At 44.5% G+C, this 71,829-nt stretch overlaps 2 protein-coding genes across 3 annotated transcripts; one reads left to right on the top strand and one right to left on the bottom strand.

Annotated features, from left to right (window-relative positions):
• Positions 1 to 21,379: 21,379 nt before the first annotated feature.
• On the bottom strand, positions 21,380 to 39,873 carry TMEM100 (transmembrane protein 100). Its single transcript, XM_035103834.2, has 4 exons — positions 39,742 to 39,873; positions 39,547 to 39,652; positions 34,001 to 34,185; positions 21,380 to 28,179 (listed from the first exon to the last, which is right to left on the bottom strand). Exon 4 carries the CDS (start codon positions 28,112 to 28,114, stop codon positions 27,710 to 27,712), a length of 405 nt encoding a protein of 134 aa, XP_034959725.1. The 5' UTR covers positions 28,115 to 28,179; positions 34,001 to 34,185; positions 39,547 to 39,652; positions 39,742 to 39,873; the 3' UTR covers positions 21,380 to 27,709.
• A 10,774-nt stretch (positions 39,874 to 50,647) lies between these two features.
• PCTP (phosphatidylcholine transfer protein) lies at positions 50,648 to 69,229 on the top strand. Of its 2 annotated transcripts, XM_035107942.2 has the most exons (6): positions 50,648 to 50,872; positions 57,349 to 57,466; positions 64,484 to 64,563; positions 64,874 to 65,045; positions 67,048 to 67,115; positions 68,209 to 69,229. In XM_035107942.2, exons 1-6 carry the CDS (start codon positions 50,648 to 50,650, stop codon positions 68,269 to 68,271), a joined length of 726 nt encoding a protein of 241 aa, XP_034963833.1. In that variant the 3' UTR covers positions 68,272 to 69,229. The 2 variants fall into 2 exon arrangements, with proteins under 2 accessions (XP_034963833.1, XP_060127987.1); XM_060272004.1 differs by lacking the exons at positions 64,484 to 64,563; positions 64,874 to 65,045.
• The last annotated feature ends 2,600 nt before the right edge of the window (positions 69,230 to 71,829 follow it).

Here is a 71,829-nt window from a genome sequence, read left to right as displayed (position 1 = left end):
CAGTCTCAACCTATCCACAATGTTTCTGCGTGGTATTTTTTCCATACAGACTGCAGTTATTGAACGAAGGCTGAACCTAAAAAGCTCCTTCACTTCAGCTGCAGTTGTCCTATGCTGAGCCTTTCGCTGAATTTTTCATTTCAGCTCCTTCTCTCCCAAACTGTCTTGTTTCCACCTTCTTGTCTCAGAGAATATTTAAGGCCAATTCAAGTGGACATGTTAAATTGCAATTTTAGTGATCTCCATGAAGTTTGACGCCTGGGGAGGAAGTAATGAAATTACTCCACCCTGTGCCTAGCTAGAAATTTATCCCTCTTTCGAATGCATCCCTGCTCTCTTGGTATATGAGTATACAGGCAGACTAAGGAGCCTGTTTCATATGCCAAACTCTGCTTAGATCCATTCAATTCCCATTATTATTATTGTTGTTAAGTGATATGTATTTACTTCTGTAATAAAATGTGTGTTCTCAATTAACTATATCCTAATTACTCAATCATGTATACAGATTGTAAGTCTTCTTCTGTTTCTGGTAGTTTCCAGCTGCTGTTCTGTTATAGAAAAACGAAGAAGAAGAAGAAGAAGAAGAAGAAGAAGAAGAAGAAGAAGAAGAAGAAGAAGAAGAAGAAGAAGAAGAAGAAGAATAGTAGTTTGGATTTGATATCCCGCTTTATCACTACCCGAAGGAGTCTCAAAGCGGCTAACATTCTCCTTTCCCTTCCTCCCCCACAACAAATATTTTGTGAGGTGAGTGGGGCAGAGAGACTTCAGAGAAGTGTGACTAGCCCATGGTCACCCAGCAGCTGCATGTGGAGGAGCGGAGATGCGAACCCGGTTTCCCAGATTGTTTTTTCTCCTTAATCTCTTGTAAGGAGGAAGGTAGGGACCAAACTAGGATAAGCCAGCTCTCCTAATCATTGGTTTTGGTTCCATCTACTGTAGATCTCTCTACCTTCTTCCCTACCAGTTCCATTGGTCCCAGCCACCACCCTCAGCCAGTGCTGGATTTACACATAAGCTAAACAAGCTATAGCTTAGGGCCCCACTCTCTTCGGGCCCCCCCAATAAATTAAAGGAAAAAACCCTGGATGTACATTTCCAAAATATAAGATAAAAAATAAATAAAACGAAACCTACATACAGCAACAGTGTTTTGTGTTGTGTAGGCTCCTATGATGCAAGTAATGGGCCCTGCCTGCTATATAAAGGGCCCCATTACCTTCAGTAGCTTAGGGCCTCATCAAACCTAAATCCGGCCCTGCCCTCAGCCCACATTTAGCTCACTGGTGCAAATTTTGGAATCAGCCTGAATGATGACATAGTAATCTATGAAGTAAAGCTGCAAATTGTGCTCCTGGGGAGGCATTCACACCACGAGTGGAACGCAGCAACCATCTGTCCCACCTGCATTCTTCTCGGCATGTTCCTCTGGTTTGTGTGAATTGGTCCTTGTTAGGTAAAGACAGTTGAAGGAAGCCCTTCTTGCTCTTCACTGATGTCTGCTATTAATTTTAGGAGAGAATGTTTTTGCTCATCCCCAGAAGTTCAAGACACTCTCCAGCAGCCATGCCTTCTTCTCCACTGAATGATAATAGGCACTCTTTTCAAGACAGGGTTGAGCCTGCAAGCTCTTTTTTCCTCATTCTCTCCCAATGCGTGCTTCTGAGATGTTGCTGTCAAGCTGTGGGTGTGAAAATCCTGCCTCCTGCATGCAAATGGCTAAACAGATGACTCTTTTCACCTTATCCAGTGAGAGATTGGACAGATACTCCAAAACAAACACTTCTCTCATCTAGATCATGTGTGTGTGTGACACAAAACTTCCCATTACATCATTGTTATCCACTTGTGTGACCCTTTGTTGCCAGATCTGGCAAAACCTTAACGTTTTCCATCAATCCAGTCTAAGGGCCTGATCCTGAAGCCCTCCTGCTTGAGGAAAAGATATAGAAGTGAGGCTTACCTTTGAAGCTAGTTTTGTAGGCAAGAGATCTCAATTTGTTGTGTTTTTGTTTCTTTCAAGGCTGCAGTCCTATATACATTTATCTGGAAGGAAACCCCATCGGACACACTGGCCTGGCTTGCATGTAACACTAAGGCAAACTATGGCTTTTTGAGAATAAGCAAGTGTGTGGGTACCCAGAGCAAAAATAATTTCTACTTCGTTTCTCCCTAGTTCCTGTCATGCTACCTGGGGCTAAGCCAACAAACCACAAGCTGAAACCAAGGGTTCTTCTTGATTTGCCACTCGTGGTTTGTTTGGTGGAGACAAACTGTGACGTTTTTACGCTGTTTGTTATAGCTTTATCAACCAGACCCATCAAGGGTTAACTCGGACTCCCTGCCGACTGACTGGACATTCCATGAGGGGAGGGGAATGGTTGAATGTTTAAAGAGAAGGGACAGTCGTTTGGTCAGTTGAGAGGGTGCTGGGGGAGCGGGAGTGTAAGGGTGGTTGTAAAGAAGATCTAGGAGAGTAGGTTTAGGTTAGGTAGTCATTAGGTTATCTAGTACATGAGTAACAAGGTTATTACCATTGAAACTAAGCTTGTACAACAGGAATACTTAAAGCAGGCATCCCCAAACTGTGGCCCTCCAGATGTTTTGGCCTACAACTCCCATGATCCCTAGCTAACAGGACCAGTGGTCAGGGAAGATGGGAATTGTAGTCCAAAACATCTGGAGGGCCGAAGTTTGGGGATGCCTGACTTAAAGCAACCATTACGTTCTTGAGAAATAAAAATTCCAGTGTTAAAGTGCCAATCAGAAAATCGCCTGTGTTATTTTCCAGCCAAGGTACATGAAACTCATTCATGAGGACACCCATTAAAAGGGCATTTCCTTCAAGAGTGGAACTGTTAGTTTGTATCTTTGGGGTGCACCAAGAGGGCGAATCAGGCAGACAGACCCAGGGTGTCATAAAGTTACCTCAGGGAAGGGGCAAGCTTTTACAGGAAGGGATTCTTAGAGGCAGAACTCCCTATACTGTGGACACAAGGGATAGTCTCAAATACAGCCCTGAACTTCAATAGGTACCTGGCCACGGTGGTGCTGGAAGAGGACTCTCTTTTGTATAAAAGAAGAGGAAATAGAATAAAACCCTTGAGTGCATGAGGGAATACAGAAAGGCTAAGGGGAGCAATAGGGGGGAGGCTCGGCTTACCCCAGACCATCCCTGTTAGTTCTTTTAATAAGTGAGAGGTAGAATGAATAGGACGGAAGCAAGGGTCTTTCATCGCACAAACCAAAAGACGAAACATCAGGAGGTCAGAAAACAGTCTATGGTGCCTGGTTTATACTTGCAGCAGAGCCAAGTGGTAGAATACTTAGGTTACAGAGTACGACTTTGGAGTACAAGGACATAGGAGATGCCATTTCTGAATGCTTCTTTGTTAAGACAGCAACTAACACACCAGGAGGTTTTAGCCGAGCCCACTCATAGGGCTGATAGTTTTCTACCTGCCAGGAGCTTGGAGCATTCCAAAACGGCATGCCCCTACCGGTACCTGCGTACTGAAGTGGTACAATCCATTTTTAGCCCAGCAGATCCACCAGCCTATTCTCAGGTGTAGCCCAGGCCTTTAAAGATGTCTTATGGGAAGAAGGTCACCCTGTTTTCAATTTGGCCTTTAGAGCTAAATCTAGAGGTGACTGGGCAGCCATGTGCATTTATGCACATACCTGCCCTATTTATGTATAAGACATGATATTGGGGGGTCTCTCTCTTTTTTACAAGAAAAATACTTTGTGAGAAGGGGAAACCAACCCTCTACCATGTTGTCGACCCCTGACCTAGAGGCAACAGGGCATCATTTATTTCCTTTGCTATGCCACCCATAAACCATCACTTGTCCACCCACAATATAAAAGTTCATCCACTGAAAGAGTTCTAGTGTTACCACAAATTGAAAGTTGGAATAGCCTCTCATTATTTTAGTTAATCACGGGTAGCTGGCATAGTGTCTCCCACCAGTTTTGACAATTTCAGGAGGGCGCCATGTTGACTACCAGAGAAGAGGAAATTCTGCTCTGAAGTGACCCAGTTTGGACACCTGGAGGTCATTATGTCCTCTGCATGAGAGGAGGCCGTCTTTCCCCCTTCTTCGTCTTTCTAGATAGCAGAATTAAAAACAAGAGCCAGCTGCTTTTGGTCTGAACGTGACTGCGGTTTCAATTTCTGCCTCTTGCTCAAACAAGCTTTTTTCATTCCGTGCCTCCTGCCGAGATCATCTTGAGCCAAGGGGTTCCTAATGAGCGCAGAGCGCGATTTAATCCCTCCACATCCCCACAGAGTAGATTTACGTAGATGGGACGGAGTTCACTTTCTTTGCTGCATCACACAAATGCACATCTCGCAGGCGACTGGGACCTCTTACAACAGCCCATGCAGTACAGCCAGCAGTTAGCTAACCGTGGGCTGGATTCTAGCCCAGTGCCTCCTGAAAGGGGGATTTCAGAGCGTGGCTTGGAATGAAGAGAAGCGGCTCAGGCTGCTGGCTGGGGTTTGTGTCAAAACCAGCTCCTGCCTAGTCTTGGGAGGGTGGAGGTTTTGAAAGTAAGTTGATGGGGGTAAGGGCAAAATAAGGCTATCTTTCAAAGATACAACACACAGGGTGGGATCCTTAGTGGTGCCCCTCTGGAGGCTTCACCTGGAACAAAAAAATTGACTAACCTCCCCCCCCCCCCAGCTACGGTTCTGGATGGGGATGAGATGAGGCAAGTTCAAGGCAAGGGCTGCAGCCAGGGAGAAGCAGGTATTCCTTAGGAATCCCCGTGACGGGGTGAGCCCCCGTTGCTCTGTCCCAGCTCCTGCCAACTTAGCGGTTCCAAAGCACACCAGTGCAAGTAGATAAATAGGGAGCGCTGTGGTGGGAAGGTAAACGGCATTTCCGTGCACTCTGGTTTCCGTCACGGTGTCCCATTGTGCCAGAAGCGGTTTAGTCATGGGGTTGCAGTGCTTATTTAGGAAGTCTGAATGGCAACCCTATAGAAAATTTTCATCCAGGTTTTAGCCATGGTACCATACCATCCATCATTTCTCTGATGAAAATAGGGACATCCCATTCCATACTGATAATTTTAGTATTTATACCCCCCCCCCCACACACACACATCTTACTGGGTTGCCCCAGCACTCTGGGCACCTTCCAACACATATAATAACAAGCTTCCAACACATATAATAACAATAAAAACAGGATTGCCTTCAGATACCCTCCAACATCACTCTAATGAAAATAGAGACATTCTAAGGAAAAGTGGGACATTCCAGAATCAAATCAGAAACCAGGATGGGTTCTGCAAATCAGGGACGTCCCTGGAAAATAAGGATACTTGGGGGATCTGCTTCTATGGTCTACTCTTCCCCCAGCCAGCCAGGAATTCCTCTGCAGCTTGCATTTCCCCTTCATACCTCAAATTACTTAATTTCTAGGTTTATCCTGTTTTTAACCATTTTTGCTCCCTGAAGGCCAGCAGCAGGGCAAGGGATCAAATCAGAAACTGGGGTGGCTTCTTTAAGTCAGGGTCATCCTTGGAAAATAGGGACACTTGGAAGGTACGTGGTACTCAGGTTGAAACCTGACATTCCCCACAGTAGGGAAGCAAAGGGTTAAATCCCCCTCCCTGTGCCCTGAGGTCCAGATAAAAATCAGCCCACGCCTACTATTAATTGTTTTTAAAAGGACACAGCAGCAAGTGGCATGTTTAGCCTCATGTCTGGATTCTTCTTCCTCTTCTTGATGCTGGTATTGGCAGCAACCATCTCGGCCTGTTGAGATAAACCTCGGTTCCTGACGTAGGCAGATGTATGTCTTCAAGCATATCAGCTAAGTACATGAGCGCTGCTAACCGCAACTCCCGTTTGTTCCATTCCATTATGTGAGCTCTGGTGTAGAAAGCCTTAGTTCACGACCCCCTTGCAAATCATTGTGTAGGCTGCCGCTGTTGGGAACAGCATGTCCACGGTTTTTGCCCTTGCCGATTAGTCACGCTAAGGGAGCAGCGATGCTCTGCTTTATGCTATGCTCGTGTAACCTGGTTGAATTTGCGGAATTGCTGCAGCCTTTCTGCTGTTTGTTTTTGTTTTAAATGCTTGGAAGCCCCCACCCCCACCCAAAGTCCTCATTAGTGACTTAAGGATGAAAGCAAGCCATAATTTGCTGTGACTGCAAACCAAACAATTTGCTGCGTTTTGAGGAGGCTCGGTTTGCAGACCAGCTTCGCTCATTTTCCCTTGCATTTTTGGCACACTTGCCATGATCCTTGACATATCCAGCGTCTTGTGGCCTCTCAAAGTAAAGAGGTTCCCCTACACACACACACACACACACACACACACACACACACACACACACAGAGAGAGAGAGAGAGAGAGAGAGAGAGAGAGCATAGCTGTCAACCCTCCCGTTTTGCATGGGAAACCCCCTTATTTCAATACGTTTCCCGCTGCTATCCTGGATTGTAGATGTCCCGTAAATTTCCCGGGTTTCAAAGCAGCTTCTCTCCCTCCCTGCTGGCCAGGGAGGCTCCACTCGGCGCCCCGCCCCCCCCGCGAGCGAGCAGCCAGCCACCGCCCCGTAAAATGCCTCGCTCGGCAGCTGGCTGCTCGCTCACTTGCCGAGTGCTGCCGGAAATCGCCTCTGCACATGCCTGGGCATGCGCAGAACCAATTTCTGGTGCCACTCTGCTCATGTCTGGGCACCGGAAATCGCTTCTGTGCATGTCCAGACATGCGCAGAACCGGTTTCCGGTGCTGCGCCACTGGGTGAGGCTGCTGATCCCTTCTTATTTTCCAATCCGTAAGTTGGTAACTATGACAGAGAGAGAGAGAGAGAGGGAGAGGGAGGGAGGGAGGGAGGGGGAGAGAGAGAGAGAGAGAGAGAGAGAGAGAGAGAGAGAGAGAGAGAGAGAGAGAGAGAGAGAGAGAGAGAGAGAGAGAGGAGGGTTTGTGTTTAGACTGCCTGGATGGTTTATGTACAGTGCAGGAGACCTCACAGGCAGATGAATGTGATTATACGCTTCACAAATCTTTCCCTGACAGCACTAACTGACAAAGACATTTTAACCCTGACTTCTCTACAAAGCACAGGTTTTTTCTAACATAAAATTTAAAGGGGCCTTAAAAGAAAAGCCAACATATTCTGAAGACATATAGAAGATGTGCATGAAAACAAGAAATATACTTCATTTTAGTGAGATGAACAAGATGGTTTATATTACAGGTAAAGGTAAAGGGATCCCTGACCATTAGGTCCAGTCGTGACTGACTCTGGGGTTGCGGCGCTCATCTCGCGTTATTGGCCGAGGGAGCCGGCATACAGCTTCCAGGTCATGTGGCCAGCATGACAAAGCCACTTCTGGTGAACCAGAACAGCACACAGAAACGCCATTTAACTTCCCGCCAGAGTGGTACCTATTTATCTACTTGCACTTTGACGTGCTTTCAAACTGCTAGGTTGGCAGGAGCGGGGACAGAGCAACGGGAGCTCACGCCGTCACGGGGATTCGAACCACCGATCTTCTGATCAGCAAACCCTAGGCTCTGTGGTTTAGACCACAACGCCACCGATATTACAGGTAGAGAAGAACATATATTATCCAGTTTCCCCTTGGGGGTAAAAAAACCCCCAAACAAACCTAGAATAATCCCCCCCCCTGAAAAAATAAGACCCCACCACCAACATTTTATTTGGCATCAGGGGCGTAGGGAGATGCCGCGGCACCCAGTGTGGCAAATTGCCATGTAACCGGGGACGCGGCGTCGCTACATAACAACACATGCATGTTACGTAGCGCCGGATCCAGCGCGTGCGCAGTCAGCACAGGTCGCTGTGCATGAGCGGCGCTCCGTGGAGTCGCCGTAGGCCAGTGGCACCCCGATCGGACTGCGCATAGGGTGCCGCTGGCCTACGGCAGCTCCACAGAGTGCCGCTCGCGCACGGCAACCCATTAAGGGCCGCCGAACGTGTGTGGAACACCATGGAGCCACCGCACACCAGTGGCACCCCAAACGTACTGTGCATTTGTGGGCGGAGGCGAGGGGTGGGCCAGGGAGGCTGAGTGTCTGTCACCTTCCCCCCGGGCATCGCTCGGGGTGGACTTGCTCCACCCCTGTTTGGCATCATACAGCCAGTGGTGTAGCATGCGATGGGGGGGCGGGTACAAGGGCAGCACAGAATTGTTAGGGGCACAAAATTTCAATACCCAGTGCTGCCTCAATAGAATTGTGCACTTCTGTCTCTGGGCTCCGTTGAAAACGGCTTCTCCATGGGAAACAGGAAGTGACCTCTCCAGACAACATAATGACTCTCATTTTCTTATCTCTGCAGCTCCTGGGTGATCTCCTGGGTGACATGGACGTCGTTAAGCAGTTGAATGTGCATGTGTACTCCGTCCATTTCCATTTCCCTCCCTCCCACCCACTCCCACTCTGTGTGGCCCCGGGCGCTGGCAACCCACGCTACAACACTCCCTACAGATGCTGTTTCTTCCTTCTTTCTGGACTAGGCACATGGACGGTCCTGCTCAGTCAGGAATCTCAACGCAAGTGGGGGCAAATGTTATCAACTGAGAGTAAGGGCAAGTGAGGGCAAGCCAAACGAAGAGGTGAAGATTTTCACAAGATGCGCTGGCGAAGCATCAAAAAGCGAGATGTGTTTTTCAGCACTGCCAAAGTGTTCCTGAAAAACTGTCAGGTTGCCATATTTCTAGAAGTTAAATTCTGGCCATGAAACTCATTTTTCCCCAAAATTCCCTCTGGACACTATTTTTGCAGGTTAAATCTCAGACATTACAGTCGTAGGGCAACCCTACCTAATAAATAGTTGAGTTACTTTCTCTTTTACGTCTAACTAATGAAGGCATTGGGAACGATGGTTGGTCACATTACCTGCAACATTTCCCTTGTCCATCACCATCCCACCAGATTTCGGAACAGTTGCAGTAATACTGAGATATTGCCACAATGAGTAAAACTTAATACTATCGAACCTCTACTTACCACCGCCTCTTCTTGCGATTGTTCCAAGTCGCGACCGTGGCAAACCCGGAAGTAACCGGCGGGTTTGCCGCCATTCGCACATGCGCAGTAGCGGCGATTGCTGTTTGCACATGCGCAGAAGCAGGCAATCACCGCCCACGCCTGTGTACAAGGATGCCTCTCCCAGCAACCTGTTTTCACCTCCGGACGGACCTCCGGACCGAATTACGGTCACAAATAGAGGTTCCACTGTAATATGTTTTTGCTCTGCTCAAACATGCACCTTCACCAGCGAACGACTGCAACATGTCTGAAAGCAGCCTTTACAGGACCACTGTTGTCACTTTCTTATCACTTGATATCACAAATGGTTGAGGCATCAAGAACATGTGACGAAACCTTTCATCTAGACACATAAAAAACAGTTTCAGGAAAACGCATTGGGAACCTCATAATGGGAAATCACATTGCCAAAAGACCGAACTCTACAGCGCCATCTGGTGTCACAGTGTTATAACACATTTAAAATGCTCCTCGCCCCCTTTCTTTTTTTTACTAATGTAGCTGAGTCCTGTGTGTGTGTTTGTGAAGCAGGTCTTAGAGGTTGGGTGGTTGGCTGCATGTTCTGACAGAGAAAATGTCTGTTGGAACAGGCATCCGTCTTGTAAGCACGTGATGGCTTGCAAGCACAATTTTTCAATTTTATGAGTAGCAATAAAAAAGCAAAAAACTGGCTCACTGGCCATTTACCCCCCTCTCAGCTGGTTATTAACCACTGGAAGGCAGCCTGCAATCCTAGTGGATTTGCACTGATATTCAGAAGTGTGCAAAGAATGTTGCACTAAGTACACATGATCTTTGTGATAGAATTAGTCTGGATTACGTCAGGCATCCTGACTACCTATTGAAACAATAAATTCTGATATGTACTTACTTACTATTATAGTTTGTGGTGAAATTGATGTGACAAGCTATGGTGGTTTTTGTTGCATGATTTCCTTTTCAGAAGGTTTCCCACACCATGGACTTTAAACTCCTCCACATTAAAAAAGAAAGAAAGAAATATATCTTTTGCAATGACATTGTATATCTATTGTTTCTTTGGTATTATTGTTCTGGGTGTTTATAATTATTCCATGCTTTTTATAATTGTTGGGAGTGACTGTTTAATCACAGTTTAATCATATTTAAAATATCATTTGCTGATATTTGGTTCAGTTCATAACTTGTAATCTATGAAATGGTCTTATGAGTTTCATGTTTATCCATTTTAAATTGGTTTTTTCCAGTTATACTGCTCATTATAACTTTTTAAAAAATCAAATTGCCTATAATATGTGGTTTTTGTTGCATATTTTGTTATTCCTGTTCATTTTAAACTGCCTTCAATTTTAAAATGAAATGAAAACAGCAGTAGGAAGGGATTGGATGCAAAAACAATTCATACTCCAGGTGAGGTCAGACCTCACCTGGAGTACTGTGTCCGGTTCTGGGCACCACAGTTCAAGAAGGATACTGCCAAGCTGGAACGTGTCCAGAAGAGGGCAACCAAAATGGTCAAAGGCCTGGAAACGATGCCTTATGAGGAACGGCTTAGGGAGCTGGGTATGTTTAGCCTGGAGAAGAGAAGGTTAAGGGGTGATATGATAGCCATGTTCAAATATATGAAAGGATTTCATATGGAGGAGGGGAAAAGATTGTTTTCTGCTGCTCCAGAGAAGCGGACACGGAGCAATGGATTCAAACTTCAAGAAAGAAGATTCCACCTAAACATTAGGAAGAACTTCCTGACAGTAAGAGCTGTTCGGCAGTGGAATTTGCTACCAAGGAGTGTGGTGGAGTCTCCTTCTTTGGAGGTCTTTAAGCAGAGGCTTGACAGGCATATGTCAAGAATGCTTTGATGGTGTTTCCTGCTTGGCAGGGGGTTGGACTGGATGGCCCTTGTGGTCTCTTCCAACTCTATGATTCTATAATTCTATGATATTGTTGATCAATGCAAGAAAACAACTAATGTGTTGGTCCCAGCAGTGCCCAAAAAATTAGAATTTGCATTGCCAAAAAAGAAGCTGAAAGAAGACACAAATCTGCATTTAGCAATGTATATGCAAATTTGGAAATAATGACTCGGGACCAGATTCAATTAACTAGTCCTGCCTGTGGAAGCCCATGCAAGGATGCTTGCTAGCACAACTGGGTTCCCCCTCCCCATCTCCACCCCAACTCTGTAGAGGGTTGGAAGAACCCTCAAATCAGAATGGGTGGGAAGAAAGGGTAGGTTGCCCCCCTTTTTTTGCTCGCTTGGAGGAACGATCTCCGGAGTCCTCCATCAAATTACAGCCAGCAGCACCTTCAGGTTATGTGGGTATCCCTTGCTGATTCCAGTATCCATCCGGTAAAGACCAGACCCGGAGGCAGGGATAGTCCTCAGACAACGACTAAACCTGCCTCCTCGGTAATGACATGGTCTGGTCTTAACATAACTCCTCCTCCTACCCATGACCACTGGCGATTCCCTCGCTGCGAGAAGCCAAGTTGCAGGGAACCAGGCAGAGGGCCTTCTCGGTAGTGGCACCCGCCCTGTAGAACGCCCTCCCACCAGATGTCGAAAAGAAAAATAACTACCAGACTTTTAGAGGACACCTGAAGGCAGCCCTGTTTAGGGAAGCTTTTAATCTTTAATAAATTAGTGTCTTTTAATATTTCTGTTGGAAGCCGCCCAGAGTGGCTGGGGAAACCCAGCCAGATGGGCGGGGTATAAATAATAAATTATTATTATTATTCCCAACCCTACCTGGAGACTTCAGGAAATGAACCAGGAACCTATTTTCATGAAAAGCATGTGCTCTATCACTGATCTATGGCCCATCCCAGTTTTCACTCTAGAACATGGGTAGGATCCAGCCCAATCGCCTTCTAAATCCACCCTGTGGACGGTCCAGGAATCAGCGTGTTTTTACACGAGTAGAATGTGTCCTTTTATTTAAAATGCATCTCTGGGTTATTTGTGGGGCATAGGAATTCGTTCATCCCCCCCCAAAAAATATAGTCTGGCCCCCAACAAAGCCTGAGGGACAGTGGACCAGCCCCTGCTGAAAAAGTTTGCTGACCCCTGCCCTAGAAGGTGCCAACTCCAGACAGTATCAGGCTTTGTTTCAGCTGGAACTCAGTTCCGGCACCTCTCAGGCAGATGCCATTGCTGTTCTAAGAGAATGAGGAAGGTGTTCGTGGTGAGTTCCAGCACCTCTTTTTCTAGAAAAATACCATGGGTCGAAGCCTAGAATCTCTTCACCCCTCATCACCTTGAAATGAACCATTGGTTTGAGAGACTACTTCATGGGGCCATTTATAATCTAACACAGGCACCCCCAAACTGCGGCCCTCCAGATGTTTTGGCCTACAACTCCCATGATGCCTAGCTAACAGGGCCAGTGGTCAGGAAAGATGGGAATTGTAGTCCAAAACATCTGGAGGGCCGAGGTTTGGGGATGCCTGATCTAACAAGTCAACTCTGTGTCAACTGACCTCAGTTGACAGGATCTCAATAGCCTGCTGTTACGTCAACATCTATCGCTGAGATGTTGGGGGTTGGGCTAAAGTATCCCAAAGCTGGGTCCATAAACACCATGGAATGTTGATTTTCCTGTTGGTGATAGACTGACATTTCACAGCCACCCCTTTGTGCAGCATTGACAGGCCTGGTTGTTTTCAACAGTGCAGTTGATTAGATTGTGGTTGAAATGACAAATGGGCGATGCCTTGGAGCCACTGTATGGCTGGAAGGATAGGTTTACTGTGTGAATATGGCATGCAGAAGTCCCCCCCCCCAAATTCCTCTCTGTTTTTAAGGGGTTCTGGAGCCAATTCAACTTCCTTTTCTTTTAAAGTGGGTAGAAACCCCCCGCATTGCTTCAGCTGGCGGGGCCATTGGTTGCTCTTTGCATAACCGTCAGTATCAAATTCCTGCAAAAAACAACAACAACAGCAACCCACAAACAAACGATAAGGAAGTTTGGAACTTTGTACGCATTCCATTCTTCAGAGACACAGCTTGAAATAAAAAAATTAATCTGTCCATAAATAAAATGTCCTCCAACCGCCGCCAAATACTCACACAGGACATTGACTGCCTTCACTGGCTCTGATTTATCCAAGAAAAAATGAAAGGAAAAACAAACTAAAACACACACATACTGGGGGAAAGTTGTGGTGTGGTCATTAGAATGGTTGTTGGACTAGGACCTGGGAGGTGGGTGTTCAAATCCACAGTGAGCCATGAACTTCATTGGGTGAGCTTGGGCCATTCAGGGTCTTTCAGCTTAACCAGGGTTGTGTGTGAGGCTAAAACTGAGAGTGGGAGAACCAAGGTTGCCATATTGTACACCAGGCACCCCCAAACTTCGGCCCTCCAGATGTTTTGGACTACAGTTCCCATCATCCCCGACCACTGGTCCTGTTAGCTAGGGATCATGGGAGTTGTAGGCCAAAACATCTGGAGGGCCGCAGTTTTGGGGTGCCTGTTGTACACCTTGGAAGGAAGGTTGTGTGGTGATGAGTTGGGGGGCAGGGATAGACCATTTTATCCATGCCCATTCTACATCTTTGTCACAAGTCACATTTGGCTTCTGTTCTATGGCTGGTCTCTGAGGTCTATGGCTGGTCTCTGATTGTTAACAGACAAGCAAGTAACATCACCTTGACATACATTCTGAAAAGCCATATTCTGTGGGAGCAATCAGGGCCAGAGACAAAAATGTGGGCATTGGGGAGGGAAAGGGATGTTGAATCCTTCTCCTGCCCACTATTTCCCCACAACAGATTGTCCCCCAAGTGGCTCCCCACCAAGTGCACCTTTGCCCAATAAAGAATATGTAAATCATTCAAACTCGCTGGCCAATCCTGCTTCTACCTTTTTCCTGGATTTACCTAGTGGAACATCTGCTCCACCTTTGCTGAGCTGTCAGGCGGTACTACCCCCCTCCTCCCCTTAAGGCCTGGAAGACACAGATGGTACAATGTGAACATCTATTTCTAGCCTAGGTTTTATTAACCCTTTGTCACACCAAGCTGTCACATCAATCAAGCGGCAACGATTTCGCGTCCAGATCAGGAAGCAATTGATCCAATTCTGGCGAAAAACGGTCTATTTTTAGTTTAAGTGGCTAGGACAGCAGGAAGTCTATTTGCAAACTTATTTCAAGAAGCCAACCGTGTGACCGTGGTCTCAAACAGTCTTTTCTTCTTGCACGGTAGAAAAAGATAGTGCTTACTCAAAAATGGTAATTTGCCAGCAGGACATTTGAAAAGAGATCTACGTTTTACTATTATGAAGGGGGCTGGTCCAGACTCGTTTAAAATGGTATGGTTACCAAGATGCAAAGGAATGCTATAGTGTTGGAAAGAATCCAGTGGGTTACTGTGTTCAATACCATGTCCCTGGGCAGGATATCCTAGACCTAAAACATCCCTAACAGGTGTCTGTCCAGCTTGCTTTTGAAAGCCCCCAGGCATAGAGATCCCACCCACAACCTTCCCAGTTAGCGAAGAGCCATTTTATGTATACAAAATCTATTAATAGAATGGGAACTAATAAAATCAATAGACACATAGTAGTCCAGATAGATAGATAGATAGATAGATAGATAGATAGATAGATAGATAGATAGAGGTAGATGATGATAGATAGTCCTCTGTTCCTGCACTCTTAACGAACGCTGAGTTCTGAGAGAAGGGGGGGGGGGTCAGAAATACTCTCCAGTGACAACGTGTCAGCTGGCTGCCCTGCCTCTGTCTCCTTCTTCTAACACTTCCCAACTCTTCTGTTCTTCTGTCTTTGAGCTGTGACCTTCTTCAAACCCCTGCTGTAAACCAATGCTGCGTTCCACTTCTCCTGCAGCATCAGGAGAACGCGGGGGGGGGGGGGGTTCCTCCACCTTTCCTCCTCCATCTCGTCCTCTTGAGTCCAATCCCTGACCATATCCTAGTGCAGCTGAATGGAACCATGTATCACCAGTCCTGAAAGTGTTGCAGTGGCCTATTCAAGGTGTAAGTTCTGGTGTAGAAAGCCCTCAAAATCCTGGGACCTAAGTACCTAAAAGAGAATCTCCCCTGACATCAATTTATTTGGACCGACCCTAAAATTGGCAGAGGAGGTGCTCTTGGGGGTGTTGTGCCATGACAGGTCCTTCTTGGTACCGGCTCCCTCCTTATGGAAGGTAGTCCCTGCTAAGGTGTGTCCCCCGTGTCTCATTGAGCCCATCTTTCTCAGTAAAACTGGTGGGTAGAGATGGGGGTGAAATTTGATTTTGTTTGCATTTTAACGAGAAACTACCTAACCACACTGTCCAAACCCCTATGTGAACCTAAGCACAGCTATCCTTTGAAATTCATACTTCTCCGAAGTTGCCGATGCAGTTCTCCAGCCTGCATATACAAAAATGTAGGCATTGGGAGAAATGTTATTAAGAAAGGCATGCAGTGAAATTAACTTACAAAAAAAAAGCATTATAGCAGGAGGAAATGCTTGCAGAAATGTGTATATTAGTCAAAACTGCATATTAAAATTTACATATTGGGAGAAAAATGCACTAAAATGATGATAAATTTTCCTGACTCTCCCCCCCCCCCCTTCAAATTGTAAATGACTGTGGAATGGAGAGAACTGAAATTAAGATTTGGAAAATGAGAAATGAGCAGAAACTAAAATTGACAGCTTCATTACCCACCAATTGGAGGGAGCAGGCAATAGTCCTTGGCTTTGGCTGGGTAATGCGTGTTGCGTTCCTGTTTTTTCATCACTTTTTAAAGTGGAGAACAAGATGTTCAAGACATTTCTAAAGGTTTGCCACTCTATCTTATGAGCCAAAAGGCAGGAGATAAAACAGACGAGCAAAGGGTGTCCCAAAATGTCCTTGTTCCTAGGAGAAATTGCTGCTTTGGAGTGTTTCAAACAATGGATACAATTGAACCAAAGTTAAGACACACTGATTGCAATGGGGAGATGTCCGGCACAGTTAGATGTCTACTTATTAGGATGTAGTGTAAGTCCTACTCTGTTCAAAAGGCCTTACCCCCTTGCATATTTACCCCCTTGCATATTTACTTCCTCATTAAAATCACTGGGTCTTGAAACTGCTTAAAGTTTTAAGCCAGGCTTCCTCAACCTCGGCCCTCCAGATGTTTTGAGACTACAGTTCCCATCATACCTGACCACTGGTCCTGCTAGCTAGGAATCATGGGAGTTGTAGGCAAAAAACATCTGGAGGGCCGAGGCTGAGGAAGCCTGTTTTAAGCCATAAACTAACACTGGCCAAATTGCATCTAAATATGTATCCCAACTCAGGGGTGTACCCAGGATCAAAACTAGGGGGGCAGGGGCAAGCCATGGTAAAGGCATCTGGAAGGGAGAAGGGGGACAGGAATGGGGATTAGCACTCCCGCCGCTGCCCAAAGTGCTCCACGATCCTTCAGGGGGGGGGCGCCTTAGGGGAGCCTCCGCCGCTGCCTTACTCATGGCTCCTGCTTGGATCTCTCTCGTCGGGGCGGGGCGGGCACGATGCGCGCAAAGACGGCGCTGGCTGGAGGGAGAGGGCTCTGGCTTGCCTTCCCTTTGTGCGCCGTTTCCTTCCCGGCCGTGGCCACGAGTGGCACTTGGCGAAGAAGGTGCGTCGTGGGAGTGGAGCGGGGTCCTCCTTTCTTCGCGCTTTGTGGAGCGGAGATGGAGGGCGGGTGGGGGTGGTTAGAGACCCTCTCCCTCCCTCCTTGCTGGCGTCTGTGAAGAGGCTTGGTGGGGAAAGTTGGAGCAAGGCGCAGCATTTTTTTTTGCTTCGGGGGGGCAGCTGCCCCCCTGCCCCTTCCTGGGTACGCCCATGTGTTTGGTGATGATTCTCAAAGGTTCGTTCAATGCAGGACAGCCAACATCTGATCAGGTGTCTTGTTTCATTATGAAAACATGAAACTTTATCTCAGAAGAGTCATGCTGGTCGGGAGACATCTTCTTCTTCTTCCAGGAATGTGGCTCAGCAGGCATGAGGAATTTAGGACAAAATTTCCCCGGGTTAATTTTGTGAATTCCATGTGTGGGTGTTTGAATGAGAAGGCTGCTTTGGCTACTGATGCAGTCTGAGAAGCCAAAGTATCTCAGGCAAAAAAAAACCCTTCCAGTGATCCCAGTTTGGCACGCATCTCTCCCTGGGACGTGATTTGCCAGAAGAAGGATTGCAGGATCATACCCTCCATAGTAGCAGCAGGACTAAATGCAGATGGATGATGGCTTGCTTACAAACAAACAGTTTCCTTTCAGCTGCAATCCCAGAATGCCATTCCGACATACCCTGGCTTCCTTCCACAAGCCCCGGAAATAAAGGTTCTTTTTTGGGTTGCATGCTTAGCATTGCCAAATGTTAGACAGACATCTCTGTATTTGCCTGGGGAGGCAGAGCTGCTTTCCTTTCTCCGACAGAATACAGAGCCAGGTTCATTGCGATTCCCGGTAGACTATATTTTCAGGCACTGCACGCCATTCAGAGCATTTATTTCAGTCTTCCATCCTGAAGTACCCTGCTGTGGGAGTAGTATCTCGCTTGGTTGTCCATAGGCTTATCTTTTCTTCTTATGACTTTATTACCATAAAGTCATAAGAAGAAAAGATAAGCCTATGGACACAACCAAGCGAGATACTACTCACACAGTCCCCAAAAGGTTAATCTCCATCACTAAAAAAATAACCCTTGACCCGTGCTCCTCCCGCCAATGGAGGGGACACAGGAACGGTGTGCGTGCATGCGTCATGACACATGCGCCCGGGGGGGGGGGCGCCAGGTGGTGTTTTTGTCTAGGGTGCAAAAAGCCCTAGCACCACTCCTGGATCCAATCATAAGCCAGGATGTCTTCTGGGATTCTGGGGTGTCCTGCTTAAAACGGGATGTGCCTTAGCTAAGAGGTGCATGGGTTAAACTTACCTGAAGTAAGCAACCGTGTTGACAGCGTTTAAAGCACACCCACCCACACCACAAAAGCTGTAAAATAACAATGCCATCATCATCTGGAAACCCGTTTCCACTGCTATATTTTTCAGCATTGCCGTTGACCACACTTCCTTCTAAAGAGGAGCTTTGAGACATGGAAACTGTGACCCTTTCGTTTTCATGTTTCCCTTGGGTGAACTTTTATTTCAGCTTGTGTCAAACAGTGACTGGTAGCGGGATTGTGTTTCGTTCTTCATTTAGAACCGGTCAGAACCTTACGCCTGCAGGGGAACAAAGAGATGCGTGGGGAGCCACCGGCCGGAGAGAATGTCACCGCCTTGTGCTTCCCATGCCGCAAAGGGTTTCTGCAGCAACCTGGCCAGCTGGATGTTATTTTAATAGCTGTGCATCCCACCCATATGCTTCTGTGGGTCCAGGAGCCGATGGGCTCTGACGCCTCGCAAGCTTCAAACTTATTCATGTTCAGGAATGGGAGGGTCAGGGGCACTGACACACACCAGTATCCTGCTGCCTATTATTTCCTGCCAGTTCTGGCAGCTTCCCAAACTTTAACATGACAGGTGGATGGAGTTCACAAGGAAATCATGTCATCATGGGCCAGTTTTCCAGGAAAGCTGTTAATTCAATTCACAAAGCGAGTGCTTGAGGCAGAAAGGGGAATATGGCTGAATTTGAATGGTTGTGGCTGGCTTGGAGTGTTTGCGCTGGGGGTGGGGAGGGAAAGAGGGACACACCTCTCCATTTTAGGGATGGACAAAACGGTCTCCCCCCCCCCCCCCGGTATTGAGTTCTGTTTGTCACATTTGCACTGCATTGTGGTTTAAAGATAAAGTTATCATGAAAACTCACCATTTCCACAGCATTGTGGTTTAAAGAGAAAGTTGTCATTGTCTCAAGGACAACCTCTCTCCATATGAGCCTACCTGGACCTGAAATCAACAAGGTGAGATGGCCTGCCTAAGATGACAGATTTGGGGGTATCATTATCAAACGGCAATTATTTTTGTGCTCATACTTTGTGAATCAGAAATAATGAGGTGAGTATGGTGACTTCTAGGGACCCAGGTGGCGCTGTGGGCTAAACCACTGAGCCTAGGGCTTGCTGATCAGAAGGTCGGCGGTTCGAATCCCTGTGACAGGGTGAGCTCCCGTTGCTTGGTCCCAGCTCCTGCCAACCTAGCAGTTCGAAAGCACATCAAAATGCAAGTAGATAAATAGGAACCGCTATAGCGGGAAGGTATATGGCGTTTCCATGTGCTGCTCTGGTTTGCCAGAAGCGGCTTTGTCATGCTGGCCACATGACCTGGAAGCTATACGCCGGCTCCCTCGGCCGATAATGCGAGATGAGCGCGCAACCCCAGAGTCAGTCATGACTGGACCTAATGGTCAGGGGTCCCTTTACCTTTACCTTTATGGTGACTTCTAAATTCTTCTCCAGCTGCCACTAGGCAGAAGAGGGAAGGTGAGACTCTAATCTTCTCTCTCTTCAGTTGCTACTGGAGTGCTCCTATCGCAGTCTGCTTCATAGCTGTGGTGTAAGGGAATTTGGGGAACCAGTGGTTGGGCTGAAGGGTCTGGAAGGGGTAAAACAGGCATAGGCAAACTCGGCCCTCCAGATGTTTTTGGAACTACAACTCCCATCATCCCTAGCTAACAGGACCAGTGGTCAGGGATGATGGGAGTTGTAGTCCAAAAACATCTGGAGGGCCTAGTTTGCCTATGCCTGGGGTAAATAGTTGGACAGTTGGGAGGGGTATTAGGTTCTGCTGATTCTAGTCATTTAAGCTCCATTCCTTATTTACATAGGAATAGTGGTGTTGTGGTAACTTTGTTAATTGCAGGAGCTTACAAGGGCAGTCTTCATAAGCCACACCTCCAAGAAGTCTCTAGAAATGCAGGCCGCTGTATTGAACCATATATGTACATATAGACCACCTGCCAAAAGCAGCACTATATAGCATAATACTCAGTTTACCAGGATCAGCTGACAGCCTTTGTACAAACGTTTATGGAATAAATTCCACTCGTAAAACCGATTGAACTTTCACCAGAGAGCTCCAGCCAGCTGAAATGAAACCTTTCGCTTTTCTTTAGAAATCCAAACAACCTGGCAAAGAAATGCTCTTGTATAAACTGCTTGTGTGCTGTCAGAAAGAAACCAAGTATCCGGCCTCTTCGTGATTATTTCCCTCCTCCTACTTCTTCTCCATTAATCTGGCATAGTTCGAAAAACCTCACTTTCACCTCATTCATTTCCCCGAGCAAGGAGCCTCCATCAGTCACATGGCAGATGACATCATCACTCGTGCACTTTAAAAAGTCTTGGAGCTGCAATCCCTCCCCAAGTTATCCTTCCAATGCATTGCATTCATTTAGACTTACTTTTGAACAAACAAATAACTTGGCACGATTAGCAATGTTGTACTTTTATCATATTTTTGTCCCAGGACATTCTATACAAGATCTCAAAGCAGCTGTTTTATTACAGAAAAATTTCAGAAACAGACTGGAAAGAGAAGTTGCAACTCATTAGCAAGCTTAAAACCATGGAGCCACCTGGAATGAACAAAGACATAGGATTCTTATCTCATTATACATGATCAAGCTTTCCTTAGCACCTCAGCCCTTGCTTCCCCCACCCCCACAAGACCAATTGCAGTCATTAACAGTCGTTAACAGTCATCAACAGGTTTACCACTCCTTTCAGCCCATCACCCATTACCATCACCCCCACCCTCTGAATATACATAAGGGTCTGGTGGGTTCTGTTTCAGTGTATCTGATGAAGTGTGCATGCACACGAAAGCTCATACCAAAATAAAAACTTAGTTGGTCTTTAAGGTGCTACTGAAGGAATTTTATTATTTTTTCATATTTTTGTTGTTAGCCACTGTGAATTCTTGATTTGTTTATTTTTAAGCAAAGCCAAAATATGTGTGCTTTAGATCAGGGTTTGGCAATCTCTCTCTCTCTCTCTCTCTCTCTCTCTCTCTCTCTCTCTCTCTCTCTCTCTCATCTCAAAGGCTTCATTTGAGTAGCTCAGCTGGTAGAGCACGAGAATCTTAATCTCAGGGTTGTGGGTTCGAGCCTCGTGTTGGGCAAAATATTCCTGCATTGCAGGCAGTTGGACTAGAGGACCCCTCATGGTCCCTTTCCAAGGCTGCAATTCTATGATTCTATGATTTACCCTTGGTCAGCTCTCCAGGGCCCACATTCCAGTGGTGAGTGTGTCTCCCCAAAAGCAGGGATGCAGGTGGTGCTGTGGTCTAAACCACTGAGCCTCTTGAGCTTGCCGATCAGAAGGTCGGCGGTTCAAATCCTTGCAACGGAGTGAGCTCCTGTTGCTCTGTCCCAGCTCCTGCCAACCTAGCAGTTTGAAGGCACACTAGTGCAAGTAGATAAATAGGCACTGCTGCAGCGGGAAGGTAAATGGCATTTCCGTGCGCTCTGGTTTTCATCACGGTGTTCTGTTGTGAAGTGTTTAGTCATGCTGGCCCCATGACCCGGAAAGCTGTCTGTGGACTAATGCTGGCTCCCTAGGCCTGAAAGTGAGATGAGCGCCGCAACCCGCAATAGAGGAGGGAGCTGCAATAGAGGAGGGAGAAAGGTTGTTTTCTGCTGCCCCAGAGAAGCGGACACGGAGCAATGGATTCAAACTACAAGAAAGAAGATATCACCTAAACATTAGGAAGAACTTCTTGACAGTAAGAGCTGTTCGGCAGTGGAATTTGCTGCCAAGGAGTGTGGTGGAGTCTCCTACTTTGGAGGTCTTTAAGCAGAGGCTTGACAGGCATATGTCAAGAATGCTTTGATGGTGTTTCCTGCTTGGCAGGGGGTTGGACTGGATGGCCCTTGTGGTCTCTTCCAACTCTATGATTCTATGAACCCCATAGTCTCCTTGACTGGACATAGCCGTCCAAGGGTCCTTTACCTTTTACCTTTACCTTATCCCATATACATGCACACACAGAGAGATAGAAGCAAAACTCTCCTCCTCTGATTAATTATCACCACCACCATAATCACCCTTGATTTATTAATAGCTAAACAACTGTCTCAAGGTGATTTGCACACGAGGTTATTAAATGCCAGTCAACTAAAGAGGACGGTTTCTCGCCACCTTGCCATGTGCAATCATGTCTCGTGAAACAGGTTTAGGAAATTTTTGGAGCCTCACAAAAACCACTGAAGAGAGGCAATCGTGGGATGAGGTCCACATCCTGGGCAAGCTTGGCTGTATCATATCAACATCAACACACACACACACCCCAAACATACACTAAGTAAAAGAAGGCAATTTTTAGCACCCCACCCTCTCTTCTCCCCCAAACCTATACTGTATATACACCCGTAATGTCTCACATTGAATGTAACTGATCTACAGAAAAGACTCTATAATCCGGGGGGGGGGGGGGTTGGGGGTAAGAGACAGCGCACATACTTTTGTAACCTAAAAAAACTGTAATAAAAATGAATTTTTTGCTTAAAAAAAAACCTGTGTCAGTTGGAGCGGGGGAGGAGCTAATGTCAGACTCCCAATTGAGTTTTCAGTGTGTCTAAACTCAAAATATGACTAAAGCAGGTTGCTGCACTAAGTAAATGACTTGGTGTTGGCAGAACGGAAAGGGACGGGGGGGGGGGGGGGACAGCGTCGGAAGGTATCATTTTTATTTCCCATACTGAAACCTGCTAAATGCTGTCCCTTCAGCAACAGATCGGTTTGCGGAGTCTTGCTGATGTTAAATCACTTTCCACGCTACGAACGGGAGAGACGTTTATTTTCAATCCACCTGTTCAATTATTTGTCATTGCTACGGGCCCCGTTAATTGTCGCTCCGTGCAAAGGCTTTATATTGTAAGAGGACACCCCCTAATATTTTTAATGACCTTAAGCAAAGTGATTGACACACGATACCCGCGTCAGATGTTCTGGTGACGCAATATGTTCCCCTAGTAGCAGGAAAGCTTCCTGCCGTGATTAAGTCCGAGCTATGAAAAGTGCTAAGATGTGTGGTCAGCTTTCCTCTGATGCAAGCGATTTTATTATAGCGTCTGGTAACAGCGGAGTGTAGCAACACAAATACTGACTCTAAACATCCCCTCCCATAGGTATCGCCTGCTCTATTTAAATCACAACTTCCACTTTACAAGGCCAGGGATCTCGGCTATGAGGGGTATATACGTGTGGGTATATGAATTTTTAAAATAAGCTTGAACAGTGCTGTGCAAGGGATAAGGGGATATTCTGCATTTCGTTATTATAGAATAGCTTCAGAACACCTCCATTTGTGGGAAGCTGGGTGTTTTTTCCCCCCCAGTAGGAACTCAGGGGAACTGAATCCCTTTACCTTTAAAAAAAATTAAATAATTGATTTTTTTTTTGTTTGTTTCGGGGGCTGGAACAGATATACACCCAATGCCTGAGCTGAAAATCTGCCTATACCTGTAAATGGTTTTTCAACATCAACTTCGTTGGACTGGTCATGTTGTGCGGATGCCTGAATATCGTCTTCCAAAGCAACTACTCTATTCCGAACTTAAAAATGGGAAGCGTAATGCTGGTGGTCAATAAAAGAGGTTTAAAAACTGTCTCAAGGCAAAAAAAAAATTAAAAATGTGGTATAAACACCAACAATTGGGAAACACTTGCCTGCGAGCGCTCCAGTTGGAAAACAGCCTTTACCAAAGGTGTCATGGGCTTTGAAGACACTCGAAGCCAGGATGAAAGGGAGAAACATGCCAAGAGGAAGGCACGCTTGGCAAACCCTCACCGTGATCAACTCCCACCTGGAAACATATGTACCCACTTTGTGGATCCAGAATTGGCCTCCACAGTCACTGTTAAAACCATGTTTATGGAAGACAATCTTACTCAGCTACGAGTAATCGCCAAAGAAGACCTGTAATAAATAAAGTTGTGGTCATTTCTAATCTAGATCATTGTCTGTTTGAGTTTATTAAACACACCTTACATTTAGCCGCTGCCTGGGGGGTGGGGTGGGGTGGGGGTGGCACTGTGATTGGGCCCGCAATAAATGAACAAATGAACTTGGTGGCGAGTTCCCACACTTTTTTCCTCAGAAGAAAGGCACTGGTGGGAAGCAATATACAGTATAAACATAAACTAGCCAACTGTGCAATGATAGGCTTCAGAGTTTCATTCATTTGGAAGAAGTGAGTAGCAATCAAGGGCATGTGCTTTGGTGCATGGTTTTGAAACTTGGTCAATGCAGAGCATCTTGTTTCTATCCAAGAGAGTGCTTTTAAATCATTAACAACATGGCAGCAAAACCTCCACGTCCGTACCCTATAAATGTAAGCACCCTACAGATGCCCAACATCCATTTCTACCTTGTTTTCTACCATGTAAGATGCCACAACACAAATCAAAGGCGCTTCCTTCAAATTTATAACATGTAATTTATAATATATAATCTACATATTAAATTGAGTTCCATCCTCAACCAATTCCCCATTTAAAACAGCATATTACCTACCAACCACGGTCACATCCTTTGCCAGTGAGTTCCATGAATGAGTTACAGAAGATAAGGTTCAGCGTTTAAAGGTGCAAAAAGAAAGTTATCCACAGCTTAAGAAGCACTCAGGCCTTCATAGCCTGTGAGCCTTCCACCCCATTGCAAATTGATAATAATGCAATCTCTGGACTTTCGGTCAGCTTTAACCCAGTGATTTCTGTTATCTTCTTAAACACCATTTCCCAGAAAAATTGTACATATTTACACCCCCACTACATGTGAACATAATTCCCGGCTATGAAGGACCTGCTCACAAATTTATTGACAGCTGCACGGATTATGATAGCTAGGAGGTGGAAGAGGCAAGCAGAATATAAAATGGAAGAATGGTATAAAGAGGTGTGGGATCTGGCTATTAAAGATAAATTAACACGTGCCATTAAGGTAAGATGGGGAATACGCAGGAGAAATGATTTCGAAGAGATACGGAAGATGTTTGTAGAATTTATACTGTTAAAACGGAAAGGGGTCAAACCATCGCGAGAGGTGTTGAAGTTTTGGGAGGTTGGATAGTTACAATGGAATGGTCTCGGTGGCGGGGTGTACATTTTTATTTTTATTTATTTGTGATTTATAAAAATAAATAATTATAAAAAGAAGCACTCAGGCCTGGCTAAAGGCCCTATCCTACCTTTGACGTGCTTTAACTATTGCCAACTAAATGTCCTGGATGGCACTGAGATTCCTCTCCTGTATGAGATGCAGCCATCCCGTTCAATGGAGCTGGGATGAGCATCACAAAGAGAATCCACCTATTTGCAGCGATTGTCTTTGATGGCAAAAAGCTCCAGAACAGGATGCAAATGACTAGGTTCTCTTATGCTTTAGCAGCAGAGATGGTTTATTATTTTAAAATAGAGGGTACAATTTTTAGAAACCATTTTTTTAAAATATCAAAACCACCCCAAAGTGCTAAGTATGACAGTGTTATAATAGTTAACTTACAAAAAAAGGTCACTTTTTTTAAAAAAAAGCTATAAACATACCTTTCTGTTTACTTTGGGCTAATAAGTACAGAGAGAGCACCCTGTGTCTAAACCAGTGTTTCCCAACCTTGTGCCTCCAGCTGTTTTCGGACTACAATTCCCATCATTCCTGACCACTGGTCTTGCTAGCTAGGGATGATGGGAGTTGTAGTCCAAATACAGCTGGAGGCACAAGGTTGGGAAACACTGGTCTAAACAATAGCAAACCCGCCCCTCCCCCACATAAAATAATCATTTAAAAAAAGAAAAGAAAATCAATATTACTCTTTACGAAGTACCACAGATAAACGTCATGGGAACAAAATGGAGAGCTGAGCTGATACCCAAGAACGGGGCTGATGCAGCTATCACAGTTCCTTGGAGAGGGGAGAGGAGCCCCAGCTCTACATATAGAAGTCAAAGCCATGTACTCATATGACAGTTTTCCCAAGCTGCTGCAATCCAGGTGTTGCTGGACTCCTAGTCCCATCATCCCTAGTGATGGCCATGCTGGCTGGAGCTGCAGGGAGTCCAACATCATCTAGAGGGCATCATGTCGGAGGGAGAAGCTGGTCCATGGGCTTGTCGCCTGTTGAAAAATAGTGCTAAGCGGCAGGTCCCTGGCACCACTGGGTCACGTCCTTGATTTTTCTTGATAATCTTCTCCAGTAGTGTCCAAATATTTGCTACATACCCTGCAACATTTCTCCAAAGGAAAATAGGGACACCCTATTCCGTACTGTCCAAAACATCTCCGATGAAAATGGGGACGGTCCAGTGCTATTTTTCTAGAAAAAGAGGTGCCAGAACTCACCATGGACACCTTCCTTGTTCTCTTATAATGGCAATGGCGCCCACCTGAGAGGGGCCGGAGCCGAGTTCCGGCTGGAAAAACAAACAAACCCTGGGGATGTCCTATTCCAAACCCTCCAACATTTATCTGATGAAAATAAGGATGTCTGCCCTAAGGAAAAGCGGATGTTCCAGGATCAAATAAAAAAAACAGGACGGCTTCTGTAGATCTGTGACTGTCCCTGGAAAATTAAGGACACTTGGTGGGTCTGTTGCTATTACCTTGGATGGCAGCTAGTGTCTTTTTGGAGTGGGCAAGAGTGGCAGGCAGGGGAGTTCTCGTTACCTTGGAAAGAGGAAAGTAGCATGTCAAGGCTGCTTTCCTGAGCGATGGCAAGGAGGACAGTTTTCAACAGTCAAAGCAAACAAACATGAATTTAACATGGCATGCTGTGCAACTTTTTTATTTAATTCGGAAGATGGGATTGAAACACCGGAGCTGGGGAACCTATCCCCCTCCAGCTGCTTTGGGGCTACAACTCCCATCATCCCTGAACATTGGTCACGCTGTCTGGGGCTGATGGGATTTGGAGTCTTATAACATCTGGAGGTCCCTGCAGGTTCCCTACCCCTGATTTGCACAGGAACGCCCGAAACAAAGGAGTGACGGCTACTTTTTCTAGAGGAATTTGAAGCACAGAGGCAGCTGTTGGGGGGGGCATTTGACCCTTTCCCTGCCAACCCCACATAAGATGCAGCCATGGTCCCTTCCAAATTTATGGCAAATCAACACTGACAGGTTACATAGCCTCTGGAGGAAGGGCAGGCTATAAATTTAATAATGAATAAATAAAACTGTCCGTACACCTTGCCCCACGTTTTTCAGACACTACTTCTCAGGAAAGGAAAAATCAAACCAGGCTTCTCTCACATGCAGGCATATGAAACATGTTAATTCTACCCCAAAATAGAGAACTGCCCATTGTGGGTTACCTGGCTCCTGTCAAGCGATCGAATTTTTCAGGTGTGCCTTATCAGCTTCCTGCCGCTAACTTTGACCAGGCTACATTTTTCCATCTGGGGCTCCTTACTTGGGTGCTTGGCCACAATGGCACTACAAAACTCCCTCCCACCCCTCAAAGAATGAAAACATTGACATTTGACCGTTGCAATGCAAGTCGGGTAACTGAAAGGCGGAAGTAAGCTGAAAGAGAAGAGGACGACGAAAACCCAACGCAAAACACCAACCCTAGTGCATCTTGAAGCAGGCTTGCGATTAAACAGATACCAAGGACTCCTGAACTGTTAAGTGCGTTTTAGCTCCTATTTTTTAATAAATCCGATCCAGCCATTAATAAAATCCTGCAGCCCAACTGCAAATAAATAGGCTCGTCCGTTCCGTGATCCACCTCTCCCCCCATCACTATTCGCTTGCAGTTCTGTTCCGTTCTAAGCAAACAGGCTCCTCTGATTTGCCACTAGAGTTGTCTGGCTTTCTCGCCTCTTTGTCTTCTTGCTCCTCTGTCGGATTTTCCAGCACAACGCGCTCGACACCAGCAAAAGGAGTCCGGAGGACAGTATGACCAGCCCAAGCACGGAGATGATGGATCCATGGGAGTTGAAGCTGTACGCCACAGCTGTGACCACCACCCCTGCGATGAGGATCACCACCCCAAACGGGATCGTGCAGCGGTAGCAGGAGAGTTCAGCTCCCCCCGTGGCGGCTGTCAGCCGGCACTCGCTCACCAGAGGCACAGCTGTCACCCTGCAGTCATTGTTGTTGCACTTTTCCAGCGTTGCACATTGAGGACATTTGGAACCTCCCAAGATCTCTTTGATGGGCTCATCGGTCATCTTGCAACTTCGGGTTGGATTTTGCACTGCTGGAGGTAGACCGGGTGCTGTTGAAAACCTTTCAGCTGTGGAAAGGGGGAGAAAGTATTGGAATGGGTGAGTGTTTGAGGGTGGATTTTAGAATGATTCACCCAGACAACGGGTTGAAACTTTGGAATTTCTTCTCTCCGTAGGCTCAACAGCCAACAACAAAGGCTATGCACACATTAGCAATTTGAAATGGTTAAGTACGGTCATTTAATTCACTGAAATTGTAAGTGCTTGCATGCATTATTATGTGCTTAAATTTGGTTGGCAACTGAATTCTAGAGTTCTCTAATAGTTCTCATGGGATTGGCTAATGTTGGTCACAAGGGACCGTCTAGTGAAAGAGAGACTCCATTTTATGTGAAGCAAGATGACTGTGTTTTAGACTCCACTGTGAACACTGCTAAGTTGCATAGAGTGTTGGAGTGCTTCTTCGCGGCTTGAAAGAAAGAGAGCGAAGCTGCAGGAGAAAGTATGAGGAAATCTCTCATAGGCGCTGCAAGGCATGGCCTAACTGAGATACAGAAGGCTGAGTGCTGAGCTCTGGAAAGGAAGGAAAATACGGTTGTTTGGAAGCTAGATGAAGAGACTGTAAGCCCATGTGACTGTAAATATTATGTTTTAATTCATCTAGAATAGGCATAGGCAAACTCGGCCCTCCAGATGTTTTGGGACTACAACTCCCATCATCCCTGACTACTGGTCCTGTTAGCTAGGGATGATGGGAGTTGTAGTCCCAAAACATCTGGAGGGCAGAGTTTGCCTATGCCTGATCTAGAACTATACGTTTCTGCACGTAAAGTTTTTAAATGTTAAAGTTTGGGCATTGGTTCAATTCATTTTTGCTACCCTTAATTCAACAGAAATGCAGAGAGGTTGTGTTTCAAGTTGCACTTTCATGTTGATGTACATACCAGTGTTTTGGATGTCTCCACCCAATTGCTATACACCTCAGCTTAACCGCAGCTTACTTATTTGAATCAAATGGAAGCTGGTTTGATTTGAGGGTTGGTTTGATCAAACAGCAATATTTTTCAAGAAACCACAGGATAAATATGGATTGTGGCTAACATTCTGTGTCCACAGCTTCAAACACTGTTGGTCTCTCACTGGAGCCAGAGAAAAATAAATACACAGCCCAAGTCTGGAAGTTCATAGTTCCTTGACAGTTATCCTGATTTTTTAATTCTTTCTCTCTCTTAACTTATCAACATATATATCTACATACCAAGGGAGACTCTCTCTCCACCTTGGATTTATAGAAACCAACACCTTATTTTTGCTTCAAAACTGATTAGCAAAAGTTACCTAAATTTGTTCTTAGAGGGAAAGATACATTCACATTTCATAGACACATATATCTCAGCCATAAACAGTTTTAACACTCAGAGGCAACTTTAAAATGCAGTCTACTTTATCGTGTAAATTAATGAAATTGAAACCCTTATGGCTTCTATATATGAAGAGCATTGCCCTAAGTGCTCACTGGGAGGACAGATCCTGAAGCTGAGGCTCCAATACTTTGGCCACCTCATGAGAAGAGAAGACTCCCTGGAAAAGACCCTGATGTTGGGAAATATGGAGGGCACAAGGAGAAGGGGACAACAGAGGAAGAGATGGTTGGACAGTGTTCTCAAAGCTACTAACATGAGTTTGACCAAACTGCGGGAGGCAGTGGAAGACAGGAGCGCCTGGCGTGCTCTGGTCCATGGGGTCACGAAGAGTCGGACACGACTAAACAACAACAACAACAAGCAAGCAAGCAAGCAAGCCCAAAGATTCATTTGCAGTTTCCTAGGGCCCAGCAGCGTTCAAGCTTGCTTAACTGCTTATCAAGCATTCCTTGCACACACACACACACACACACACACACACACACACACACACACACACAAGCTCGTTTTCTACAAGTATTAATTCTGATTTCAGATTCTTTGAGTGTATGTGGAGATTGTTGCAACTACTTCTCTGTGCACTTCCATTTTAAGTTGTTCTTAGAAAAAACCCTTTAAGGCCATTTTGTTTCCACTTAAGAGTGGAATGCATGGGGACAACGACGACACCATTCTTGATGACAAATCTTGCTTTTCTGTGTTGCTACATGGTGTTAGAGAGATGAGTGACGATCTGACCAGTATTAGTTTTTGAGAGAATTTTTTTTCTTTCTTCTTGTTAAAAATGTGGCACGTGGTGGACTTGTAAAATAGCAAAGGCCTTCTGGGAAATGATTTATAATGAACTGAAAAAAATGTTTAAAATAACTGTTGTTGAAAAACCAGAGACCTTCTCATTAGGTATAACAGGAGAAGAATTACCGAAGGATGAGAAAGTACTGTTTATGTATGCGGCGACAGTGGCAAGAATGCTATTTGTCCAGGGATGGAAAGAAGAACCCCATCGAAAGAAGAATGGATAATGAAGATGATGGACTAAGCGGAAATGGCAAGGCTGGCTGGGAAGATCAGGCACCAAGAGGATAATAAATTCAACAAAGAATGGCATAACTTTATAGAATATATTAAAGAACACTGTAAACATTTTTAAAAGTTAGCAGGATTAACATAGCACTTGTAATTTAAAACGACAACGGATAAAATGGAAGTGTAGCAATTTAGATAAATGTAATTAGATGCAGTTAAAAAAGAAAGATAATTTTTGGAAGCCAAGGGAGGGGTGGGGGGAGGTCTGGGGCTTCAGGGAACCCCATAAAGGTACTGATATGGACTATGGTTTAATGTAAACATGTGTATGTGTGCGCGCGCGTCAAAAATTGTGTTTTTGTTTTTGGAAACCTTTTTTAAAAATGGAAAAAATGTGGCATTGTTCTGGATATTCTTCCATGCTTCTTTCAAGAAAAACCCCAGCTAGTTTCGAGGTTCACCACAGATATCTAACCCTCTGAACCATTGCACAATCTCAACGAATTTTCAATTACTGTAGGTGAATTGAAGACGATTAAAGTCATAGTAAAACGGACCTTATCACGCCCTGACAAGTTTCTTCATCACAGTGAGTATGCTGTAAAGTGTATTGCTGCAGGTGATATCACCACAAGCTATGTGCCATGTAGATGTAGCAGCCAACCAGAGGGAATCTAACTAAGACCTTTGTTAGCACAGAAGGATGATCCAGTTCTATTTTGGACAATTTGGGTTCATATACCATGTAGTTCCTTTGCCCTTTTATGCCTAGTACACACACCTCTTTTCACCGAATGGATCGCTTCTCTTTAAGCAACACGACCACCAAGTCTGTTGTCTAGCTGCTAACTTTTGATGGGCAAATTCAAGAGCCCTGTCCTTCCCTTTTAAGGTCATTTGTCTTTAAAATGGACTTGAACTGGAAAGAGCAGCCCTTTAAATAGAGGATGCCTTCAAGCAGAGGACTGTGCTCTGTAAAGCAGAACAATGGGCAGGAACCCTCCATAGGGAAAGATGGTTTCCCCCCCCCCCAAAAAAAACCAACCCCAAAGGCTTTCTATCACTTATCAATCCACATAGCTGCCAAGTCTCCCGTATTCCCCGGGAAACCCCCGTTTTTCCAGCTATCCCCAGCCGAAAAAAACGGATTTTTTTGTTTCCCCCCCGGTTTATTCTGGCGCGATGGCCATTTTGGAACTGGGCGGGGCATGCTCAGAAACGACTTCTGATGCTGCTTTGCCCAGTTCCAAAATGGCTGCAGCGCGACTTCTGGTGTGGCGGCCATTTTGGAACAGGGCAGAGCAGCATCAAAAGTCGCTTCTGAGCATGCTCCGCCCAGTTCCAAAATGGCGGCAGCGCTACTTCCGGTTTGCTACTTCCGGTCCAGTCCCTTATTTCTCAGGCCGGAACTTGGCAGGTATGTCCATCCATGATGGAAAGGAATTGCCAAGAATGAGGGGCTATATGAGAGTCAGGCCTGCAGCCGCCTCATTATATCAACTAGCTCACACTTTATAGCAGTGCCATGAAAGCAGCATTCCCCATCATGCAGCTATAACATTACAGGTCTTGAACATGGGACGGTTCGGTCAGTAGAGCATAAGAATCTTAATTTCAGGGTTGTGGGTTTGAGTCCCATATTGAGGTCAATATTCCTGCATTGCAAGAGGGTTGGTCCCTTCCAGCTCTACAATTCTATGGTTCTACGACAGCAATGCTGAGGGATGCGAGACCATGCACACACAAAAAGGGGGCTTCCTTGGCATAGGAAAGAGTGTAGGAAATGCACTACAGCAATGTGCTCTACGTGAGGCTACCTTTGAAGGTGATCTGTAAACTACAACTAATCCAGATTGTGGCAGCTAGACCGGTGACTGGGAATGGCCCCAGAGACCATATAACATCGGTCTTGAAAGACCTATACTGGCTCCCAGTATGTTTCCAAGCACAATTCAAAGTGTTGGTGCTGACCTTTAAAGGCCGAAACGGCCTCGGCCCAGTAAACCTGAAGGAGCGTCTCCACCCCCATCGTTCAGCCCGGACACTGAGGTCCAGCACTGAGGGCCTTCTGGAGGTTCCCTCACTGGGAGAAGGGAGGTTGCAGGGAACCAGGCAGAGGGCCTTCTTGGTAGTGGCACCCACCCTGTGGAATGCCCTCCCATCAGATGTCAAGGAGATAAACAACCATCTGACTTTTAGAAGACATCTGAAGGCAGCCCTGTTTAGGGAAGTTTTATTCTGTTTTAGTGTTATGTTGGGAGCCACCCAGAGTGGCTGGGGAAACCCAGCCAGATGGATGGGGAATAAATAATATATTTATTATTATTATTATTATTATTATTATTATTATTATTATTATTACTAGTAGTAGTGGAGCTATCCAGGCATGCATGCAACATATAAAGGGCAGCTAGAAGTTGCCCATCTGATTCTTGAATACAGTGGTACCTCGGTTTATGAACACAATTGGTTCCGGAAGTCTGTTCATAAACTGAAGCGTTCATAAACTGAAGCGAACTTTCCCATTGAAAGTAATGGAAAGTGGATTAATCTGTTCCAGACGGGTCTGCGGAGTACTCAACCTGAAGTGTACTTAACCCGAAGCATGGGTGTAATTAGTTCCGGAAGTCTGTTCATAAACTGAAGCGTTCATAAACTGAAGCAAACTTTCCCATTGAAAGTAATGGAAAGTGAATTAATCCGTTCCAGACGGGTCCGCGGCGTTCGTAAACCGAAAATTCATAAACCGAGGTTCCACTATAGATGCATCTCTTGGAAATCACTTTATGGTAGGGATGCCCAAATTGTGGCATAGGTGCCACAAGTCTACCTAGCTTAAAAGGCTCTGTGGGTTTAGCTATGTCATAGAATGATATAGATTCCTGCATATCTTTCCAGAGTTACAGCTCAGGAGGCTAGAGGCATCTCAGAACAGAATTGCCTTGGGGGTTCCACATATAGCTCTGGTGGCAGTGACCCAGTAGTGCTTTATCATACCCTCCAACAAAAATAGTGACACCCTATTCCAATAATAATAATAATAATAATAATAATAATAATAATAATAATTAATACCCTGCACTTCTTGTACCCTGCACCTGTACATGAGTTTAGTGCACTTACTCCCAGTTAAGTAAGCTGCCCGAGCATCTTTGCAAATGAGAAGGGACAGGCAGATCTGTGTGCTTGTGTTTGGTAAAGCTCTGCCATTCAACTCTAAAGCACACACACCTGCTTTCCTGTCCCTTCTCCTGCTGTTTTGACAGCTTTTATTTCCACAAGTTGCCCAGGCAGAGGGAGAAAAGGGGGCACACAGCACCTATTTGGGATTGCATATTACTTTAGGTAGCTCCAGCTGTCAACAAGAGAGATCCTCCTGTTTGCTTCCAAAATTAAGAAACAGCAGGCAACCAACACACTGCCAACTGTATCCACCTACCTCATCCATAGGAAGTCCATGACGGCGTGGCTCGGTGAGCAAAGAGATAAACTCGAGGGTATGTTCTGGAAATCTTCGCTGGGTTTCCCGCCACCACCTCTTCTCCCAAACACCAGAAATAAATCGTTTTTATGCAGCTTCCTTTTCCTTTTAAAACCAGACAGAGGACCAGATAGAGAGGTGACCTAGGAAGGAAGAAGATGTGATGTTAGAACTATATAGTTATACGAAGGTACGTTTTATCATATGTTGTGGACGTGCAAAGTAATAAAAAAAATTCTAGGAGATGATATATAATGAAATGAAGAAAAAAATGTTTTAAATAACTTTTGTTTAAAAACCAGAAGCCTTCTTATAAGGAATTACAGGTACCAAGATGTCAAAGGATCAGAAAAGAGTGTTTATGTGTATGCGACAACAGCCACACGGGTGCTATTAGCCCAGAAAAGGAAGGAAGAAATAACCCCAACCAGAAAAGAATGGCAAACCAAGTTGATGGACTAGGCTGGAATGCCAAAATTTGGAAGGATAAAACTTGGATAGTATTGATATGCAGTTGTAAATATTACAATTAGGACCCATGGAAGGGATGGGGGGAAGTCAAGGGATTCAGAGCAATCTCGATATTTGGATATTGAATTGTTTCTTGTTGAATGTTTACATTTTCTAAAATCAAACAAAAAAATATTAAAAAAGAAATATATAGTTATATGAACCATTCAATAGCATTCCATGTAAGAAAGGTTCTGTTGCTTCACAGCGTTCAACCTGATCTGTTTTCAGGGCAATGAGGTCACGCTGCCTATTTAATAAGAATTCACTCTGATTTGTATGGTGACTGTGCGTGAAAGCGAGCACTAACTCACACTTCCCCGCCACTGTCCAAAAATCAGATCTTTTTTTTTTTGGGGGGGAGTAGCAACAGCTCAGAGGCAACCACCGGGAGAACAGGAAACACGAGTGATTCCAGCATTGCAGGGGGTTGGACTAGATGGCCGTTTGGGGCCCTTCCAACTCTACAATTCTATGATTGCCTTTTCCCTAACCACACGTCCCTGCAGTAGTTGTAATTAAAGGCTTGCATTGCCCTCTGTGCAGGAAGAAACCCAGCACTGGAGTAGGGCTGGGAGATACCTGGTTATCAACATCACAATGTATATCACCAGCTAAACATTGTGATATACGGATGTATCGCTTTGTCTGAAATAAGGAGGGAATTACCACATGTAGAGGTGAACACAAACCCGTTATGAATTTTTTCTTTCTTTCCCAAGCCATACCCCATTTAGCGGCAGCAGCAGCAGGAAGGTGGAGAAATAATGTTGGCAAGATTATTATTTTTAAAAGTTATTGAAAACAAATGTGGCAGTCTGTTGCTGCAGAAGACCCTCCAAGTGTCCCTATTTTCCAGGGAAAGTTCCAGATTTACAGAAGCTGTCCCAGTTTCTGATTTGATCCTAAAATGTTCCACTTTTCTTTAGGACATCCCCATTTTCAGCGGAGAAACATTGGAGGGTATATGCAATTATGCCACCCCCGAGCCAAGGAGTTAAGTAATTATACAACCTTTAGAAGACATCTGAAGGCAGCCCTTTCTAGGGAAGTTGTTTAATGTGTTATTATGTTTTTATACATCTTGGAAGCCGCCCAGTCAGATGGGTGGGGTATAAGCAATACAATTATTATTACTATTATTATTATTATGGAATAGGACATCGCTATTTTCATCGCAGAAATGTTGGAGGGTCTGCTGCAGCGGAAAAGAGCTTGTTTTAATACAGAAATGCAATTATCGTAGAATGGGATAAGCAACGCTTGAAAACATTGTTGCCCGTTGAAATAATTGTTTATAGTTTCAAGGATGCCTTGGCAACAGATATCCCCCATCCTTGGTCAGAAAAATCCCCGAGGTAGTGCAGGAAGAAGCACAACACTCAAGTTAGATTGCAGGATCCTCCACAGGTTGTGTCTAGAATACACACGGACACACACACACACACAATTATGAAAAAATTATTCCTTCCTAGCAAACACCCCAGCCCTAAGCCATGCCCCATTGGGTGGCAACAGCAGGAAGAGTGGGGATCTTTTTAGGAGAGGACCCTGTTTAAATGCAACATGTTTAAGAGATTTCTTCAGCCACCTGCACTTCGGCGAGCCAGACACTTTTCCGTGACACGTCTCAGCCAAGAGAGAGCCAAAGCGATTGTCAACAGGAGCAACAGCTGTGAAACCGCCAGGCAGCCGGGTTAACCTTCTGAACCAGCAAAAGATTTGTTACTAAGCTTACTCGACATTCCTTTGGTACGCATGTGTGGTTGCGAGGGATTGTTAGGGCCATTTCAACACGGCAGCCGGCGCAAGCTGGAAAGGTGTGGGATATTCAAGAGGAAGAGCAACATTCAGCACCCTGACCGTTAGTAGCTCAGTAGCAGAGCATCTGTTTGGCAGGCAGAAGGTCCCGATCCTTGGCAGTTCGAGGTAGGGTTGGGAGTGACTCCTGCCTGAAACCCCGGACAGCCACTCCCAGTCAGTCAGTGTACACAGGACTGATGAACTAGTGGTTCTGATATACAGTGGTACCTTGGTTCTCAAACGCTTTGGTACTCAAACAACTTGGAACCCAAACACTGCAAACCCAGAAGTAAGTGTTCCGGTTTGCGAACTTTTTTCGGAAGTTGAATGTGCTCCGTTTTGAGTGTTATGCTTCTGTTTTGAGTGCCACACTTCCATTTTGAGTGTTACGCTGAGGGCTGTCCATTTTTGCTATATATTTGGTGTTTTTGCAGCTCTTTTGTGTGTCTGTGTGGAACCCAGTTCAGCTACTGATTGATTGATTGATTGCGTGACTGCAGTACATTGTTTATTGCTTTCATTTTATGGATCAATAGTCTCGTTAGATAGTAAAATTAATGTTATATTGCTATTTTAGGGGTTGTTTTTAAAAGTCTGGAACGGATTAATCCATTTTGCATTACTTTCTATGGGAAAGTGTGCCTTGGTTTTGGAATGCTTTGGTTTTGGAACGGACCTCCGGAACGGATTAAGTTTGAGAACCAAGATACCATTGTAAAGCAAATCTCCATGTTCCTAACACACATGATACATCCCAAAGGAGCAGCCTTAACAGTGGTCACTGGAGGAAAACATTTATCTGTCCTTCCTTTCCCATTGCGGTTCTTGAAACTACACAGCTGAATTTCTACCAGAGCTTAAACAACTGAAATAGTAGTGCAAAACGGGCCTCCTTTATTTTGCTGGGTCGTGTTTCTTTTATTTTGCTGAGTCATGTTTCCTCGCTCTGCTCCAGCAATTTGTTGGGGCAGCCCCAATACACGCCTGCCTCTTCTGTACCCTCATGGCCTACCCTGTTCATTTCAATGGAAGAAGCAGCTTCACATGTACAGTTGCTCCACAGGCCCTGACTTCCTTTCCCAGACAAATCTATGAAGTTCAGGGAAAATAAATTACACCTTTAGATAATAGCTGGTTTTTCAGAATGCTGTGATGGTCCTTAAGGCATTCATCCTGTCCCATTGTCATCTCCCGTCAGGAAGGTTTTGCAAATATTTAAATCACTGCAGAATTTTACGGACAGAGCAGGATGATTGTGGCCACAAAAGTGGATCTACCTTATGATATTCTGTAGAGGGTGAGGAGTGGGTTCTATCTTCAGCCCCCTTCAGATTTGCCCTAGTACCATCACTCCATCACCTGAAAGATTCCCTCCAACCAACCTTCCTATACATTCTCAAATGTCTCCTTATACTCCACAAGAACTATATGAGCTAGATTGCAAGTCCTCCGGGCATTTATGTCTCCTATAGTGTGCCCTATACATTCCTGGGGCTACATAACATTAAATCATAGTAACAAAGATAATCAAGAAAATTCTGTGGTCACCCCCAGAACCTGTTTTCAGGCTAGGATGTAGCCCTGGGGGTATGTGAAGCACTGAGAAAGTCACTGAGCACACCCAGAGTAAATCTCTCTCCACGATTAACTAGTAACACTCCAAACATTTGAAAGAATGTGAATTGCCACTTGGGTCCTTGCTCCTCTTTAAAAATACAAAGATCCAGTAAACAATAAACAACAAGAAGAAGACCCTTGCTGGGTGTAAGAGTTGCCTGCAGTTTTAATGCAATCTCATGCAACTTACTCAGAAGTAAGCTCTACCCATGAAACTTACTCCTGACACAGACTGCATGGGCTTGCAGCACTTAATGCTATAATTAGAGCAGTAGTATTTGTATTGGGGAAGGGAGGAGGAGGTTAAATGGCTTTTCCAATTATCCACAGTCCCACTTTAAAACACACACCAATAAATAAAATAGATAACCTGTTGCTTTTTAAGAACATTGTAACGTACAAGAGAGTTTCTACGGCATCGCATCTCCCTTGCTCCTTCCTTGGCAACCACAATCCCCCCTCCCAAAACACACACACACACACACTTTTTGATCATTTGATGTCAGGTGATTTGAGCCACATGTCTACCGGATCAGATCCTTTTGTTGAGCAGCATAGCCCTGCATACTTGATGTGCTGGGAGGTGTCATTGTACACCACAATCCAAGCATTAAAAGTAAACAGGAGTTCATGCTCCCGCCCCCAACTTTTCCCCTAATCTTTTAAAAAAAATACACCACTCTGGTCCTGTGTGTGCTGCAGGATGAAAACTGCTAAAAAGAGAGAGAAAAGAAACAGCCTACCTTCCTCCCCTTTTAGGACAGTAACATAAGAGAAATGCAAAATATTTAATAATATTTCTCAAGGCGACAGAGACCTCGGCTCAGCAATAAGATTGTAATGGGAATGGGGTTTTTATATATATACATTTGGTCTGTCTCCCATGATTCTGGTAGAGAAGCCAGTTCTGAAAATACAGGCTTAGTTCTCCCAGGGTATTCACTTTTAGGAAATTCTCTTTCGAGGTTCAAAATCAGTTATTACAGCAGTAGCAACCATAAGTTGCAGTCCCATGTGTGTCTGCTCAGAAATAAGTGTTCGATGGGGGCTTACTCTCCAGTAAGTCACCCTACGTTTGCAATCCTATGCATACTTACCCGGGAGTAAGCCCCGCTGCACACAATGGGACTTACTTCTGAGGAGACTGGCAGGCGATTGCACTGTTGGAAGCCGAAAAGGGGGAGAATATAAGAAGACTAGGAAACCAAGAAATCTTGAAGGGATGGGTGGTCTCGTTCCCCCAAGCCATTAAGAAAAGTGCTGGCTGTCCGATTTATCTCTCATTTAAACACCACCACCACCATCGAAGTTTATCTCAATCACGTCGTTTCATAAGAAAGAAAGAACGTCGTTTTATCTTATACTATCATAGCATGGCATTTTGATATAAAGTCCAGGAAAAAATGAAATTTGGAGTTGGCGGGGGTACCTATAATAATAATAAAATTCATTCCCCGCCCATCCGGCTGGGTTTCCCCAGCCACTCTAATACTTCCCCCGCTTTTAAGAAGCAGAAAAGGCGAAATATAAAAGCAAACCAGGAGCGAGGAGAGAAGGAAAAGAAATAGACCCACTTTCAAAAGCTCCGATGCGATGAATATTCTCCCATTCAGCAAATGCTTGGGAGATCTCCGCCGACGCTTCTCGGGCTCCGCTCCCTCCCTCGAGCGCGACCAACAGCTGGAGGGGAAAAAAAATAAAAAATAAAAAAATGAACAAAAATAAGAATAAAAAGGGACAAAATCCAGCCAGCCGTGCGCGCAGCTTACCTTCGCTTGCTCGGAATGCCACTGGGCAGACACTTGTCCGGCAGCGCGAGAAGAAGGGGAAGCAAGGGACCGTAAACAAACTGTTGAGCCGGAGTTTAAAAAAAAAAAAGTGGGAGAGGAAAAGATCAAGGGACCGGAGACAATTTCACAGGATTAAAGGAAAGTTGTGTGGGAGGGAACAGACGCTCATCATGGGCAGCCGTGGCCTGATTGGGGGGCTGCGCAAAAGGGGGAGGCGCCGCAGAAGGACGTTTTGCAGGAGAAAAGGAAAATAGATCCTTTGTTTTGTTGCCTGACTCTGAGATAGGGAGGAGAGACAGAAAGTTCAGAATGGTTCATTTTAGGGGCCCTGCAGAAATGAAGGTGACTCCCCAGAGGAGGGTGTTTAACATTTAGTTCCGCTGCACATGTGTAACCCATACATTAGCATTCCCTCCAACATTTCTCTGATGGAAATTAGGGACAGCCTATATTATTATTATTATTCCCCGCCATCTGACTCGGTTGCTCCAACCACTCTGAGCAGCTTCCAACATATATAAATGCATAATAAAAATAATAATTATTTACACCCTGACCATCTGGCTGGGTTTCTTCGGCCACTCTGGGTGGCTCCCAACAGAATAATAAAAACACGATAAAATATCAAACATTAAAAACTCCCCTAAACAGGGCTGCCTTCAAATGTCTTCTAAAAGTCAGGTAGTTGTTTATTTCCTTGACATCTGATGGGAGAACGTTCCACAGGGCGGGCACCACTACCGAGAAGGCCCTCTGCCTGGTTCCCTGTAACCTCACTTCTTGCAGGAAGGGAACCACCAAAAGGCCCTCGGAGCTGGACCTCAGTGTGCGGGCTGAACAATGGGGGGGGGGAAAACACTCCTTCGGGTATACTGGGCAGAGGCCGTTTAGGGCTTTAAAGGTCAGCACCAGCCACCAACACTTTGAATTGTGCTCGGAAACATACCGGGAGCCAACATTAAACATTTTTTTTTTTAAAAAAAACTTCCATATACAGGGCTGCCTTCAGATGGCCGGGTCAGATAACTCCATATCCTCTGATGCTGGTCGCACAAGCTAACCTTGCACACTGTCAGGTTCCCCACAACATTTACATGCCCAGCGGCTATCAGGGCAGTTTTACTCAGGTACCAATGTTTGCAGGTCAACCTCTGCCAAGTCTTCTTTCTTTGGTGATAACTCGTAGCCGAGTCAGATTGTCTTCCATGAACACAGCCTTTAACAGTGAGTCCGTGACTGTGGAGGCCAATTTTGGATCCACACATCCTTCCAGAGCGGGAACGTAGGTTTCTGGATAGGAGTTGATCATGGTGAGGGTTTGCCAAACATGCCTTCCTCTTAGTGCTTCCTCTTTCTCCCTTTTGGCCTGAGTGGGGCTATTCTTCCTAATGATCAGTAAGAATCCCATTTATTGTCATTTGAACCCATGGAGCTGGACCCTACCCTCTGAATCAACAGCAAACAACAGCAAAAACCTCCAAATTTGCTGCAAATCTGTGTGACAGGGTTTCAAATACTTGATGGTTGCTATCATATCTCAGCGGCCTCTTCTCTAGGCTCAACATTCTCTGCTTTTCGGGCTTTTCTCAAAGGGCTTACAACTGTTGTCACCAGTGCTCCCCCCCCCTTAAAAATGTTTAGGGGTGCTCTCACTTTCCTACTCATATTGAAATACTGCCCCTCAATGAGGCCAAACTTAAAGAGTCACAAAACGTTTAGGGGTATGTGTACCCCTGCGTCCCCTCCAGAAAAAAAAAGGTTGTCGCCTTGCTCTGATCACTTTCCGTTCCATCCATAAGATGCTTAAACTGCAATATGTTGGTTCAACATATGCATATTGAATGTATATATGTCATTCTGCTATGTTTATAGCAGCCTCTGCTCCCCCAAGATGAGGACAATACCTGCTTGCCTTACAGAAACAGGTAAAAATTCTCACTCAGCCATGAAGTGAGCATGAAGTGAGCCTACTTTTCATATAATGGTGAGTCTTTTAAAAGATATTTCATTTATTTTCCATTTATTGTTATACATTCACATCATCATTATCCATTATACTGCCCTGGCTCTTTAGAGCAGGCATCCCCAAACTTTGGCCCTCCAGATGTTTTGGACTACAATTCCCATCTTCCCCGACCACTGGTCCTGCTAGCTAGGGATCATGGGAGTTGTAGGCCAAAACATCTGGAGGGCCACAGTTTGGGGATGCCTGCTTTAGAGCCTATCGACTTTCTTCCCTCCCGCCTCGAGGCTTTCAAAATTAACCTTTATATCATTGCAATTTATATGTTTTCCAATTCTGATTAGACTGATTACAGAATGTCTCAAAATTTAAATATAGATAGAAAACTTCTCACTACAATTCATCGGACAACCCTGCTAGTGATGTTAATAGCTTACAATAATCTTTCAAATATCATATAAATTACTCCAATCCTTTTGGAATGCTTGATTGTGCTGTGAGTGTGATACATTTGGGGTAACAAACATTTGGCCACATGCCAATGAAAATGAGAACAGAAATTAACAATGTTTAGATTATTTGTCCCATGTCCAGAGCAGAAATCAGTCCAGCGAATATGATCGGTATACAGTGTTATTTATTTCCAGTCTGCAAATGATACGTAATTGATGGTACAGTGGCATCACCAATGAGAGTAGTTCCTTTGGGGGTGGAATAAGGGCGTGGTCCAACCCCCTTGCGCTAAAATTGTTTTAACAGGTGGGTGTTGTTTTATTTGGGGTGGGGTTGTTTTGTTTTTAAATGCTATGTGTTAATTTGGGGTTTTTGTATTTGTGGGCTGGGGAATTGTTTAGGGGCGTTTGTTGGGGAGTGTATTTTTTTACTAGTTTGTATGCCTGTGTATTGTTGATTGTTTTTATTCTGCATTTTTGTGCTTTTATATTGTAACTTTGTGTTGTGAAACGCCCTGAGACCTATGGATATAGGGCGGTGTGCAAAACAAACAAACAAACAAACGTGTGTGATTGTGAAGCACTATGTAAAATGTTAGGTCAGGCAGGAAGGAGGGAACGAGTTTTATTTCCGACTGAGCAGATGGGTAGAAGCCTGTTTGCATGTTTTCCCTTTTGATGCAACTTCTTCTAATAGCAAACTCCGGTGCTGAGTGGTGATGGAAATGAAGTGAAAACAGGGCTGCTTAGAATCCAGAGCGAGCAAATATATATATCCCTAAGGGGGCACTCCCCTCCCCCCTCACTCTGGTTCTGGTAATGGATCAGCAAAGTGGTTTAGGCTCGATCATGCTCAGTAGCCATGGAGTGTTGACTGTCAGCTGGAAAATAAAAATGGAAACTGGCAGAGATAGCCTTTTGGAGGAAAGCTTGACTCCATTACTGGCTGAACCAGTCTTTTGAGAGGTGAAAACACTACAAGTTTATTGCAAGCTCCACATTGTAAGTAAAAGGGTTAGGAACTTAGCTGAAAATGGAAGCTGCAAATTCAGAGGAGTCCTCTGTCTGTGTGTGTGAGAGAGAGAGTGAAAGAGAGATTAAAAGGACTAGACTCCCCCCTCCCACCCTGCTATGACCGCAGCTTTCTCCTCTTTGATTGACGCTATGTTACAGGCAAGAGGAGGCTAACATCAGTTTTATGTATATGACACGAACAATTTCCTCAGTACAGGGAGTGTGTGCCCAATCGCCTTCTAAATCCGGCCCGCGGATGGTCTGGGAATCAGCGTGTTTTTACATGTGTAGAATGCGTCCTTTTATTTAAAATGCATCTCTGGTTTATTTGTGGGGCATAAGAATTCATTCATTCCCCCACCCCCACTATAGTCCAGCCCACCACATGGTCTGAGGCAGTGTTTTTCAACCTTTTTTGGGCAAAGGCACACTTGTTTCATGAAAAAAATCACGAGGCACACCACCATTAGAAAATGTTAAAAAATTTAACTCTGTGCCTATATTGACTATATATAAAGTAATTCTCCCACGGCACACCAGGAACAGTGGTTGAAAAACACTGGTCTGAGGGATGGTGGACCAGCCCACGGCTGAAAAAGGTTGCTGACCCCCAATATAGCGCATCTGCATGGAGGTTTAAGGGAATCAGTCACATACCGGGACTAGCTGGCATATAATTTAGGGAAAGATGCCTTGTTCTTTGATGGAATCATTTGTGCAATCACTCTGGTTCTGGTAATGGACCACAAAGCTATCCTGTGAATAAGTTCAGTACTTTTCTTTTCATAGGTCAAAACTAATGTAGACTCATGTGTAGTGAAAGATTGCCAGCCCCCTAACTTTGCTGATAGATCTTAACTTTTTGGCAACTTCTTGGATTCGGCACATTTTATTTTAATAAAATAAAACAAAACTCACCCTGAATTCTAGTGACACATTGCTAGTTCTTGAAATAAATGAATTAAGATTATTATTTTTACTGCTGACCAGGAATACTCTCTGCTCTCCGACATTTCACTGCTCCATTTGCAGCTGGCAAAATAAAAATAGGGGAGGAACGTTTTGGTGAATTGGAGATTTAGGGGAAAATGTGGGCTTTGATAGCAATGGTGCTTCTCTGTGTGACTTGTGGTCACTATTTTTTATTTCCCACAAATCCTACAGGAATACTAGACCACCACCAACTGCACAGAGGAGCATGGTGCTCAATGAGGAGGGGTTGGGGAACTCTTCCTCTCTAAATTCTGAGCCACAGATTTATTTTTGGACTCAGCAACAATGTGTTCAGGGCCCAGGTCCAGTATTTTGGGGGCTCTTGGGCCCCATTAATCTGGAAGACATGGAGCTTGTATCCTCTCACATTACCTCTGGCTTCCTAAGCTGCTCTGAGAAAGATCAGAACAGTGGTGCTCTTACAGCAATATATTCTTCAGGACAGAACCTGTCCTACTATTAGGCAGAGTGAGGAGGCAGGGGATACTGGCAGGCTGATGAGCAACAAAGTTCTGGAGGGAAGCTAGTTAGTTTTCTCTTGGATGCAGTGGAAGATGCTGTCCTGTTACCTCCAGAGAAATGAGATTCAACAACCCATCTGGTCAGCTTCTGTATGTGCAATAAGAGGAGTGGGATGCCATTTTGTCCTTTACTTCAGGTGGCAAAATGTCTTGAGCCAACTCTGAGCTCTTCGCCAGGATTGAAGCCCTGGTCAGTTTTTTTTAGCCTTTATACTTTCTGGAGCTGGTCTCATATGCCATGCGGTTTCTAGTGCAAGGGCTTCAAATCGTATCTGCATTTTTGTCGGGGCTGGCCTCAACGAGGAGAAAGAGGGAACGTGACTTGTTTGCCAAAATGGTTGCACAAATCCTCATGGCAACATGGAAAGGGGAGGTGTTCATTCTTCCACAAGTAGCATAGGAAGTTCGGAGTGGGAAACTCCCAGCAGGGACAGGAGGCAGAATTTTAAAAGGTCTGTGTGAAAGCAAGGAGCAAGTCTTTTATTTCTCACTACGCTGTCTGCCAGATGCAATAAAGTCAGTGCCTGGATTTAATAAACTCCCCCTTGTTATTAAGAAAACAAGGTCTCTTTTCCTGGAAAACTAACAAATCCAAGGATAGGGTGTAACTTTTCATAATCATGATTTGTTTCGAGTGCTTTGTGAGAATGCCAAAAGACCCTCTGAAATACCAAATGTTTTCTAATTAGGCAGACATAAGGAGACTGGAACCAATGCAGCTGACACCGGATTTGGGTGGCTTCAATTCTTTTTAAAAGAACAATGTTGGGTTGTTGTTTTCTTTTAATGTAATAAAACACCAGCTTTGCAAACTGCTACACAAAATAAGCCCCAGAGTAGGACCGAATCAAAATGAGGCCCCTGCTGTGGTGCAATTATGTGGGAATTAAGAGACCTGCAGATATGGCTAGTTAGTTCAAGGCAGCTTTCAAACTTTAACCTCTTTGACTTCCCCTGCTTCATTGACTCTGTATTGTTTATGGCAGGGATGGAAAACTTCCTTATGCAACAGCTGTAGTTCATAGATCAGGGATGAAGTTCTCATCCCTGATCTACTGTATAAACTACAAAGCTTCTGGGTCAACTTTTCTTCTTCTGAAACTCAAACCTATCCCAAGGCTATGTATACACACTTTAATAAAGCAAGCAAAAAACCTTAGTCTTCCTATCTCATTAACAGGTTTATACTGTATCTCCATTTTTTTACCAAGTGGCCCCTTGCCCCCGTTTTCCTCCCCCCCCCATGTCTTCTTCACCCCATTCTTTTGGACTTGACCACCTATTCTTCCTCCTGGGCTCCTCTGCCAGAATCCAACTCTATTCTTTTGCCCTTTGGCAGCACTTAAAGAAGCCATTACTAGACTCCTAAAAAACCAGAAGACTACATGAGCCAAGAGGTCTCAGCAATGATCACCTTGTGCCAGATTAATTTACCATTGATAGGTAAGGTGTCTGAGCACACTGTGGCATCCCGACGATGGGTTAGCCAGGTGTTCTTGAATGAAACCTATTATTCAGATCTCTTCCAATCTGGCTTCTGGCCTGGTTTTTTTTTGGGGGGGGGCGGGCAAAACCAGGGTACCCTATGCTGAGAGATGACTAGCGGGAATGTGACCCGAATGATTCTTCTGCACTTCTCAGATGTGACTCATCTTTCTGAATAGAATTATTTACTATTGTTACAATTATTTATTGTAAACCTTCCAAGGTAGCTGTCAAATAACAACAATGCACATTTGAATACACAGCAATATCAACATATAAGGACACGGTTGGCCAGAGGGAGAAAGAGAAGGGAGCCCAGTTGAGCAGCCCATGGCAATTTCTGTGCCAGCCCTTCCTTATTTCCTTCCCTTCCCACTGGGAGTGGGAGGTCCTGTACTGCAGTGGCCTGAATTTTTCCTGTTGGATCTACTTCCCAGAGGTAGTGCTAGGGAACTGCTGTTCCACCTCATGACCTTTGAAGTATAGGCTGTCACAAGTTTGCCTTTTTCAACATCTGCATCAGGGATGGGGAGCCTGTGGCCTCCAAAACGCTGCTGCACTCCAGCTCCCCTCATCCTTGACCACAGGCCACGCAGGCTGGGGGTGACAGGAATTGGGAGCCCCTTTGAAGGGCTACAGTTTTCCCCTCTCCAATCTTAATGAAAACTGCTGTGTGAGGTTATCTGGAGGCTGCAAATGGTCAAACAAAGGCAGTTATGCACAGGACCAACTGGGCAGCATGTGTGTTGTCATGAACCCATACCCCTCCTTCCCATAACATTTTAAAATGAGTTTTTCTTTTTAAGGTGAGACATAGTTAAATCAAGAACACAGAATTAAAAGTGCGAACAACCTTCCCCTAAAGGTGGGGAGCAAGACTAATTGGTGTTCAAATCACCAATACATACCGGTATGTCAAGTACATGGCAAAAGGAGAAAAAATCCACTACAACTCCTGCTGTAATATTTTGCCTGCATGCAGTTGAGCTCTCTCTGTGCATGTAACAACTCGCCAGAGAGTTAAGACGGTGGGATCTAAAGGCTCATGGATGGCATTACTGTGGCTTCCACTTCCCACCAACGCCTCTTTCATCCTTTGAAAAGTCATTCTGGGAATTTGAAAGATGCTCAGTAATAATCTGAGCAGCAGTCGGGAGAAAAAATCTGGAAGGGACTAATATGCTTACAGAAGCAGTGAGCACTTGGAATCTTTGGATCCTGGCCAGGAAGACCTGTGGCACACATTAAAGAGAAAAATATATGTGGCATTTCATGTAGCCATAAAATATATAACCCATTAAAACCCAATCATTCACCCAAGGAGTACAATGCCATACGGAAACATGCTAATACTATTCTAATATGGATAGCTTTGAGAGATGCTCTGCTCTCTCACTCTCTTTACATGTGGGTTGCTGTTGAATTGCCAAGCAACAGCTACTTCCACACTACATTGGCAACATACCCGGTAATCTTGCAGAGCATTCCCTGTAAAACCACAGATAAAACTAAACAGTCGCAATCACAGCCTTTGTAGAACTTTTCAAAAAGGCAAGATAAGCAACCATGAAGTTCCCATCCAACACCATTAAAAAGCAACTGTTTGGTCTGACTGTTCAGCATGACTCAGAAGCCCTAGAGCAGGGGTGTCAAACACAAGGCCCGGGGGCCAAATCCGGCCCGCCAGACCTCGTAATGTGGCCCGCCAAGCGCCCCAGCCAGCGGGACCCAGCAGCAGGACCTTGCTGCTGAAGCGCGGCGCCGACAAAGCGCCGACAAACAGCTGCGGTCCAGGGGGGGTCCCTTCGCGCTCTTTTTTGGCGCTGAATCAAGGCGGAGACCCCCCTTCCCTTTCTTTCTTCCTCTCTCTCGTTCTTATTCTTTCTTTCCCTCTCCTTCCTTCCTTCTTTATCTCTGTCTTCTCTCCCTCTTTCTTTTTCTTTCCTTCTTTATTCCTTCTTTCCTACTCTTTTCTCTCACCTCTTTCCTTCCTCTCTCCCTCCTGCTCCCTCCCTCCTTCCTTCCTTCCGTCCTTCCCATCTTTCTTCCTCTCCCTCATTCTTATTCTTTCTTTCCCTCTACTTCCTTCCTTCTTTCTCCCTTTCCCTCTTCTCTCCCTCTTTCTTTTTCTTTCCTTCTTTATTCCCTTCCTTATTTCCTACTCTTCTTTCTCTCCCCTCTTTCTTTCCTTCCTTCCTCCCTCCCTCCCACTCCCTCTTTTCTTCCTTCCTTCCTTCCTTCCTCCCTCCCTCCCCTCCCTCTCTTCAGAAACATAGGATGCTGTTTTATACTTCTGGCCCTTAAACCCTGGAACCAGGAGAGCAGCTCCAGTGAGTCAACCTCAGCCAGTCCCTTTGGTGAAGGGTGGTGGCTCACTGGCAGAACATCTGTCCTGCATGCAGAAGGACCCCAGCATCTCCAGGTACTAGTAGCTCTGCAAAGGTCCTGCATGAAACCCTAGCGAGCCTCCACCACCCAGCGCAGTTACCAAAAATCATTTTTCAATAAATTGTACAATAATTGTACATTTGAATATCTACTTGCCATTATTCTGACTATTTTTCTGCTTTGAGAGCTAGTTATTACTTACATTATTACAAAAAACAGTAATAATTGATTGCAGTGACAATAATTTATGATAATAAAGAGTGGACACATAGTCCTACAGATACAACCGGCCCTTTGAGGGTGACCAAACGGCTGATGCGGCCCCCGATGAATTTGAGTTTGACACCCCTGCCCTAGAGTATCTCCCTCTATTCATTTACTTATTCAATTTTGCTGAGACACATTCAAGTACACACGGGCCCAAGGCTTATTATGCTGATGGATTTACAAGTAGAAGACTGTCATTTTCCCCACAAAGGGGTGAAAAATCATACTCATTTAGTTTTAGTTCTTTTCACTTATTTGTATTGACAACACATTAAAGCAACTGAGGATCCTTACTGGCAGATAAACGGGCAGAGTGCAAGACGAAAGCATAGAAAAGGCAATGAACTAGGCATAATCTGGAAACATTTCAAGTACTGTACTTTATTCAAAACCTCCGTTTCTCTAGTGCAAGCCCTAGTCAGATTGAAGGCACAGACTGGGAGTAATCACCACCCTTCAAACTGATGTCAGGGGAAGGAAAACTCTTGACTTTAACATCCAGAGAACCCTGGCAGAACTTAATACTATTTCAGCTGCAGGTGGTGAATCTTTGGAAAACGCTGAGCTCTGGCTGGCTTTCCTCTTAAACCAGGGGGCTGTAAATAATTGTTTCGCCTACAGCGAAAAGCGGGGTTATTTACCGGTGAAATGGGGGTTCTAATCCATCCAAATTATGTTGAGTACAGAAAGAGGTGGTAGCAGCTACTGCAATGTAATCACTAAGTGTTTCACAGGTGTATTATCTCATGTATGAAGTGTCAGTAGGGATGAGGCTAAGTCATAGTGAAAAGGAGTGAGTGGGAAGGCACTCTTCAAACCCCAGAGAAATCCCTCTCCCGCCCCCCATATAGTTACTTCCTATGTTCAGGCTGGTCCTCGTGGCTCAAATGAAGGCCATGGGACCCACACTCCAAGACAGGGAAGGAGAACCTGAGTGCACTCTGCACAGACTCAGAGGCACAATCTATATTGCAGGGTAGATCCATGGCTTTCAGAAAGAGGGTGGTGGGGCTTGAACTCAAGAGATGCGTTAACCTCTAACAACAACAACAACAACAACAACAACAACAACAACAACAACAACAACAACAACAAGACAAACAGCAGAGGGCGACAACAACAACAACAACAACAACAAGACAAACAGCAGAGGGCGTGCCCTATGCAGCAGCACTCCAACTTTTCGACCAAAGGGGAGGGCAGCATGGTTGTAGCCGGGGTGGTGGTGGGTACAGCTGCTCCTCTAAAATAAGTCAATAAATAAAAAAAATGCTTAACTAAGTAACATAAAATAAGTAAATAAATAAAAATACTTAACTAACTAAAATAGGTAAATATATAGAAACCGACCAATTGCGTAGCAGATAAGTCGGTTATGCCTCCCCTCCAACATAACGCCTGCACCCCCCCCAAAAAAATTAAATCCTACAAAAAGCCCCTCCCCAACAACGACCCCGCTTGGGAGGCACGAGAAGCGGGCTTTAGAGACCCCCGACGGGGTGAGGGGGTGGGGTGGGGAGCGATCTGAACCCAGGCCTTCCTCGGCGTCCCTATCCCGGCACTCTCACCGCGGCACCGCCCCCGCCCCGTTCGACGGCAGAAAGAGGTTCGGGGGGCGTCGCGAGCAGCTCGGCCTCCAGCGCCGTCGAGGCCACCCGCCGCCGCCGCGGGCCATGTGCCTCCCGGAGGCCTTCCGCGCCCTGGTGCAGAGGCGCCCGAAGGTTCTGCCGCCGGCGAAGGCGAAGGGCGGGCATCGGAGGTGGTGGTGGTGGCCGGCCCGCTGCTTGCCCGTGTCGTCGGGGATGTCCCGCGGCGCCAGCGCCGGCCCCTCCTCGTCGTCGTCGTCGTCGTCCTCGTCCTCCACGTGCTGCTCTTCGCGCAAGGCGGAGCAAGCCCGGGGCCACTTCGGCGAAGAGCAGTTCCTGGCCGTTTGCCGGGAGTCGGCCAAGCCCCGGGAAGCGGCCAGGGCCGCCTGGGAGCTCATGGCCGAGACCGCCAGCTTCTGCATCTTCCGGCTCTTCGACGAGGTGCGAGGGCGGCCAGGGGCGCCGGCGCTGCGGCCGGACGAGAAGGGAAGGGGGAAAAGGGCCGCCGAGGCCTAGGCGGGGCAAAGGAGCCTGAGGGACGGGCGCCGCGTTGCCGTGGAAACGCGAGGGAAAGAGGAGGCCTCCAAGCTGTTTGGGGACTACAATTCCCGCCACCCCCGGCCACTGGTCCTGCTAGCTAGGGATGATGGGAGTTGTAGTCCAACAACAGCTGGGGCCCCAAGGTTGAGAAACACTAGGCCCGGGTTGCCCATACTGTACTTGGGTTTCCAGCTGTTTTTGCGGCAGTTCCCGCTATCCCCAGCCACTGGTCCTGCTAGCTAGGGATGATGGGAGTTGTAGTCTAACAAAAGTTAGGCCAGGCCAGGGGTGACCATATAGTCATACCTCGGTTTAAGTACGCCTCTGTTTGAGTATTTTCAGTTTAAGTACTCTGCGGACCCGTCTGGAACGGATTGATCCACTTTCTATTACTTTCAATGGGAAAGTTCACTTCAGGTTAAGTAAGCTTCAGGTTAAGTACAGACTTCCGGAACCAATTATGTTTGTAAACCCAGGTACATTGGTTTTCCAGCTGTTTTTGTGACAATTCCCGTCATTCCTGACCACTGGTCCTGTTAGCTAGGGATGATGGGAGTTGTAGTCCAACAACAGTTGGGGGCCCAAGGTTGAGAAACACTAGGCTGGGGTTGACCATACTTGGGTCTCCAGCTGTTTTCACAGCAATTCCCATCATTCCCAACCACTGCTCCTGCTAGCTAGGGATGATGGGAATTGTAGTCCAAAAACAGCTGGGGACCAAAGGTTGAGAAACACTCTGTGGGGCAGCAGCTCTTTTTGTTAGTCAGACCCCCCTGGCCAAACTTCAACCCGGCCTTTCCTCCACAGTGGCCTGTGGGGCTCCCTCCCTCTCATGCCCCATGAACCTCACAACAAGCCTGCAAGGTAGGTCAGGCAGAGAGAAAGATGGCTGGCCCCAAGCTATCCTGCTGAGAGCTTTGTTCCTGAGGGGGTTTTGAACCTGAGGCCTCCGTTGCACTTCAAAAACCACTTCCAGCCTTTGGAGGCGTGGGGAATGCACCATGTTTTCCAACTCCTATTCTCTACTACAGCATGCTCTCGTTTGTTGGACATGTCTCTTCTTCAAAGAAATAGATTACAAAGTTCCTGAACATGTACAAAATGCCTTGCCTTTCCGCTGAGCAACAGCAGCCTCTCAGTATTTAAGGAGAAGCACCGCTATATCAAACAAAACAGGGCTGGCAAGGTAAGATGATTGCCTCTTGGAGCAGGATCCACAGGGGCAGCAGATCCCAATGTAGATCTTTATTGTTCCTAGGGTTGCCATAAAAAAATCCTGCTCTCCATTATGGTCCTCCTTTGTTTATCCACACCCATGTAGGAGCAGGGCTTCTTCCTTCCAGGACAGATTACAAGACTTGCTCAGAGGCCTGAACCTCATTTGAAAAATTAAGATTTACTTCTACCTCTCTTTTCAGTATTAGATTTTTTGTGAGTGAACTTTAAAGGATACACGTGTAGTATTGCAAAACATATGCCAGAAGGCAGCCCCTGGCCATTGCATTGTTCCTACCGGTATGTACAGTACAGGAAAAGCAGAAATCAAAGATGCAGTAATCGTGAACAGCTTACCTGTTGCGCTTCTACCTATCATGCAGGTGTTAGAGACATAATAGCACTGCCAGGAAGGAAAACAACAACTAGTTAATGCCCTGGTGTGGGAGATAACAAATGGACAGAATCAACCAGGGGAGCAGAGGGGCAGGGAAGTGTGCATTATGTGACCATGAAATAGACAGGGTCCTCCCTTGAGATGTAGTAGCAGAATTTGGGTATTCCAGATAGGAAGCTTTCTGTAGAGTACTGATCAGCAACTGACAGCCTATGGGTCAAACCTGGCTGGGTGTGGAGTGTGCTTCTGGATTTAGATCGACAAGCATTTTGCCGTAACTATAGTGGGGTTAGCCCCAATTTTCATGGGTGTTTTGCTTCTGTGTCATCCCGTCCTTCATGACCTTTCATGATCCTGAGGCTTCTATTTTCTTTTAGTCTTCTGCTTCCCAGACCTGAGAGGAGATGAGACTTGAGTACTAACAGCTGGACTTTGTCTTGTTTAACCATGGGGGTGCACCACAGTTGTCTGTTTTTCTTTTCCCTTGCTCCCTTTCACAGGAAGTTTTGTAGGACAATCTTTGAGAACCTGTGCTGATCTAATCCTTGGTTCAAGGATTAGCTTTTTCTTTTTCTTTTTACAGCATCCTTGAATGGGTCAGGGAGGTGGGCAGGATGCCAGGAGTACAGACACAGGCAGATTTTATTCTTTCTTTCCCTTCCAAAGCAGTTTGTGTCCTTGGAAAAACTGCATTTTTTTTAAAAAAACCTACAAACTCTTCTCCTTTTTTGTCCCTTACTGAAAGGGTATGGGAAGCTGGAGTGGGCTTGAGAGTTAGAAGACGAACAATATTTTCTAAACGCTGCACCTACACTTTCAAGTAGCTTGTTTTCTTGAAGAGTTCTGCTTGCTGCACTTGTGTGTTCAAATTTACTCCATTTAATTTCTTGTCATGAGCTTATTTACTCAGGTAGAACAGTACTATGCTCTTATCTTGGCCGTGGGCTAGTGTGGGCCTCTACATAGCTCCATCCTTATTTCAGACATAATGATATATCATTACAGTAATGTTGAAAACCAGGTATCACCCAGCCCTAGATGGCAGCAACCTCGCCACTCTTAATTCATTGCTGAAGCCAGTATGACAGCCCTTGCCATCATATTCCTAGATCTGTCTGGCCCAGATCTGTCTGTTTTAAATTGATTTCACTCTTGTATACGTTTGAGGACAAATCCCAGCCACCTCAGCACAGATTTCAGACTGCTTCCGCTTCAGGATAAATAGCTGGCCAACTCAGCAGGGCATTCTACCTTGAAATACTGAAGCCCTGCTGGTTTATTGGCCAAGAGGAAAACTTTGTGGGCTGCCTGTGGTCAGAGACAGCGTGATTCAAGCAGCTGGCAGAGATGCTTGGAAGTGGAGTCTAGCGCAGGCAGGAAGCCCAATTCTCTACCAGCCGAAGTGCTATCAAAATTGGGACGTGCGTTGGTGGAATGCTTGAAGCCTCAGCTATTTTGGTGTGTGTTGCATGGCCCTGCTGTATTAGATACAACAGGAATTTGGATAATTGGGGGCTGGGAAGTAATGTATTTTAAATGCTAGGTTGTTTTGTTGGTGTGATATTTCTATCCAGTCAGCAAATGCTGACATGGATCAAAAACAATTTCACACGTGGCTTGTATGTTTAATTTTGTTTTTTTTTTAATGGGAATACAAGATCTGCATTGGTCAGACTGATTATTGAAATAAGAAATGCCTCTCTTCTGATTTCTCTTCTACTATAGGAACAATCACACTGTCATCCCAGTGAGGCTCAAAGGCCATTTAAGCCCTGCCTGGGAGGTCATTCTAAGTTTACATGGTGATTGTTTGGAGACTGGAATACAGTATCATCCCTCAAGAAGAAAGTATGCTTGGCTCGGTTTTAAAGCAAGCAATTTGTTATATTTGTTTTATCAAAACAAACGCTGCAGTTTGTAGACATATGCCAGCAGCGCAAGTTAAAACAGGTTGGCAGGTAGCATAAGTGATGGAATCCATCTGCTACAGTGGTGCCTTGCTTTACGAACTTGATCCGTTCCGGAAATCCATTCTGAAACCAAAGCATTCTTAAACCAAGGCGTGCTTCCCCATAGCTGCAGGGGACTCTATTTTCAAATGGAACACACTCAACAGGAAGCGAAACATGTTCTCCTTCCAAGGCAAAGTTCACAAACCAAAACACCTACTTCCGGGTTTGCAGTGTTCTTAATCCAAGTTGTTCATAAACTAAGCTGTTCTTAAACCAAGGTACCACTGTAATTAGAGGCATGCAAAATAAGTAGGTGTATGGATGTTGGGATTACATAGCTTTTCTTCACATATTTGCACTTCTTTTTAATTAGGGTTGCCTTGTTAATTCTCTGATGGACAGCTTTTTTAACTATTGTAGTACAGTAGTATCATACTGTGGTAACCCATGATAGCATGCTTTGCTCTGGCCTTTGACCCCTGAGGTGTACAATTTTAGGACCCACCCTATTTTTGTGGGGGGGGGGGTTGGGGGTGCGTGATTGTAAGTTTTAAAAGTATTTAATGTTGTATTTTAAATTATTGTAACCTGCCCTGGGACCATGGGGTGAAGGTTGGGCAATAAAATTATAGTAATAATAATTTACAGTTTGCAAACATGCCTGAGGAACAGAGGATTGGAAACGAAACCTGGAACTTTAAGGGTTCTAGCAAGTGTCCCAGAGTTGCTTTAAAAAAGAAAAAAAGAGAGGCTTTGCTTGCTGACTAAAGCCAGCTTTATCACATACTATGAATAAACAAATATATAAAATAAACCAGAAAGAAAAAGCTCTCAAAGTGCCCAAAATATTTTATAACCCACACCTTTCTTTTTTGCTTTTAAAGATATCTGTGTCACTATAGCAACTTTGGTAGAAATCTCTACAGTAAATACAGGAAAGTCTCTTCGTGGTGGAAAGCTACTAACACTGCCAGAGCGGTGGGATCATACTAAAATCTAGACTAGCTATAGGCGGTGGTTTGTCTTTTGAATTTATTGTTTTCATAATGCAGACTAATGTTTAACAATTTTGTTTTGTTTTGTTACTGCGATGGTCCAGTCTGAGAACACTATGGTATACTGTATGTTTTCCAGCCTTCTAAACAAACATCTCCTGTAATCTAGAGGCACGTCATAATCTCACTTTCAGTTGATACTCACATTCTTTTCGTACAGGAAAATAGGTTTGCTAACCTTTGAAAGCTCAGATTATCTGAGATATTGCAAGCCTTGTGAACTAAAACCACAACTAAAATCATCTGTTGTGGTAGATGATGGTCTAGACTCCAGACTCTTCTTGTGATGTTCTGCAGTAAAGGGTAGTCCTTTAAATGGAGGTAGAGCGATTTTACAGAGTATAAAATTTCAGGAATCACTTTTAAATAATTGCAGGCTTGATGTATCTTTGGAAAATAGAACTCAGGAGGGCGTAGGCTTGGGTGGAGGTCTACTTCACGTTGCCAGAATTTGTTTGTGAAGCAGTGTTGTAATGCCTTATTACAAAATGCTGTGTGAGTCATGCCGTATCTTTATTTCAAATATTTCCTTTCTTTAAATGATGGGTTCATAAAGGGTCTAGCTGACCGTGCTGAAGGATGAAGTGATGTTTATTGAATGAGAAAGTTCATGATAATAGAGCTCTGTTAAAAATTAATTTTACAGAATACAAGACTGAAAAGGGTAAAAGGTAGTTTAAATTCCATTCACGTGTACTGTGCTTTGACATTTTTGCATCTCCTCGATGAATTAGACCCGAAAACCTTCTGTTTCTACAATTGGTATTGCTAGCAAATAATTTCAACTCTCTGAACAAAGGGTTATCCAACTCTTAGTGTAAGGGTTGTTTGATTTGTGCAGAGAGCACCACTCAGACAAAACAAAATAAATAACATGAATTTTTCTGGACTGGTGAAGATGGGGGTGGTGGTTTGCTGGAGTCTAACAAAAGTAGAATACAGTCAGAGTGCTGAAATATAGCTATCATAACAGAAGTATGACTCCCGCTGCAGTTTATGTTTCAAAGGATAAAGGGGGATTAGATGCTGATAAGACTTTCATTTAACTATACTGTACAGTAGTCTCTGATATTTAAAATAAACAACTGAGTTATATTTATAACACCCCCTTATATATAGGATGACTTCTATGTCACCTAGTGTGTAAATATGAGAAAGCATTATTGCTTTTGAGTAATATGTTTAAGGTTCAAAATAAAAATTAAAAATCCTTCCAGTAGCACCTTAGAGACCAACTAAGTTTGTCATAGGTATGAGCTTTCGTGTGCATGCACACTTCTTCAGATGCACACGAAAGCTCATACCTATGACAAACTTAGTTGGTCTCTAAGGTGCTACTGGAAGGATTTTTTATTTCATACCTATGACAAACTTAGTTGGTCTCTAAGGTGCTACTGGAAGGATTTTTTATTTTTATTTTGACTGCGTCAGACCAACACGGCTACCTACGGTACCTGTAACTATGTTTAAGGTTATATAGAAAAAAAGATATATCCAGCCTAGCAGAGAGATTGGAATATATTTTAAGATAAGTCTGTCATCGAGCAGTCCAGTTCTTTAGGCAAATGGACCAACTCGCCTCTATTTTGACGCAAACATCACAGAGTATATTTATATGTTGTAAATGTATTCATTGTGCAAGCACAGTGGTATAAAAGAGTATTTGGGGACATTGCTAGTGCAACCAAGCAAAGGCCTGAAATACAGGATTCTTGATTCTCCCCCAACTGCTCCCTCCTATTTCTCTTGCTTTTTCAGAAATCTGGACTGTACGAATATAAAGTCTATGCCACTCTTGGAGATTGTTCCCCAGATGTATGTGCAGAAGTGTACATGGATTTAACCTACAGAACAAAATGGGACCGGTATCTTAGAGGTCAGTAAATTATTCAAGACCAAAATGTCATTTTCTTTGGTCACTGTGATTGGTTCCTTCCCTCCGCTCCTTGACCACCATCGTTTCTAAGATTCTTTTACTTCGCTCTTTCAAGTGCTCTGTACAGTTTTTCAGTATGAAAAATGCATGAATTCAATTTCCATTTCCAAAGCATAAATGCTGTTTGAAAATATATTGCATTGTTTATTGAGTTCTCTTGAAAATATAGTCACCCACTTGTGATGCCCTGAAAAACAAATGTGAGGTAATGTGTTTCTTGCTAGCCACTTTTTGTGTTAAAATCAACATTCTTAGATCCATCAACACTGTTCTTGTGTTGGTTTATGGGTAAACGGATTTGTCTCTTGATCATTATGTGACATCTGGGGAATCTGAGGCCTGGTGTTTGATACCCCCTTAATCACCAGTTTTTTATTAGATTGTTAGACAGAGTGGTCAGATGCAAAAGCAGAAACTAATAGTTATGGAGGCAAAGGGAATCACATGTGTTATGCAAGCCACATCTGCTGAAATTCCCTCTCCTGAACATCTGTGAAAAGATGAAGAAGCCTATCCTCTTTTGCAATTGGCTACTAAGACCTTCTTTAGCTTTGACCTCTTTGATTCTACAGAGAATTTCCCCTTATTTTTGTCCAGTTGGTTGCTTAAAACAATTATAATAATTTTCAATACATGGGTTTCCGTTCCTCCAAATCAGGGATGCCCCTATGAAATTTAACTTGTATTCTTAAAATTCTTCTGATTTCCCTCAGAATTCCTCATATGTTTTGCATGGGCAGGAGCCTCCAGATTTGCCTCTTAGCATCACTAAGGTGAACTTGGTGGCAACTTAAGGGTGTGTGAAATTGAGAAATATCATGAGTCCTCTTGGAAGTTCTTGTTTTACCTCAACATTAATTCCGATGCAGTTTTGCGTGAAGCAAGAACTTCCACTTTTGCCACCAAAATTTGCTTTAGGTGAAATTTGTCAGAGATGGTGTCATGTCATACTGTTGTGTACATCTTTATTTAACAGAATGACATTTGTGCATTTCCATCCCTATCCTAAACTTCAAAGATCCGGTTCTGTTCTCCATGTTTAGTTTAAACAGGTGACTATTTCCATATAAACTATACATGACATCCTTATCTAGTTGTGCAACGTATCATATGGTGATCCAGCTGTAGCAGTACCTAAGATTAGGTAAAGGTAAAGGGACCCCTGACCATTAGGTCCAGTCGTGACTGACTCTGGGGTTGCGGCGCTTGTCTCATGTTATTGGCCGAGGGAGCCGGCGTACAGCTTCCAGGTCATGTGGCCTGCATGACAAAGCTGCTTCTGGCGAACCAGAGCAGCGCACGGAAATGCCGTTTACCTTCCCGCTGTAGTGTTACCTATTTATCTACTTGAACTTTGACGTGCTTTTGAACTGCTAGGTTGGCAGGAGCTGGGACCGAGCAATGAAGGGTTTAAATTAAAGCGCCTCCTTATGAGGAAAGGCTATGAACTTATCAACAATGTGGAAAGAGGGAGGAAGGGGACCCCCTCTTCATTCCCCTTCCTTTCCTCTCTTATTTGGTGATTGGTGTATATATGGTAAAGGTAAAGGTACCCCTCACTGTTAGGTCCAGTCGCGGATGACTCTGGGGTTGCGCGCTCATCTCGCTCTATAGGCCGAGGGAGCCGGCGTTTGTCCGCAGACAGCTTCCGGGTCATGTGGCCAGCATGACTAAGCCGCTTCTGGCGAACCAGAGCAGCACATGGAAACGCCGTTTACCTTCCCCCCGGAGCGGTACCTATTTATCTACTTGCACTTTGACGTGCTTTCGAACTGCTAGGTTGGCAGGAGCAGGGACCGAACAATGGGAGCTCACCCCGTCGCGGGGATTCGAACCGCCGACCTTCTGATCGGCAAGCCCTAGGCTCTGGTTTAACCCACAGCGCCACCCACATCCCAATACCTAAGATTACTCCCTGCTGAAACCACTACTCTTGGAGTTTCTTCATGCACAGCTAGTCCTGATTACATGTTTCTGCTGACACCTTTTAGAAGATAGCATGGTAATGACTTTTCGGCCCTAGAACAAGAGAGCATTTCTCAAGACATCACACTGAATTTGGTGACATCGGTTAATGTTGGAAAGCCATTTATTCTAAGTAGCACCCATGGAAAAGCATTTTAAGATGTATCCTTCCAAAGAAATGGTGCTCTGTTTTTCTTCAGTTGGTGGAAACTGCTTTCCAGCCATCACCCTCACCCTCCTCTTTTGCTCAAGTAATTTAGGACACTGCCTGCGATGCACTGTTTCTCCATACGTTAGAATAGTTTTGTTCTAATTATATATTGAGTTTTCCTTGATTCACACTACTGACAGAGCACTTTCAAGTTGCAACAACTGCCCTTCCCTATCATGTAAAGTAGATTTTCCCATTATGTCCACATGTATCAATTATGTGTTGAAGTTAACTTGAGTGTCCCTTGAGATACATGGGGAAGGCTTGGTCATCTTGGCTAACTTTTAGCTATTGTGAGATTAATAAGAGCAGATGCACTATCTTCCATTGGGATGAAGCTATATTACTGCATGCCACAGACACAAAGGGTGGGGAAGGAAACCCATGACTTCAGCATGGCAGGGGCAATAGGATATGAATGTCCCCATCTGCAAATGACTCACAATGTCTGATTTGCAGAGCTTCACATATTTTGGCCTACGGTAAGCAGGGAATGTTTCAAATATCTTCCATTATCTCTTGTGTGATGCCACGCTCACATCTATGTTATATAATATATCAATATCAGTATCAATATATATAGCATATTAGATGTCCATTGTCATTCAGACAAGATGTTTTCAAAAGGTGAATACTAAAATATTTCTGGTGCGTTTCTTAACTTAAGACTGTGGAACTTCCACAAAGAGCGAAGTTTTGATTTGTGTGTGTGTGTGTGCATAGACAATATTGCATACTTTGATTAATCAATTTTAAAGAACAAAATTATGCATTATTATTGTTACTGTTATCAATTTTATACCCCACCTTTTCCCCAATGGGACTCTACATTCACAAGAAGAAACATTTCGATAATTTCCAGTGTACTAAAATGAAGTGGCAAATTATTCTTGCAACTTTAGTAATGAATAATGAGATTTTAATATCGATGGGCATGATTCACCTTAGTGCAGGCATAGGCAACCTTGGCTCTCCTGATGTTTTGGAACTACAACTCCCATGATCCCTAGCTAACAGGACCAGTGGTCAGGGATCATGGGAGTTGTAGTTCCAAAAACATCTGGAGAGCCAAGGTTGCCTATGCCTGCCTTAGTGTCTATGCTGGAAGCCTACTGATTAGACCACTTAGATTAGCAGGGGGAGCAGCAAAATGTCTTTTCAGTAGCAATCTCTCGTCTTCTTGGTGCTCTTCCCCAAGGGCCCCTTGTGTGAGAGGGCTTTATGGGGCAGCAGGGGGCTACCTCTGGAAGTGAGGAGATTTGGAAAAACAAACATATGATCTGAGAACCCATGCATCTCAGTAGGGCACTGTAGCTTATTTCACCATATTTCCCCAGTTTTTGAACCCATGGACATTTCTGCAGTCCGTGCTTTGATAGTGAGCTTGGAAAGGTTGTTTTGGAAAGGCAATAAAAGGTGAACAAAGGTAACAGTATGAACAGATTTACAGACATCGGAGACATATTAACCAGCAAGCCATCCTCACTGCCCTTAATCTAGTCTATCTCACTCTTTGGGGAATATTGAAAGAAGCTATACTCTGCAAGTAATAGGATGACATAAGATATAATAATAGCATGTCTTCTCAAATAATAGGGTTCAGTTTGTCCTTCTGGTATGTGAAAGAAAATATCCATTTAAAGTGAAACTCTCTGTATTGCCCATTAAACTGAACATGTCAAATATTACTCTTTTTCTCACACCTTCACTTTTGAGTTTCCTTGCTGCTTAAGACGTAGGAAACTGAATAGGTTGTCAAATGGCACCAAGTTAATACTCCAGTGACCTCTGGTGGAAAATGTGATATTCTTTGGTATCTTATTGCATTGTGGGAACAGCACTATCCATCAAACAGCTGGCATTACATATTACATCACACGGAAATAATGTATTCCAAGACAATAACTTGTTAGGCCCCTTCATATGTTTGTGAGGAATACTGGCATCTCAGCATATGTGTCTGCAGCAAAATAGTTCCTCCTGCAGCCATTCCCACATTCATTGGAAAAAATGCAGCATCTGAAGTGACTTTTATGGTCTGCCTGCCATAGCTACTCGGGAAGATAAGGAACTTTAGGTAAAGGTAAAGAGACCCCTGACAATTAAGTCAAGCCACAAACGACTCTGGCATTGCGGCACTCATCTCGCTTTCAGGGCCGTCTTAAGCTCATCGGGCGCCCTGGTGCAGGGATCCCTGGGCTGCCCCCCCTTTAAAAAAACAAAACAAAAACCAGGGACTGGCCTGCCATCACCTCTACGCTGCGTTTCATTGGTAGAGCTGCTGCCATGTGGCGTCACCTCTACCAATGAAATGCAGCGCCAGAGTGAGGGATGACCCCAGCACTGCAGAGGGTCCTAGTGCCCCTGCTCCACTCGTTTACCTCTCTTCCCTGAGCGGAGCGGCTGGCGGGCGTCCAGGAAGAGGGAGGCCGCCGCGCAGCTCCCCCACTTGCTGGGACGCCCCTCAGTGCCCCGGTGCCCCGTGCCACTAGGGCCAATGGGCGAGCCGCCCCTGCTCGCTTTACAGGACAAGGGAGCTGGCGTTTGTCTGCTTCTGCAGACAATTTTTCTGGGTCATGTGGCCAGCATGACTAAGCTGCTTCTGGTGAAACCAGAGCAGCACATGGAAATGCCGTTTACCTTCCCACCAGAGCGGTACCTATTTATCTACTTTCACTGCGTGCTTTCGAATTCAGAGAATACCTTTTCCTGCCCCATTGGAACTTCCCCAGCTTTTGAGATCTGTCCATGAAGCCTACCTACTGGAGAAGAAGGCTTAAGTTAGGGCAGGGTTTCCCAAACCGTGGTCTGTGAACGATCAGTGGACTGCAAGAATAATTCAGGTGGTCTCTGGCATGACTCTGGATTTTTGGTTAAATATTGGCGACAACACACCCACTGCATTTAATTCATTTTGGTTTTTTAAAATTGCATTTGAATTGCTGCTTTTATTGTAATTTATTGTGTTATAATTTGAATTCTATGGAATACAATAAAATACAATATATGAGAAATAAAAGATGCTTTAAAATACATTTAAAAACTGTATAGCATATAGCACGGTGCATTACAAACTGTACAACAGGCAGGAAAAAAATGTGGCCTGTCACAATCTTGCATCAGTAATCCATGGGGGGGGGCATTTGGGAATTACTGATTTAGGGCTTTTTCAGTCATGACACTGCAGTTTTAGAATTCTCTCCTTGATTAGGCCTGGCCTCAACTTTCTTTTCTATAGTCCTTGGTAACAAATGTCCTCTCAAGTAATGGGGCTGTTGTAGGCCTGATTTCTCCAAACTGGGTGAAAGACCATTAATATGGTAAAAGCAGGTATCAAATGATGCGCACGGGAGAAGAAAATCCTAGTTTCACAAATACACTTGCAGGGTCTGAACAGGTGGTGACAGGCCTGCTCAGTAAGGAGGGACATGATAGAGATAAATAAGATTTTGCTTAATGTGTAGAAATTTCCCCCCCTCCCCGGTAATACTAGAACATGGGATTACCTAAGATCATATTCTGAGGCCCTTCTTCGTGTGCCTCCTCCTCGAGAGGTCCGGAGGGTGGCAACACGAGAACGGGGCCTTCTCTGCAGTGGCTCCCCTTCTGTGGAATGCTCTCCCCAGGGAAGTTCATCTGTTGCCTTCATTATACACCTTTAGGCACCAGGCAAAAACGTTCCTTTTTAATCAGGCCTTTGGTTGATCAGGTTAACATCCTATGCCCTTTTAAAATGTGGCTCTTTTTTGGGTGTGTGTGTGTGTGTGTGTGTGTGTGTGTGTTATTGGGTTGTTGTTTTTATTTTATTTTGATTTTATTTTCTGTGAACCGCCCTGAGGCCTCTGGGTATTAATAATCATAATAAAACAATAATCTAATGAAATTTAATGTTGGAAGATTTAGGTGAGACAAAAGGAAAACTTCACACAACCCATTGTTAGGTGGGCATTTGCTACCACAAGATACAACACTATTCACTGGATGGTTTTAAAGGTTTTTTTTTTTTTTAAGACAAATAGTGGGGGGAAACTTCATGAAAGGCTGCTGGCTGTGAAACTGTATCTGTGTAGTGCCTCTGGTACCTCTGAACATGAGCTGCTGGGGAGCACAAGTTGGGAGAATCCTGCTTGTGAGCAGGGGCGTCTTACCTATAGAGGCTAGTGGTGCACCGCGCCAGGGTGTGAAGTTCTGGAGGGCGCCAGGAAAGAGGCGGAGGCTGGACGCGGCGCCTCCCGGCATCAGCTTGCCACCCCCGCGCACCTCCACCATGCTGCGCTGAAGTAGTGCTGCGCCCAGAGCCTCCGTCTGCCATGGCCACTGCGGCATGAAGCAGCCAGCTGAGCCGGGAGGCACCGCATCCAGCCTCCGCCTCTTCCCCGCCGGAGGAGCCCCCTTCCAGCCGCTGCCTGCCTCCTCCAGCCCCACCAGCAGTGCCATTCTGTCTATTTAAAAAAAAAAACTCTGGGAAATGGGGGGGGGGGGGCGCTGAAGGGAGCTTTGCACCACGGTGCCAGCTATGCTTAAGATGGCCCTGCTTGTGAGTTTCCCATACACATTTGGATGGCCATTGTGAGAACAGGAATCTTGACTAGATGAGCTTTTGGGTCAAATTCTTTAAAAAAGAACCAATTATGTCTATCCCTTTGTGCCCGACCCTTGTCACTGACACATATACAGTTATGCTTCGTGTCTGACTCCTGTCACATTTTCAGCCCACCTTATGTAAGTCCAGCTGAATAAAACATAGTCTGCATCTAACACATTTCCCCTCCGATTTTTAGATATAAGTGAGAAACCTTTTGAGGGCAGAACAGTAATCCGCTGGGAAGTGAAGTTCCCTTTCCCCATGGCAAATAGAGATGTATCCTTTCAAGTCTTGAGTTGCAGTTTTGCTCTTAATATTTGAGGCTGCAAACTCCTCACAGCACAGTTTCTGCAAGTTTAAATGAGGTAAAAATGGACTCTTAAGGGAAAAGAAAAAGTTAAGACTTTGATGCGCATTCTTGTGAACCATATTCCGTCATACCCTTTGAGAAGCAAAACAAAAACAAATGCAGGCTTCTTGAAACAGGATTGCTTTTTTTATTTGCACCAGTATACCTTCTGTCTCGATTATATATGTATGTTATATATACAGACACATCCTGATTATTTCTTAAACTTCAGCATAGTATGTTTTCGTACGTGAGCGTAAAGATATGGAACTTGAAGGGAAGAAGATCTATGTTATATTGGCTAAAAGCGTGAATACCTCTAAATTCCCAGAGAAGACAGGGATTGTTAGAGTAAAGAATTATAAACAATGTGTGGCCTTTGAAAGCGATGGCAAGAAAGGCTCCAAAGGTAAGAAATCAGTAAAGAACTTTATAGAAATACCTGATTAGAGCTAGTCATGGGGAGAAAGTTCAATTCAATTTGCATTTGAAGGTGAATCTACCTAATACACACTTATCAAAACAAGGCACAAACCTAAAACAGAGCTATCCTTTGAAATTTGCATTTCTCTGAATTTTGCAGTAGTTTCCCAGCCAAGTAGCATGTACACAAATGCATTTTTCAGGATACAGTGTATATATAAGTGCATATATTAAAGAAAACAATATACAGAAATGTATTATATTAGGGGAAATTGCTTGTAAATCTTATTTATGTTTATTTAACAAAAAATTTACTCTGCTTGACTGTAAACACAACCACCTATAAGCAGTTTACAATAGTATAAAAACATTAAGAATTATTGATTAAAAGTGTATATTTGTCAAAATGACATGCAACAATGTGCTTATTTTTGCACTACAGTGTTGGCAAATTTTGCTGATTATTTTAATAAACAAATTTACAAATTGCTGCAGAAGTGTGCAAAACGATTGTGAGAAACAGAAAATTGTCAACCGCAAACGACAGATACGCCTATCCCTTTTTAGAGCAAAAATGTTAAATCTACAAGTTAGGATTGTGAAAAACATATTCACTTGCTTTTTCAGCACTAACAAATTTTTCTAAGAGACTGAAAGCAATATAGTTGAACAGGTGTGTACAAAATAACACTAGAGGCTTGCATCCAATGTTTTGGGTGGTTAATTCTTATGCACACAAGTTTGCTCATCCCGGCCAGCTAATTTGTGTAATCTGGTAACAGGAGTTGCTTAACCACAATGTGATCAGACCAGATTTGTATAAATTCTGTAGGGGCAAAATTAGCAATTGCCTGATTGTTCTTTATTCTGTAGAAGTAAATACTTGTGGGGAGAGTAATTTGTTTCAGTACTGTGGCGGTTTTAGGAATATTAATGATTAACCCTTTGTTACAGCCCACAGCCCTGTTTTGACTCTCCTCCACTGTGGCTGCTATTTGCATAGAGAAGAAAGCTGCAATTGGCACCAGTGGAAGCTTTCCCCCGAGGAACATAGCAGCCACTAGGGGCATGTGGTGTGTGATCCTGATTGGACTGAAGTGGAGACAAGAAGTTAAATCCCCTCTTTACCACCTCCCCAGCCCAATCATATCACTTCTAGCTTTGTGATTATTGTCATACTTCATTTCTAAGACTAGGAAAACTTGCGGATGTCCCAATAATGTGCCAAGTTGGACTTCTGATGCAGATATTGCAGTTCTGCTAATGGGTTCAAGTATCCTAGGCCCTAACTATTTGTAATTCTTTCTAATAGAAATTTTTGCAGGGTTGGGGTTGGCAGGGGGAATCATTTGTTTTTGTACGCACAATCCCTTCCTCTTGGGAGGGAAACATTAGATGTGGTTGGATATGCGTAAAAGTGGCAGAGCTTGCTGAAACTGGGAAACTTTCCTTCCAACTCTGCAACAGGCCTCCACAGCTCCAGAGATGAAATTGAGAAGGATTTTGTCAGTTTAGCTTCTGCAGTGAAGAAAAACCTTTGAATTTATTGCAGAGCTGAATGGGAAGAAAGTGTTTTGCTTTCCTTGCTGCTTTTTTGCAGCTATTGCCCTGGGACCAGACAGTTTACAATTAGTTCTGAACTTACAGGGACAGCAGTTGGGTGTACAAAACATTGCACAATTGAAGAGGGTGGAGGAGAAGAGCTTTTGGGGGAAAGAAAGAAAAACCTCTCGCAGTCATGCAGACGTTGTTCAGAAACCGTTGAGGGGGTTCAGCAAATATATATGATATCGTGGGGTGGAACAGTGGAAAACTCCAGAGAAATAAAGGAATAAATTCTGCACATTTATGGTTCTAAATAACAACACTAAAAGCAGCTTAGATAGCTGCTAGTAAGGTGACCACAAAATAGATATATAAATGAATAGCTGCTGTTGCTTAAATAAGATTTCTGACTGCCTCTTTTCTTCCTTTCTTTTGCTTTAAAGTTTTCATGTCGTACTTTGATGACCCTGGTGGCAAGGTTCCTTCGTGGCTTGTCAACTGGGGAACCAAGGTAAGCAGAGGACTGGAATTTGTAGGGAACCAACCCAGTGGGTTATGCCCGTGGCTTTTCTGGCCTGATTCTCTGTTGCCAGCACTGTAGGCAGAACTACAGGTACTGAAAGGGGAAGAGTCATAGAATTGTAGAGTTGGAAGGGACCCCAAGGGTCATCTAGTCCAAACGCCTGCAAAGCAAGACTCTCAGCTAACGGACCCATGACAGTTGGCCAGCCAATCTCTGCTTCAAAACCTCCGAAGAAGGAAAGTGCACAACCTCCCAAGGGAGACCGTTCCACGGCTCTTATTGTCAGATGTTTTTCCCCCTGATATTTAATCGGAATCTCCTTTCTTGTAACTTTGAGCCACTGGTTAAAATCCTACCCTCTGGAGCAGGAGAAAGCAAGCTCGTTCCCTCCTCCATGTGACAGCCCTTGAGATATTTGAAGATGGCTATCTTCAAATAGAGCCCAGAGCAACAATCCAGACTTGTTTGGTGTCCATTCCCTATTGTCAGTTGCTAGTCTGAGACAATAGCTCCGTTCATGCATTACTCACCTGAAGGTGGGCATCCTGCTAGTGCTGGGGAGGAGGGCTGTGCTCTTGGCCCCTCCCACAGCACCAAGTATACTGCCTTAAAGAGGCCAAAACCTTTCTACTGCATAAATCCATCCAGGAATGATACACATTTAGGATTTGCTTGTACATTTCTGTCCCTTTGAATCTTTTCATCAGAGCCTACAACTCTCACTGGCAATATCAAACAAAAACACTTTCTTCTAAACCTTTCATGGGGCCTTTGGTTTATGTGCTGCTAGCAGCGTGGGATATTGTTTGATTGCTGGATCATGTAAATCTGTATATTTTGAAAAGCTGCAAATGGTGGTGGCATGTTGCTGCTGTGTAGGAGGGTCACCAGGATTAAAGAATTTTAAAAACCAGTTATGAATCCCCCTCTATCCTGGTTTACAATGCTCGTTTAAGCCACAGAGCACAATTACTTTTGTGTTTGAAGTGGCATAGGTGTAACAAACGGTTGAACATCAGTAGTTGCCTACTAGGCCATAAAGTGTAGATGCATAAATATTCTGTGATCCCTTTCTTTACAGACCGGAGTGCCTAACTTCTTGATTGATATGGAGAAAGCTTGCCACAGTTACCGCAAAAGATAAAAATTGCTCCCTGAATGTGATCCAGATTGATAGCTTAAAGGTATATTTTGCATCACTGAATAACATCTGCCTTTTGGGATAGTAATCATGAGCCATGTAAGTTCCCAGGCATGTGACAATGAAACATATTAAAACTTTTCATTTTTCATTTTCCATCTGTTTGATGCACTGCCATTTAATTTTTTTGACAGCTTTCACGTATCATTTCAACATTTGAGGCATGCTGTTTGTGGTTCCACCGCCCTAGTGTAATGATCACCTTTGAACACAGGAGCGCTGATGCATCGCTTCAGTAGAGGGAACACTACTATGTCCAAAGAGGGCTGTGCATGCAGAACTTCTCCCTTCATTGAAACTAGTAGAGAAAGCCATTCTGCAGTGCACTCTGAGCTCTGCATCAAGATGCTCAAGATACAAAGCACACTAGCTGGTCGACAGTGCTAAATAGAACTGTTGGATGCCTTTTAGTTGATCTCTTCTTACTCTGCTCCTCCGCTGTCTTCTAAGAAACGTTACTTAAACAGTTCATTAAAAGGTAAAGTGGACAGGATTTTCAATGAGCAAATGAGATGTTATCTTTTATTGGAATAATTAGTCACAAAACGACTGGCTGACATCCAACGAAAGTTATATAAACCCCACTGAAATCCATTAGTTGTGACTAAAGGCTATTAATCTCAGCGGGACATAAACACAATTAACTTCTTCTTTTGGGTTGGGCCCATTGTGCAAAAAGATTTCAAATGTCAAGTTATTCATCTGAGCAAAACAAAAATAATTAGCAATAACTTTGCTAAAAACCTTTGAAGGCACACCGGGTAACACTGCGGGACTTGTTTTTTCCTCCGTGTTGTGTGCCTTCCACATTTGATTCCCAGCTTCGCAAATATAACAATACATTCTGTGCCACTGAGACTGGAACAAATGATGTTAGAGTTGGGGAAAAAAACTGCCTTATTTTCAGATTTTTATATTTCTGCTTGCATCTTCCCTGTTGGGTGGTTTTGGATCACCCAGGCCCAAGACCTAGCAGACAGATCACATGATGATTTTCTGCTATATCTGTCTGCTTTCTTGGTTCTCAAGAGTTGGTGCCTCATCCAGGTAAACAACACCTTGGGTATATAGCACTGTTTCCCCACAGCAACAGCAATAGCTTTTGGAAAAAGAAGAATGCGAAGCCCTGGTGCACACATGTTCGCTGGATAATAGTCATTATGTTTAATCAGCCCAGATAAGTATACGTTCTCACATGTCCCATTTGTCATATTGTGTGAAACAGGCATTAACATTATTATTTCTTGTAGGAGACACTTGAAGTGAGCTAGTTAGTCTGTTTGCACAGATGTCTTTCATTCTGCTCCATCCTAACAACAGAGGAAGCTGTTGCTTGTGGATGCAAAGGTCCCATTGTGAACTTTCTTCTATATCACTCTTTCACTCTTTCGTCTACAAACATGTAAGCTGTTTATTTTCACAAATGCTTCCCAGGCTAAAGTAACAGCACAAGTCTCAGCATGTTTTTAAGATTCCTTGGCCTTAACTGAGGGCTGTGACATACATGTTATTAACTGGATTGAAAGGACTGGGGACAGGCGGCAGGACCAATAGCTCTAAATTGTAACATACTGTAATTCCAAACTTCGCTTAGCAGAAACAGTTCTATGTGGTCCCCTTAACCCTGGGGGAAAAAACAACAACTGGAGGAGAAAGTTTCTTCTATGAGCAATCTCGGGTCTGTGCAGTATAGCAAAAGTAGGCACTGCATCCTGGCAATGGGTACAGCAAACTTCCGTATTGAATGAAGATGTATAAATACGTATCCGTAACAATGAGTCAGCTTGCCAAGCCAAATTCAACCCATCAGCCATGCATTATGTGCTTGACATCTGCCCCTTGCCTCAGTGCTTGCAGTCCCAGGCAGGCAGCCAAAACAAAACAGGAGTTTTATTGAGCTGCCATTTGTGCCTGGTGTGCTGTGTTTGGCTTCATGGGTGACACGCAGTGGAGGCCTGCTTTATATGTTGCATATTCCACTAATCTCATTTCCCGGTCAACATTGGTACATGTATGCATTTATCAATAAATCCAGTAATTAATTTTAACCCATGGCTTGCTTGGGAGATTCGTCCCCCACCACCACCAAAAAAAAAACAACCCTTCTGCGAACACAAAGATTAATATCAATAAAATACCCCCTACAAGAGCCACTTCTTTACCAACTCAGCAGAGATCTGCCTCATATTCATCGTGTGGCTAGCCTATTATTATTATTATTATTATTATTATTATTATTATTATTAAAGAAACTATTTTAAGTTTTATCAGATAAACATAGCATAATAACCATATTGAGAAAACAAATAGCCAGTTAACATTGAAAGTTTGCAAACCACCAGTCCTGTTGATGTCCAAAGCAGTATTCATCTAGGCAATTCTGCTGCTAGCTAGTTTTGAGGTGTTGTGCACAATGTAATTTCTTCCATCGGAAGCTCAAAATTATGACCACGTGCTACAGTTTGGAAGCAAATCCTTAGAAAATCAACCAGCAAGAAGACATTTCCTAATGCTTCTTTCCGTTCCATAGCTGTCTGCTAGGCTATACCGCTGTCTTCCCACACTTTGCTGTTCCATCGGCTCTGAGAATGGCCAGTGACCTGCTTGAGAATTAAAAGTTTGGCCAGATGTTTCCTGAGAATAAGCCAGCTTTGTATTTCCCTTTGCACATCATCTTGCAAGAGGCAGAGCTGTGATGAGTGCAGATCTGACATTATTTCAGAAAGCTGATGGCTGGGTTGGTGGGAATCTTTTTTTTCTCATTTTATATGTGTTGGAAAGTCAATCTTCTTTATTTCGACAGGAAAAATGCAAAAAAAGAAAACCCCACCCCACCCATTAAAATAGAGACTTATCTTGAGAATCAGAGCTATGTTGCTATTGTACAAAGAGGTTACATGTAGCTATCATGACTAAACAGCTTCCCCTGCCCCAATGTTTCCAATATTTTTTTCAAATCCATCAAAGTAGATAGCCATAATCGTATATTTTGGTAGCAAATTCTCTTAAAGAATTATGCTGTTTAAAGAAGCATGAGGCTGGGGTTCCCAAAGCTTTTGGAACAACAGGACACATTTTTAAATTGGAGAAAATGCTGTGGGTGCCAGTGGCATAACACAACGTGGCTGCCATTGGGGCTGGGTGGGTGGCATAACACAAAACGAGAGAGAAAATAGTCATCCTGCTGACTTCAGTATTGTGGAGTTCACGCAACGTGGGCTTCCCACGCATACACAATAATGCTATTGCTGTCTAATAACAAGCGGGAAGATTAGTACCAGGGAAAATATTCAAAGTGCCCCCTTTTTGCGCACATGCACATGCTAACCACACATATACAGAGCACAGAAACACATGCGTATCTCCCTCCTTCACTCATATACCGGTACACACATTTCAGATAAACACCCTCTCCTCCCAAGCACACCTCCCTCTCTCACAAACCACACTCTGTACCTTCCTCCCACTCTATCACACAACCCCATTGTCCCCCCCCCCTCT

Source organism: Zootoca vivipara, chromosome 2, assembly GCF_963506605.1.
Source record: "Zootoca vivipara chromosome 2, rZooViv1.1, whole genome shotgun sequence".
NCBI lineage: Eukaryota > Metazoa > Chordata > Lepidosauria > Squamata > Lacertidae > Zootoca > Zootoca vivipara.
The sequence above is the reverse complement of the archived record's forward strand: the minus strand, read 5'-3'. Positions and strand labels throughout refer to the sequence as shown.

What these genes read in the sequence shown, in the direction of transcription:
- PCTP (XM_035107942.2), top strand. Translation starts at nt 50,648, where the DNA reads ATGTCCCGCGGCGCCAGCGCCGGCCCCTCCTCGTCGTCGTCGTCGTCG. An exon ending in ATGGGACCGGTATCTTAGAG is followed by an intron (nt 57,467 to 64,483) that starts GTCAGTAAATTA and finishes TCCGATTTTTAG; the next exon opens with ATATAAGTGAGAAACCTTTT. An exon ending in TTGTCAACTGGGGAACCAAG is followed by an intron (nt 67,116 to 68,208) that starts GTAAGCAGAGGA and finishes CTTTCTTTACAG; the next exon opens with ACCGGAGTGCCTAACTTCTT.
- TMEM100 (XM_035103834.2), bottom strand. Translation starts at nt 28,114, where the DNA reads ATGACCGATGAGCCCATCAAAGAGATCTTGGGAGGTTCCAAATGTCCT.